General features: G+C 46.4%; 2 protein-coding genes, 1 long non-coding RNA gene and 1 pseudogene across 4 annotated transcripts; 3 read left to right on the top strand and 1 right to left on the bottom strand.

The window, feature by feature from the left end:
* Positions 1-21,846: 21,846 nt before the first annotated feature.
* LOC125544006 (uncharacterized) lies at positions 21,847-22,946 on the bottom strand. 2 transcript variants are annotated; one of them, XR_007299226.2, is made up of 3 exons: positions 22,654-22,946; positions 22,414-22,554; positions 21,847-22,349 (listed from the first exon to the last, which is right to left on the bottom strand). It is a non-coding gene; the product is annotated as an uncharacterized LOC125544006 (long non-coding RNA). The 2 variants fall into 2 exon arrangements; XR_015618939.1 differs by having other exon boundaries at positions 21,847-22,554.
* A 121-nt stretch (positions 22,947-23,067) lies between these two features.
* Positions 23,068-28,640, top strand: LOC125544005 (IAA-amino acid hydrolase ILR1-like 1). Its single transcript, XM_048707529.2, has 5 exons — positions 23,068-23,644; positions 24,638-24,763; positions 25,675-25,989; positions 26,888-27,016; positions 27,843-28,640. The coding sequence occupies exons 1-5, from the start codon at positions 23,309-23,311 to the stop codon at positions 28,248-28,250; spliced, it is 1,314 nt and encodes a 437-aa protein (XP_048563486.1). The 5' UTR covers positions 23,068-23,308; the 3' UTR covers positions 28,251-28,640.
* A 5,868-nt stretch (positions 28,641-34,508) lies between these two features.
* Positions 34,509-35,803, top strand: LOC147979690 (uncharacterized). Its single transcript, XM_087515313.1, has 5 exons — positions 34,509-34,682; positions 34,759-34,905; positions 34,994-35,218; positions 35,307-35,404; positions 35,477-35,803. The coding sequence occupies exons 1-3, from the start codon at positions 34,509-34,511 to the stop codon at positions 35,204-35,206; spliced, it is 534 nt and encodes a 177-aa protein (XP_087371439.1). The 3' UTR covers positions 35,207-35,218; positions 35,307-35,404; positions 35,477-35,803.
* Positions 35,804-46,820: 11,017 nt separating this feature from the next.
* On the top strand, positions 46,821-49,313 carry LOC125546806 (cation/calcium exchanger 1-like; annotated as a pseudogene).
* The last annotated feature ends 22,776 nt before the right edge of the window (positions 49,314-72,089 follow it).

Below are 72,089 nucleotides of genomic sequence, written 5' to 3'. Positions count from 1 at the left end.
CGAAATAATGTAGAATTTCTGGAAAGCATAAACGGTTGTTTGAGGAGTGATTTTCAAAGGAATACCTGGATAAAGCTGCTTACATATTAGGCATCAAGATCTATAGAGATAGATCAAGACGCCTGATGATACTTTCAAAGAACGCACATCTTGACATGTTTTTGAAGGAGTTCAAAATAGATCAGTCAAAGAAGGGGTTCTTACCTGAGTTGTAAGGTGTGAAGTTGAGTAAGACTCAAAGATTGACCACGGCAGAAGAAAGAGGAAGGATGAAGGTCGTCCCCTATGCTTTTGTCATAGGCTCTATACGGTATGCCATGTTGAGTACCGCACCTGATGTGTGCCTTGCCACATGCCTGGCAAGAGGGTACAAAGGTGATCTAGGAGTGGATCACCAGATAGCAGTCAAAATTATCCTTAGAGGAATAAGGAAATGTTTCTCGGTTATGGAGGTGATAAAGAGTTCAACGTAAAGAGTTACGTCGATGCAAGCTTAACACCTATCCGGATAGCTCTGAGTAGAGCTACCGGATACGTATAATGGAGCAACAATTTGGAATAGCTCCAAGTGGAACGTGGTAGCACCATCTACGATATGACATAAAGTTTTGCGAAATACATAGGGATCTGAATATTGCAGACCCGTTGACTACAACCTCTCTCACAAGCATAACATGATCAAACCCAGAACTCATTGAGTGTTAATCACATAGTGATGTGAACTAGATTATTGAGTCTAGTAAACTCTTTGGATGTTGGTCACATGGTGATGTGACCTGTGAGTGTTAATCACATGGCGATGTGAACTAGATTATTGACTCTAGTGCAAGTGGGAGACTGTTGGAAATATGCCCTGGAGGCAATAATAAATTGGTTATTATTATATTTCCTTGTTCATGATAATCGTTTATTATCCATGCTAGAATTGTATTGATAGGAAACTCAGATATATGTGTGGATACATAGACAACACCATGTCCCTAGTAAGCCTCTAGTTGACTAGCTCGTTGATCAATAGATGGTTACGGTTTCCTGACCATGGACATTAGATGTCGTTGATAACGGGATCACATCATTAGGAGAATGATGTGATGGACAAGACCCAATCCTAAGCCTAGCACAAGATCGTGTAGTTCGTATGCTAAAGCTTTTCTAATGTCAAGTATCATTTCCTTAGACCATGAGATTGTGCAACTCCCGGATACCGTAGGAGTGCTTTGGGTGTGCCAAACGTCACAACGTAACTGGGTGGCTATAAAGGTGCACTACGGGTATCTCCGAAAGTGTCTGTTGGGTTGGCGCGAATCGAGATTGGGATTTGTCACTCTGTGTAACGGAGAGGTATCTCTGGGCCCACTCGGTAGGACATCATCATAATGTGCACAATGTGACCAAGGAGTTGATCACGGGATGATGTGTTACAGAACGAGTAAAGAGACTTGCCGGTAACGAGATTGAACAAGGTATCGGGATACCGACGATCGAATCTCGGGCAAGTATCGTATTGATAGACAAAGGGAATTGTATACGGGATTGATTGAATCCTTGACATCATGGTTCATCTGATGAGATCATCATGGAGCGTGTGGGAACCAACATGGGTATCCAGATCCCGCTGTTGGTTATTGACCGGAGAGTTGTCTCGACCATGTCTGCATGACTCCCGAGCCCGTAGGGTCTACACACTTAAGGTTCGATGACGCTAGGGTTATAGGGAATAGATGTACGTGGTCACCGAATGTTGTTCGGAGTCCCGGATGAGATCCCGGACGTCACGAGGAGTTCCGGAATGGTCCGAAGGTAAAGATTTATATATGGGAAGTCATCATATGGTCACCGGAATAATTCGGGGGGTTACCGGTATTGTACCGGGACCACCGAAGGGGTTCCGGGGGTCCACCTGCCCCGGAGGGCCCTATGGGCTGTGTGTGGAGAGGGACCAGCCCCTTAGTGGGCTGGGCACCACCCCCCTTAGGGCCCATGTGCCTAGGGTTTGGGGGAACCCTAAAGGGGGCGCCCCCTTGCCTTGGGGAGCAAGGCAACCCCCCTGGCCGCTGCCCCCTCCTCAGATTGGATCTGAGGGGGCCGGACCCCCTCTCCCTTGCCCCTATATATATGTGGGGGGTGGGAGGGCAGCCGCACCCAAGTTCTGGCGCAGCCCTCCCCCTCTCCCAAGTCCTCCTCCTCTCCCGCGGTGCTTGGCGAAGCCCTGCAGGATTGCCACGCTCCTCCTTCACCACCACGCCGTCGTGCTGTTGCTAGATGGAGTCTTCCCCAACCTCTCCTTCTCCCCTTGCTGGATCAAGGCGTGGGAGACGTCACCGGGCTGCACGTGTGTTGAACGCAGAGGCATCGTTGTTCGGCGCTTAGATCGGAATCAACCGCGATCTGAATCGCTGCGAGTACGACTCCTTCATCCGCGTTCTTGCAACGCTTCCACTTAGCGATCTACAAGGGTATGTAGATGCACTCTCCTTCCCCTCGTTGCTAGATTACTCCATAGATTGATCTTGGTGATGCGTAGAAAATTTTAAATTTCTGCTACGATTCCCAACAGAAACACAATCTGGTAATGAACCTAAAACAAGTGATAATGTTAATGATAATGTTCATGATGATGCTCAGCCTAGCAATGATAATGATATAGAAATTCAACCTGCTGTTGATCTTGATAACCCACAATCAAAGAATCAACGTTATGATAAGAAAGACTTTGTTGCTAGGAAACATGGTAAAGAAAGAGAACCATCGGTTCAGAAACCCATGCCTTTTCCTCCCAAACCATCCAAGAAAAAGGATGATGAGGATTTTGAGCACTTTGCTGAAATGATTAGACATATCTTTTGTGTATGCGATTAACTGATATGTTTAAAATGAATCCTTATGCTAAGTATATGAAAGAAATTGTTACAAATAAGAGAAAGATACCGGAAGCTGAACTTTCCACCATGCTTGATGATTATACTTTTAAGGGTGGAATACCAAAAAAACTTGGAGATCCAGGCGTACCCACTATACCATGCTCCATTAAAAGAAATTATGTTAAAACTACTTTATGTGATCTTGGAGCTGGTGTTAGTGTTATGCCTCTCTCTTTATATCGTAGACTTGATTTGAATAAGTTGACACCTACTGAAATATCTTTGCAAATGGCTAATAAATCAACTGCTATACCTGTCGGTATTTGTGAGGATGTGCCTGTTGTAGTTGCAAACATTACTATTTTAACAGACTTTGTTATTCTTGATATTCCCGAGGACGATAGCATGTCTATTATTCTTGGAAGACCCTTTTTGAATACTGCAGGGGCTGTTATTGATTGCACTAAAGGCAATGTCACTTTTCATGTTAATGGTAATGAGCATATGGTACACTTTCCGAGGAAACAACCTCAAGTTCATAGTATCAACTCTATTGGAAAAATTCCATCGATTATATTTGGAGGTTGTGAATTTCCTCTTCCTACTGTCAAGAAGAAATATGATATTCTTATTATTGGGTATATGCATATCCCCGTTGAGGTAACATAGTGTTATTCGAAATTTCTTCGGTTCCATGTTATTCGGAATGAGTTCGTTAACAAGACTTGATCAACCTTGTTAGTGGATTCCTTTTGATGAGCATGAGATTGATGAAACTAGAAGGCACAACCTTCTGTACCCTCCTTTTACTTTATGTTATTTATATTAAATAAAATAAAAACAAGTATTTTCCGTCTGTTATCTGAATTATCCATGCAATATAAAAATACCTCGAAAATAAAAGTTCTCCAAATGCCCTGAAATTTAAATATGTTTTTTTCTGGAATATTTGAGAATATTTGGCACCAAGAACACAGCACGGGGGGCATCCACCTGGCCACGAGGGTGGAGGGCGCGCCCTACCACCTGGGCGCGCCCCCTGCCTCATGGGCCCACAGTGGCCCTCCTCCACTTATTCCTGCACCCACAGACTTCTTCCTCCCACAAACACGAATATCCAGCTCAAGCACGAGTTCTAGCTCAGTTTGCTGCGATTTTCAATCTCCTTGCTCAAAGCACCTCTCACAAAACTACTTGGGGAGATTGTTCCTTGGTATGTGACTCCTCCATTGGTCCAATTAGTTTTTGTTCTAGTGCTTTATTTAGTGCAAATTTGTGCTGCTTAGGTGACCCTGTTCTTGAGCTTGCATGTCAAATTTATATGGTCAAAAGTAGTTCTAATGCATGATATAGGCTCTAGGCACTTGTAGGAGTTGTTGCTATCAATTTTGTTGAGCTTGGATCACTTTTGTTTGAAGTTACTAAAAATTTCAGAAATTTTTCAGAGGAAGAAATATGCTTAGGAAAATGTACCGAGGTGGCTCTTCAAGGAAGCAAGGACCCAGGCTTGCAATGCGTGATGCTGATGAAGAACCACCAAGAGACGCTCCAGTGCGTCCTTGTGAATGGCCTTCGGAAAACTTTATGGATCGAGCGGGAATTAAGGAAGAATTTAATGCATATTTGCATAACACTGATCTTGTGAGCTACGAGGAAGAAAAGTGCAGCCAGTATCACTATCTCACTAGTTCCTTTGTGAGGAGGCAAAAGGAAGATATGTTATTACCAGAGAGGAGGCAGATGAGTATGAGAGGAGGGCGGAGGCCGCTCGTCGCCACGCTGCAGCTCAGGAGGCGATAGCCGCTGCATCTCAGTACGACCCCAACTATTATTATGGATATCCGCCAGGCCAGCCGTGGCCATAGACCAACTTAGGCCAAAAGCCTAAGCTTGGGGGGACGTATTTCCCACCGACATCACATTCATGTTCACACACTCATTGCTAGATGTCGATGCTCATACTTTTTCGTTGTATCATCCATGCTAGTTTATTTTCCTTTTTATGCTTTCTTCTTGTGTGTTTAATAAACCTTAAGAAAAACAAAAAAATTAGTTGTAGCTTTTAGCTAGTTTAATTTTCCATGCTTGTAGTAGTAATTAAAAACAAAACCCAAAAAGATTTCATGTTCTTCTTTTGCTTGTTGGGAGCTTTCCCGTGTAAATAGTTTTATTTCTTTTCTTTTCGTTGGGGGTCGATAGGAGAAGACCATGATTAAATTGTTGAAGCGGCTCTTATATGCATTATTGTTGATCTGACAAAAGAGCCCATATTGCCTTGTCCTCTCCTGTTTATTGAATGCTTGCAGATTCCAGCTTAGTCCAATGCACGTGCACTATTATTATTATCCACATCGTTCGGTCACGCAAGTGAAAAGCAATTATGACGATATATGATGAACTGACTTAGATGAAAAAAGCTAGTATGAACTCGACCTCTCTTGTTTTTGTAAATATGATTAGTTCATCGTTCCTGATTCAGCCTATTATGAATAAACATGTTTGCAATGACAACTAGAGATCATAGTTTCTTGTGCCATGCTTGATTAGCTAGGAGCTTATAATGGTTTACCTTGCATGCCAACATGCTATTAAAATGGTTGTGATGTGGTATGATAGGGTGGTATCCTCCTCTGAATAATTTAAGTGACTTGACTTGGCGCATGTTCACGCATGTAGTTGAAACAAAATCAACATAGCCTTCACGATATTTATGTTCATGGTGGATTATATCCTACTCATGCTTGCATTCGATGTTGATTAATTTTAATGCATGTTCATAACTGTTGTCGCTCTCTAGCTGGTCGCTTCCCAGTCTTTTGCTAGCCTTCACCTGTACTAAGCGGGAATACTGCTTGTGCATCCAACTCCATAAACCCCAAAGTTATTCCATATGAGTCCACCATACCTACCTATTTACGATATCTACCTGCCGTTCCGAGTAAATTTGTATGTGTCAAACTCTAAACCTTCAAGTAAATATCCTGTTTTGTATGCTCGAATAGCTCATGTATCAACTAGGGTTGTCCGTATCTTCCATGTTAGGCGGGTTATTCTCAAGAGGAGTGGACTCCGCTCCTCACTCACGAGAAAATAGCTGGTCACCGGGATGCCCAGTCCCATGCTTTATGCAAACTAAATCAAAATAATTGCAAACAAAACTCCTCCTGGGACTCTTTTTAGTTGGAGGCACTCGTTGTTTCGAGCAAGCCATGGACTGATGCTTGTTGGTGGAGGGGGAGTATAAACTTTACCATTCTGTTTGGGAACCGCCTATAATGTGTGTAGCATGGAAGATATCGCCATCTCTTGGTTGTTATGTTGATAATGAAAGTATACCGCTCAAAATATTATTCACCTCTATTTCAAAACCGAGCTCTGGCACCTCTACAAATCCCTGCTTCCCTCTGCGAAGGGCCTATATATTTACTTTTATGTTGAGTCATCATCTTCTTATTAAAAAGCACCAGTTGGAGAGCACCGCTGTCATTTGCATTCATTACTGTTAGTTTTACATTGAGTATGACTTGACTGGATCTCTTTTACCATGAATTACAATGTCTAGTCAGTCCTTGATCTTTAAAGGTGCTCTGCATTTATGTTTTGCGGTCTCAGAAAGGTCTAGCGAGATACCATCTTGTGATACCATATTATGATTGTTTTGAGAAAGTGTTGTCATCCGAGATTTATTATTATTGCTCGCTAGTTGATTATGCCATTGATATGAGTAAAACATGAGACCTATGCGTTATCGTGAATATGGTTAGTTCATAATCTTTGCTGAAAACTTGAATGTTGGCTTTACATATTCACAACAACAAGAGCAAACAGAGTTTGTAAAAGTTTTTCTTTATCACTTTCAGTTTGTCAACTGAATTGCTTGGGGACAAGCAAATGTTTAAGCTTGGGGGAGTTGATACGTCTTTGTCGTATCTACTTTTCCAAACACTTTTGCCCTTGTTTTGGACTCTAACTTGCATGATTTGAATGGAACTAACCCAGACTGACGCTGTTTTTAGCAGAATTGCCATGGTGTTATTTATGTGGAGAAACAAAAGTTCTCGGAATGACCTGAAACTTCACGGAACATCTTTTCAGAAATAATAAAAAATCCTTGCAAAAGATGAAGACCAGGGGGCCCACACCCTAGCCACGAGGGTGGGGGGGCACGCCTGCCCCCCTAGGGCGTGCCCCCTACCTCATGGCCCCCCTGGAGCTCCTCCGACCTCAACTCCAACTCTATATATTTGCTTTCAGGGAGAAAAAAATAAAGGAGAAGGATTCATCGCGTTTTACGATACAGAGCCGCCGCCAAGCCCTAAAACCTCTCGGGAGAGCTGATCTAGAGTCCGTTCGGGGCTCCGGAGAGGGGAATCCGTCGCCATCGTCATCATCAACCTTTCTCCATCACCAATTTCATGATGCTCACCGTCGTGCGTGAGTAATGCCATCGTAGGCTTGCTGGACGGTGATGGGTTGGATGAGATTTATCATGTAATCGAGTTAGTTTTGTTAGGGTTTGATCCCTGGTATCCACTATGTTCTGAGATTGATGTTGCTATGACTTTGCTCTGCTTAATGCTTGTCACTAGGGCCCGAGTGCCATGATTTCAGATCTGAACCTATTATGTTTTCATCAATATATGAGAGTTCTTGATCCTATCTTGCAAGTCTATAGTCACCTATTATGTGTTATGATCCATTAACCCCGAAGTGACAATAATCGGGATACTTACCGGTGATGACCGTAGTTTGAGGAGTTCATGTATTCACTATGTATTAATTCTTTGGTCCGGTACTCTATTAAAAGGAGGCCTTAATATCCCTTAGTTTCCATTAGGACCCCGCTGCCACGGGAGGGTAGGACAAAAGATGTCATGCAAGTTCTTTTCCATAAGCACATATGACTATATTCAGAATACATGCCTACATTACATTGATGAATTGGAGCTAGTTATGTGTCACCCTAGGTTATGACTGTTACATGATGAATCGCATCCGGCCTAATTCTCCATCACTGATCCATTGCCTACGAGCTTTCCATATATTGTTCTCCGCTTATTTACTTTTCCATTGCTATTGTTACAATCACTACAAAATACCAAAAACATTACTTTTGCTATCATTACCTTTTGCTACCGTTAGCACTATTATCATATTACTTTGCTACTAAATATTTTGCTGCAGATATTAAGTTTCAAGGTGTGGTTGAATTGACAACTCAGCTGCTAATACTTGAGAATATTCTTTGGCTCCCCTTGTCTCGAATCAATAAATTTGGGTTGAATACTCTACCCTCGAAAACTGTTGCGATCCCCTATACTTGCGGGTTATCACTTCTTCATCAACCACCACCACTTCCGCATTGCCATCTCCGCTTCCACCATTTGACCTTTTCCTTATGAGATTTTGAGTTTGCGGTTTTTTACCGTTTCCTAAGGTGTTTCAGCTACTTAGGGACGTGTCTACATCATCTTGGTATCTACGTCAAGACCACCGCCACTCATCATCGCCACGAGGTCGTCCTCGACATCAACCACTTCACCATTTTGACAACCTAACCGTAAGCAAGAATGGTAACCTCTATATCATCTTGGTATCGTGGTATCCCATCATTGTACATTCTTGCCATTACATTGTTAACCCCTTAGCCCATTTTGTGTCACTTGCCTATCGAGACTAGCCATTTGAGTATTGTCGGCAACGTTACTTGTGCATATTAGTGATCCATACCTTCCATTGCATACATACCATATCATATTGGTATCATCTTGGCATCATATTATCTCTTGTGTCACAAGATTGTTCCCGCATATACAAAATCTCTATCTTGGTTTGTGCATTTCGCATAGTGGCCATAAAAAAGAGAATAAGCTTTTAAGCAAAAGAAAAGAGAGCAAAGAAGCTTGTAATAAAGAGTCATAGCATCGCCACATTGCATACCATACTACTATATTGATCATCTTGGATCATCGTATGCGAAACACAGGAACATCATACACATAGCATACTTGGGATAGAAGGCGCATACATTTTGCATCTTATAGGTTGTGCACAAGTGTCGTATCCGCCAATTGAGCAATCGTGCTAGCGTATCTCTTGAGTTGTGCAACACGAGCGTTTTCCGTGGATTCCACATTTTGTGCTCATTCCTTGGTTGCACAACCCCATTTATCTATCCGTGTGTGTTTCCGTGTGCCACATATTCCTATGGGTCTACTTGTTTCACTTGCGAATTTGTGAATCTTTTCCAACATTATTGACTCTTTCTAACAATTTGCATCAAATTTCTATGCCACTATCCTCACCGAGCTCCACCATAAGCTTCTACTTGTAGGTGTGAGAAACAAACCCGGTTCCAATTCTACTATTGTGGCATTACATTGAGTGACACTTGTTACATCCTCAATCCTCGGAAAAGGTAACTTCGGCATTGTTCTCTCATTTTCCTACTCACTCCACTTGGTTATGATGGATAGGCCAACTTTGTCGGCGAACCCGCTTTTCGAGGAGCAAGAAGGTGATCACGACTACATCACCAAAACGCCCATCTTCGGACCAAAACGAGCAATGCGAGGCATTGAGCGACTCACTATTGATATTCACCAACGCGAAGCATGGACAAGGGACTACATCGACACCAAGTTGGACGCACAATTGGATGACATCCGACATGTGTGGGCCAACTACAAGTCTTCGTCCTTGAGGGAGTCCTGGATTAGGGGGTGTTCGGATAGCCGAACTATACCTTCAGCCGGACTCCTGGACTATGAAGATGCAAGATTGAAGACTCTGTCTCATGTCCGGAAGGGACTTTCCTTGGCGTGGAAGGCAAGCTTGGCGATACGGATATGAAGATCTCCTACCATTGTAACCGACTCTATGTAACCCTAACCCTATCCAGTGTCTATATAAACCGGAGGGTTTTAGTCCGTAGGACAACATACACATCAACAATCATACCATAGGCTAGCTTCTAGGGTTTAGCCTCTCTGATCTCGCGGTAGATCTACTCTTGTACTACCCATATCATCAATATTAATCAAGCGGGACGTAGGGTTTTACCTCCATCGAGAGGGCCCGAACCTGGGTAAAACTTCGTGTCCCTTGCCTCCTGTTACCATCCGGCCTAGACGCACAGTTCGGGACCCCCTACCCGAGATCCGCCGGTTTTGACACCGACATTGGTGCTTTCATTGAGAGTTCCGCTGTGCCGTCGCCGTCAGGCCCGATGGCTCCTACGATCATCAATGGCGATGCAGTCCAGGGTGAGACCTTCCTCCCCGGACAGATCTTCGTCTTTGGCGGCTTCGCACTACGGGCCAATTCACTTGGCCATCTAGAGCAGATCGAAAGCTACGCCCCTGGCCGTCAGGTCAGATTCGGAAATTTAAACTACACGGCTGACATCCATGGGGACTTGATCTTCAAAGGACTCGAACCACCGCTGAGCGCGCCGCACTGTCACGACGAGCATGATCTAGCTCTGCCGCCGAACAGTGCCCTGGAGGCCGCACCCGCATTGGCTCCGACCCTTAGTTCGGAGCCAACCGCGCCGATCAAGGATGGGCGGTTGGACGCCACCTTGGGGGTTGTGATCCCAACAGCGGTCGAGCCGAACACCAGCCCCGTACTCTGCGAAACTCGTGACTCCACGGAGCCGGATTCTTCTCCGGACTCCGAACCCTCCGCGCCCCTGCCGATCGAATCCGATTGGGCGCCGATCAAGGAGTTCACGGCCACGGACGTCTTTCAGCACTCGCCTTTCGGCAATATCCTGAAGTCACTGAAGTCTCTCTCTTTATCAGGAGAGCCCTGGCCGGACTACGGTCAGCAAGGTTGGGGTACGGACGATGAAGAAATTCAAAACCCACCCACCACCCACTTTGTAGCCACTGTCGACGACCTAACCGACATGCTCGACTTCGACTCCGAAGACATCGACGGTATGGAAGCCGATGAAGGAGATGATGAAGAACCAGCGCCTACCAGGCCCTAGAAAGCCACCTCATCATATGACATATACATGGTGGACACCCCAAAAGAGGGAGAGGGCGATGGAACAACGGAGGATGACCCCTCCAAGAAACAGCCCAAGCGCCGGCGTCAGCGGCGCCGCTCAAAATCCCGCCAACACAAAAACGGCGATTCCAGCACGGGAGATAATAATGCTCCAGAGAGTGTCGAAGAAAACCCCCTCCAGCAAGGTTTAGCACAGGAGGATGGAGAAACCAGCCCTCATGAGAGAGTGGCAGACAGAGAGGTCGAGGACGATAATTATATGCCTCCCTCCGAAGACGAGGCAAAGCCTCGACGACGACGAATTCGTCGTGCCAGAGGATCCCGTCGAGCAAAAGCGTTTCCAACGCAGGCTTATGGCCACAGCAAGAAGCCTCAAGAAAAAACAGCAACAGCTCTGAGCTGATCAAGATTTTTTGGTTGACAGATGGACCGAAGTCCTTGCGGCCGAAGAGCATAAACTCGAACGCCCCTCCAAGAGTTACCCAAAGCGCAGGTTGCTACCCCAATTAGAGGAGGAAGCACTTGATGCGGCCGAACGGCCACCTCGTGGCCGCGACAGAGAGGCCTCCCGGTCCTCCACTCAAGCCGCACCCCGTACCAAGGCACGGGAATATGCACCGGACTTACGAGACATGCTGGAGGACAAGGCAAGGCAAACACGATCGATCTACGAATCGCGTGGGCACCCCACGGCTCGAGACGGTAACCGTCACGCCGGCCACAAATTCGGCAGGGCCGAACACAGTAGACAAAACTCATTGGAGCTACGTCATGATATCGCCCAGTACAGAGGCGCCGCACACCCACTGTGCTTTATAGACGAAATAATGGATCATCAAATCCCCGAGGGTTTCAAACCCGTAAACATCGAATCATATGATGGCACAACAGACCCTGCAGTATGGATCGAGGATTATCTCCTTCATATCCACATGGCCCGCGGCAACGATTTTCACGCCATCAAATACCTCCCACTCAAGCTTAAAGGACCAGCTCGGCATTGGCTCAACAGCTTGCCAACAGGATCAATTAGTTGTTGGGAGGACCTGGAAGCCGCATTCCTCGACAATTTCCAGGGCACTTACGTGCGACCCCCAGACGCCGATGACCTAAGTCACGTAATTCAGCAGCCAGAGGAATCGGCCAGGCAATTCTGGACACGGTTCCTAACAAAGAAAAATCAAATAGTCGACTGTCCGGACGCTGAGGCCCTAGCAGCCTTCAAGCACAATATCCGTGACGAGTGGCTGGCCCGGCACCTTGGACAGGAAAAGCCGAAATCCATGGCAGCACTCACGACACTCATGACCCGCTTTTGTGCGGGAGAAGACAGCTGGCTTGCTCGCAGCAACAATATGACCAAGAACCCTGGTAGTTCGGACACCAGGGACATTAGTGGCAGGTCGCGCCGCAACAAGCAGAAGCGCCGCATTAACAGCGACAATGCTGAGGATACGGCAGTTAATGCCGGATTCAGAGGCTCTAAATCCGGTCAGCGGAAAAAGCCATTCAAAAGGAATCCTAGGGTCCCATCCAGCTTGGACCGAATACTCGACCGCTTGTGCCAAATATATGGCACCCCCGAAAAGCCGGCCAATCACACCAACAGGGATTGTTGGGTGTTCAAGCAGGCAGGCAAGTTAAGCACCGACAATGAAGACAAGGGGCTGCATAGCGACGACGACAAGGAGCCCCGGCCGCCGAACAACAATGGACAGAAGGGTTTCCCCCCACAAGTGCGGACGGTGAACATGATATACGCCACCCACGTCCCAAAAAGGGAGCGGAAGCGCGCGTTAAGGGACGTATACGCGGTAGAGCCAGTCGCTCCAAAGTTCAACCCATGGTCCTCCTGCCCGATCACCTTTGATCGAAGAGACCATCCCACTAGCATCCGTCATGGCGGATTTGCCGCATTGGTTCTAGACCCAATTATTGACGGATTTCATCTCACTAGAGTCCTCATGGACGGCAGCAGCAGCCTGAACCTGCTTTACCAGGATACAGTGCGAAAAATGGGCATCGATCCCTCGAGGATTAAGCCCACCAAAACGACCTTTAAAGGCGTAATACCAGGTGTAGAGGCCAACTGTACAGGCTCAGTCACACTTGAAGTGGTCTTCGGATCCCCGGATAATTTCTGAAGCGAGGAATTGGTCTTCGACATAGTCCCATTCCGTAGTGGCTATCATGCACTGCTCGGACGAACCGCATTCGCCAAATTCAATGTGGTACCGCACTACGCATACCTTAAGCTCAAGATGCCAGGCCCTCGTGGAGTAATCACGGTCAACAGAAACACCAAACGCTCCCTCCAAACGGAGGAGCACACGGCGGCCCTTGCAGCGGAAGTACAAAGCAGCCTCTCCAGGCAGTTCTCCAGTCTGGCCATTAAACGCCCGAACACCGTCAAGCGTGCCCGGAGTAACCTACAACAAGACCGCCTGGCACGTTCCGAGCAGGCGTAGCAATGCGTCCCCAACCCCAACCCTAGCAAAAAGGCGACGCCAGTACTTTGCGTACATAATTACGCTCTAGAAATACCATGGGCACAGGGGAAGGGGCACCATCACGGCATGCCCAATACATGGCTTAAACCGTACCAGGAGCTGCCGATTTTTTACTTTTCTCTTACCTCCAGGACTGTACTCTTAGGAAGGCCTGTTCGGCAGTTCAATTGCCGCACAAATGATGCAAGAACCAGGGAAGCAGACAAGCCATGCCGCATCACGGAAATCCCAGGTGGTCTCTATCACGAGCAGTATACCTGTTTCGCATACTATTCCACAGCTTGCCCCTGGAGCAGACATGTTAAATAGTCCAACTTTTCGTTTATCGCATTACTTGTATCGTTCTGCTTTGATCACAGCTATTTCTAATAAACAATGCATAGCTTTTGTCTATTTTTGCACTATCTTTTTATAAATAAATGTTCCTTAACGACATGTTGCACCCGTACAACTTGGTACGGCCAAAATATGCCAGGGGCTTTTAGCACCCCTCAATATGGTGTGAGAAGTCCGAACACTTTCACAAGTGTGGCACCCCGAACTTATAGCATTATATGCATCGGCTCTGAATCATGTCTTGGGTCAATAGTTGGGTTTGCCCGGCTCCTATGTTTTGGTGCCTTACATTCCGCTATATCGGCTAAGGTAGCACTAGGAGAACCACTGCGATTGTGCCCCAGTTGAGCTGGGCCGAGCACCTCAGTGGAGAAAGCTAAAACTGACTGTCATGATGAAGCGAGAGCTGGTCGCTGTTCGAGAGGTTTTTTCGAGTCCCTAAAGACTTATGCCGCTTAGGGCGACGAGTCGGCTCTGTCCGGCCAAGGCGTGGATAGCGCCCCGAACTCGGTCTTCCGAATACTAGGGGCTTTGCCGAAATTTAAAATTATAGAATTCTATGGCTAAGTGAGAGTGTTCACGCATTATAGTCCGATTACCTCGTTCGTCGGGCTGAGCGCCTCCCTCGACGGACCCAAACATGGGAAAAAGAGCGCCCAGATTTATCCCCGAACACCCCAGCACTAGTGGCAAGTGGGCAGAAGCCGACGACTCGCCATCTCTCAGTATTGATAAACAGTCGCACAAAAGTTAATATTTTAAATTCAAGCAGCATTGCTCAGCGCATATGAACAAGTTTTCAGCGCACAGGACACAAACGAGCGAGTTTTAATAAAAAATTACATCCCTAGTACATTCATCCGCCACAAGGCGGGCACCCTTCAGAACATCCTTATAGTAATTTTCGGGCTTGCGATGCTCCTTCCCCGCTGGCGGCCCGTCCTTCACAAGCTTCTCCGCATCCAGCCTGCCCCAGTGCACCTTAGCACGGGCAAAGGCCCTACGGGCACCTTCAATACAGACGGAGCGCTTGATGACTTTGAGCCTTGGACAGGCCTCCACCAACCGCCGCACCAGCCCGAAATAGCTCCCAGGCAGAGCCTCTCCAGGCCACAGCCGAACTAGGAGGCCCTTCATGGCCTGTTCGGCCGCCTTGTGGAGCTCGACCAGTTGCTTCAGCTGGTCGCTCAGGGGCACGGGGCGTCCGGCCTCAGCATACTGAGACCAGAACACCTTCTCCGTCGAGCTGCCCTCCTCGGCTCGATAGAATGCGGCGGCATCGGATACACTCCGGGGAAGATCTGCAAATGCCCCTGGAGAGCTTCGGATTCGGGTAAGTATCAAGTAACTCACGTTTATATGTTTACTTTGCATAAAGAATGCCTTACCCGCCGCTATTTTCTTCACCTCATCCAACTCCTGGAGGGTCTTCTGGGATTCGGCCTTGGCAGACTTGGCATTTTCAATAGCCGTCGCGAGCTCGGACGCTCGCGTCTTTGAGTCAAGCTCCAAACTCTCATGTTTCTTCATGAGAACCTGGAGCTCTTGCCGCACCTTGCCAACCTCGGCCTCATACCTCTCCCGCTCGGTGCGCTCCGCGGCCGCACTCTTCTCGGCCTCGAGCAGCGCTTGCTTAAGGGTCGCCACCTCAGATGTGGCCCCTACAATAGCCATGTTAATCCTGTCATTTCCTGCAATTACACCTTTTTTATATACATATTCAACCAAGGTATTTCTTACCTTCCTTCTCCTCGAGCTGCTTCTTGGCACGCCCGGGCTCTTGCTCGGACTTCTCGAGGCTCTGCTTCGCGTGTCCACTTCCGCAGTGAGTACGGCGGACGCCAGCAGAGAAGCCTGCACACGCATATTGACTCCTTTTGTTAGACTCCTGCGAATTTTTTGATCCTCTATTCGGCTTTTCTTCCCGAACGCCCAACAGAGCATCAGGGGCTACTGTATATGCGGTAATATTATTTACACATTATTTACTTACCTCAAAGCCTGTCAAAAGGCTAGTACAAGCTTCAGTCAGTCCGCTCTTGGTGGACTGAACCTTCTGGACCACCGCACTCATAATAGCGCGGTGCTCCTCGTCGATGGAAGCGCCTTGGAGCGACTCCAACATATTGTCCGGCGCCTCCAGATGGACGGGGGTCGCCGGCACGGTGGACTTGCTCCTCTTGGAAGGAGGTCCCCCACCGGACTCCGGAACCCTTGAAGCCCTGGGGGGTTTCATCCCCTTTACTCCTGGAGTCCGGGAGGTCGCCTTGCGGCGCCTCCGGGACCACCTCCTCCCTGCTTGGAACCTGTTGGGACAACACCTCGGTGTCGTCCATAGGGCGGGGAGAGGAAGCCGTCGAAAGCGAGTTCACCTCCGACGAGTCCAGTGAACCGCTCGACGACGCGTCGAGCCGGTCTTTGGGTGGGCTACATAAGCATATTCGACATAAGGGAAAGCTGTGCAATAAACGAATACTATGAATTACTCTGGTATCCGGATACTTACGATTTTGCCAGGGGCTTGGCCATGGGCTGCCACTCCTCTTCGCCGTCGTCGGCGTCGTTGGAGTAGTCCGGAGGAAGGGTTTTCCCCTTCTTGGACCCTCCGGCCTCCTCAGAGAGGGCGGCCTTCCTTTTCTTCTCTCCTCCCGCTGGAGGGGGAGAGGTCTCTTCTTCTTCCTCCTCGTCTTCACGAGAGGAAGGCGCTTCAGGACTGTCGGATGACGAATCCGATACCTCCTGGCGCCGGGCACTCTTTCGAGTCCCCGTGGCCCTTTTCGTGGCCTTCTTCTCCGGCACCACATAGGGCGCCGGAACCAGCAGCTTCGCCAAGCGAGCGTCCGCTGGGCCTTTGGGCAAAGGAGCCGGACAGTTGATCTGTCCGGACATCACCTCCCAATCCTATCAAAGATAAGGGAACTCAGATCCCGCATAGAGTCAAACTATGAAAAACTGATACCCTGTAAAAGGATAAAGACAGCTTACCGCATGAGCGTGATGCTGAGTACTGAATCCGCGATCCTCGGCAGCGGATGCGGGAGCCTCGGTGCCCTTGAAAAGCATCCTCCAAGCATCTTCGTACGTCGTGTCGAAGAGCCTGTTTAGAGTTCGATGCTGCGTCGAGTCGAACTCCCACAGGTTGAAGGCCCGTTGTTGACACGGGAGGATCAGGCGGATGAGCATAACCTGGACTACGTTGACAAGCTTGAGCTTCTTGTCCACCAGGGTTTGGATGCATGTTTGGAGTCCGGTCAGCTCTCCTTTTTTACCCCAAGACAGGCATGTCTCCTTCCAGGAGGTGAGCCGCGTAGGGGGGACCGGATCGAAACTCAGGGGGTGTGGCCCATTCGGCGTCGCGCGGCTCAGTGACGTAAAACCACCCTGATTGCCACCCCTTCAGATTCTCCACAAAGGAGCCCTCGAGCCACAGGACGTTGGCCATCTTGCCAACCATGGCACCGCCGCACTCCGCCTGGCTGCCGCGCACCACCTTTGGCTTGATGTTGAAAGTCTTAAGCCATAGGCCGAAATGGGGGCGGATGCGGAGAAACGCCTCACACACGACAATAAACGCCGAGATGTTGAGGACGAAGTTTGGGGCCAGATCGTGGAAATCCAGGCTGTAGTAGAATATGAGCCCCCGGACAAATGGATGCAGAGGGAAGCCCAGTCCGCGGAGGAAATGGGGGAGGAATACCACCCTCTCATGGGGCCTATGAGTGGGGATGAGCTGCCCCTTTTGGGGAAGCCGGTGCGCGATGTCGCTAGCCAGATATCCGACCTTCCTCAGCTTTTTGATGTCTCCCTCCGTGATGGAGGAGACCATCCACTTGCCTCCCGCTCTGGACATGACTGGAGAAGGTTGAGGTGGTAGTGCGGACTTGGGCGCTGGAGCTCGAGTGCGCAAGAATGGATAGGCAAAGGAGGAAGAAGGCGTGGGTGAAAAGGTGGATCCTTATCCCCTTATATGGGAGGACACAACTACATGTCCCCACTAGCCTGGTAAAACTCGCTTATCTCCAAGCGTCGTAATCAAAGGCGCGGTTGGGTTACCCACGCCCATATTGATGAGAATCCCGGAATAAGGGGACACGATCTCTGCTTTGACAAGATGTGCCAAGGAAACCGCCTCGCATAACGCGCTGAGGTGGGATACTGAAACGACTCGGATAAAGGCTTGGCCGTGGTGTGTCACGCTACGGAATACGTCGGCAGATTAGATTTGTGTAAATATTATTCTCTCTATGGCAATATGTGGAAACTTATTTTGCAGAGCCGGACACTATCTTTGTGTTCAAAATCTTCTATGAAGTACTTGGAGGAGGAACCCGCCTTGCAATGCCGAAGACAAACTACGCGACGGACTCGTCGTCATTGAAGCCTGGTTCAGGGGCTACTGAGGGAGTCCTGGATTAGGGGGTGTTCGGATAGCCGAACTATACCTTCGGCCAGACTCCTGGACTATGAAGATGCAAGATTGAAGACTCCGTCCCATGTCCGGAAGGGACTTTCCTTGGCGTGGAAGGCAAGCTTGGCGATACGGATATGAAGATCTCCTACCATTGTAACCGACTCTATGTAACCCTAACCCTATCTGGTGTCTATATAAACCGGAGGGTTTTAGTCCGTAGGACAACATACACATCAACAATCATACCATAGGCTAGCTTCTAGGGTTTAGCCTCTCTGATCTCGCGGTAGATCTACTCTTGTACTACCCATATCATCAATATTAATCAAGCAGGACGTAGGGTTTTACCTCCATCGAGAGGGCCCGAACCTGGGTAAAACTTCGTGTCCCTTGCCTCCTGTTACCATCCGGCCTAGACGCACAGTTCGGGACCCCCTACCCGAGATCCGCCGGTTTTGACACCGACAGTCCTCTTCGTCATCTTCACGACGGAGACGCTCAAGTAGCAAGTCTTCGTTATGGCCACACGATGCAAGTACCACGCGGCACCGTCATCATCTTCTAGGCGACCGCCAAGACCACGGACAAGACCATGGAGAGCGACCTTCGGCACGAGAGATGGATTATCTGCCACCCCCGTGCACACGGGCCTTGGACCCCCATGCACACGGGACCCCGTGCACACGGCCTCCAATGACCTCGTGCGCATGGGCCTTACAGAACCACAACATCGGCAACAAAGCTATAGCCTCTTCAACAACTGTGGCATCTTCGCCAAGTGTTATCAAGGCATCTTCGCCTTTCGACGTACGACATCTTCGCCTACCTCCGACAAGTATGCCTACTTTGACATCATCAAGTCCAAGGCGATCACCTACAAGCGAGGGTGACACTTCCATCTTCGGAAGCCCCTCAAGGGCGATGATTGAGCATGGGATTTTCCCTTCGACCACGGCGACATATGATGACTTGAGTGACTTGTGCCACCATATTGAGAGTGAGAGTGACTTCACCACTAGCCCCATATATGACGAGTTGCCACAATTCCCATGTGAGGAGAGCCACAACCCCCACTACTTGAGTGAGATGAGTGACTCCATCATATGTGAGTTTGAGTGCACCTACCTTGAGGGAGTGAGTGAACCACCACATAGAGAGAGTGAGATAGTTGATAGGTCATGTGAGGCCACTTTCAACTCTAATGACTTGACCTCTACCTCTATTGTGTCTTCTAATTTGGTGCTAGGTCCCATTTATGATGATGCACCGATCCTCGATGACTTCGTCCTTCCTATGGACAAGATGATGGCCATGGTGGAATACGATGATGCACCCCCACATGATTCCATCATGATGAAGATGACCACGACTCGGTCTTCGACACTTCACCTACACCACATGAGTGGAGCTTCAAAGGTAACATAGGTGATGGTGCTTCACTTGTCCCACTAGTGGACTCTCCTCACAATGATTGCCTGCATGATGTTGACACACCTATTACCATACTTCATGCTAGTGCGACTTCATCATGTCATGACTTACCTATTTATGATGAATATGATGATGAGCATGTTGAGTTGCCTAGTTGTGATGGTATGCTCCATAGGATATCATGTGAAAATTATTTTGGTCACATCATGTTTGACAATCCGTTGAACTTGTCATATGCTATGCGTGAGATATGCCATATTGCATCATTTCAATCTCAACATAGTAACTATGCTTGCCCCATTAAAATAAATCCCATTTGCACTTATGGCATAGATGACGAGATGATGGTCATTGGCTTTTGTTTTTCATGTGATGATATTGCCATGCTTCCTTTACATGATTTGCACAATTCATATACTATACCATGCCATGATCACATTGTTCCAAATATGCTTTGTTTTGGATGTTGTCAATATTCTCCAAGAGATGTTTCCATTAATGCTCATGAGGAGACCCCCATAGTTTCCTCATACATATTAGGAGATTTTGATGCATTCCATACTTTGAATGATTCTCATAATTGCTTGCACCATATGCATTCCACGCATAACAATGCTCTAGATATTTCCCATGATTCATTACACAACTTGAGTCTCCATTATACTATACATAACAACAAACCCATCATGATAGATGACATGTTTCTCTATCATGCATCTCATTTATTTGAGCATTGGATATTTTGTGCTAACCAACACAAGCACGTGCGCATCATGATGGATGATGTGTACATCTACCATGCACACACAATTTTCCCTTTGTTTTTGTTGTGTGTAGGTACTCATGTATACTTGTCAACCTCTCAATCCCAAGAGTTGACGAAACCAGCTCTTGAGAGCAACGATGATTTGGGATCCCGTGGATTGTCCTTCCTCCCATTCTCTTTGCGCAACGACTACGCGCATCTCTTCTACTTGGCTCTCACACGGCTTTGGGTTATATATCACTTGTTATGTTATGCCCATTTTCTCGTGTTCACTTTGCATGCCATGCCTTTTTCCATGCCTTTGCCATGCAATTGTGACCCTTGCTTGCACTTACATGTGATTCACCATTATACTACTTCCATGTGTGTTTGCATGCTTGGGGAGATCCTTGTTGCTATTGCCATGTTTATCATGTGCCTCATGCTATTCATGCTTGTTGTGTTGGGAGAGTCATGATGTCCCTTTGCTATTTACATATGGCATCTCACCAATACAATGATGATACCTTCATCATATCTTGCTTTCATGCTTGTGCTATGTCATGCACATTTTATATGCCCACTATTCGCACCCATGACATGATTGCCATGATTACCTCTAGTATGTTGTATCTTTGCACTACTAGCTTGCATAACTTGATGCATATGACTACTCGCTTGGTTGCATCACCCATGTTCCATTCCTGCTCACTTTCTCGGGTTGATGGCATATATGTTCATGCCTCTCATGTGATTTGTCTTAATCATTGTCTCTTGTCTCCGTTAGTTGCACCATTGATATCAACTTGTAGTGAGTGCACCCATGCGATGCTTATCGATCTTGGAGACTTGGGCATATTACTTGTGATGCTTGCTTGTTTGGTTGAGCTTAATCTTTTTGGTTGTAGTTGCATCATATGCTTTCATACCACACCACACCTTGTCCCTTCTTATGATGAGCATGATGCATACACTTGTTGGGCATTTTCCCTTCCCAAATGATAGGCTTTGCGTTCACGCTAACCTCATGGGTTGTTCCAAGTGTTTGTCATGTTCTTTCGTTTTGAAGGTCTTGCAAGGTGGTACCATCATGAGCTATCATCTTCATGGGAAGGCATACACATTGCACGACACCAACATCTTAGAGCACCTCACCGAGCGACAAGGCATTAATTCCTACCGTGTACATGGCGATACGGTTTACGATCCGAGGTCGGATCTCTCCCAAGGGGGAGGGGATGATGCAGAGCATCCCGCGGTCATCTCCATGTACACTGTCATAGCAGCTCGAGTTCCAAGTAAGAAATGACAAAGTGCTGACATTTTAGATTCGATCTTTCATTTATCATCTATACCAGTTTTGGTCTACAAGTCAAAAGGTTCTTGAGCATACCACTTCACCATAAATAAATCAAGTGACCCCGCTTACAAATACCAAGCTCATATTCTTAGCAGGCATCGAAAAATAACCCTATGTGTCTGCGGCATGAATTGTAATCAAGAAGCAAAACACAATTGCTCAACTTAATCAAATAAATTGATTGGTACTACCTTCATGAGACATTACTTGAGAAATCAAATAGAAGAGGGCATCATCACTTCCTCGGTGATCAATGTTTCGGCTAAAGCATGTGGGAGACATCAACATCAAACAAATGGGGAATGTAATTCACTAGGGTAATTTAATTTGCAAGAAATGAACTAGTGATTTGTTGCTGGTGCCTCAATACTATTTTTTTCACATAAACTCGCCCAATAATCATAGGCATGGATAAGCCAACAAACCAATTGACTTGCTAGAAAATTCAACAAGCAATAGATCTGAATCAATTGTAATCTGAAGAGATGGAACCGATTAACTGGAGAGAAGCCAGCAGAACTGCTAGGGAAAGGCTGGAAGAGTAGCAGATCCGGATTAGGCCCAGCGCCTTCTCCAGGGGCTGCTCCTGCTAGTGCATCAGCAGTCCGGCACTCCTCGTATCACCATCTCCACCGTAATTTCACATTGCCAACAGGGTCAACATTTTTTCAGTAAACTGCAGCCGATGGCTTAAGTCAGAACAAAAGAGGTTGAATGTAAAACCTCAAATGGAAACTCACCGGCCACCAACGGATCCAAACCTGGCTGCAGCCCCCTAATTGCTGCGCGCAGCCGGCGCTTCCACACTCCGCGGCAGCAGCATCAGAGGGACCGGATCTGACTGCTCCAAGCTGTTCGCGAACTCCTCCCATCGTGGGAACCTTGAAAACCACAGCAGAGTAAGCGGCGGCGGCGGGGAATCAGTATATCCATCAAAGCACGAAAATCCATGGGCGAGCACTGTGGAACAGAAAACTCACCGGTCACCCCATCGGCATCCATCGCCGCTCCGCCGCAAGAAGTCGCGTCCCCTACGCACGCCGTTACCATCGCACAAGTTCTGAGCCACGGCTCAGACGCCCGCACTCACGGATCAACGCCACCAGCTACACAACTAGCCCACCATTGCGCACTGTGGCATACAGTATATAGCATGTATCCTTGTTTTCCCACAGTCCACCTTTGCCGTATCCGACACACTTTTTGCCATCCCAAAGCACCAGCCACTAGCTCAGATTTCGGGTGCAGGTGAGTCCGAGCACCAAATCGACCTGTCCCAAATGATTTCCCCAAACTATAACATGGCTTTTCCACAGGCACGTTTTTGTGGTAACCAGCTAGATGCCCACCCACCTCTGCAACCAACCCACTCCACTGCTGCCAAATCAACGTGCCAAACCGAGCCAAAGCGTCTCGAAACAAAAGACTACTCAAAGAGGGCAGAGAAACAAGGAGGAAGTAAAAAGCGGAATCCTCCCAAACCGAAGCTCAAGGTCACAGAGAAGAGAGGCTTGTTCACTTGAGCCTAGCCCACTCCCCTCGTGCGCGTTTCGCCTGATTGATACTGTAGTATAGTACAAGTGTCCAACCCGAAAGCGAGAACGTCACGACGGAATTCATTTACTATTGTTGGCCATGGCCGCCTATGCTGGGCTGTTCCGCGTCGCCCTCGTCCTCATCGCCGCCGCCGCGACCTGGGCGGCGGCCCTAGACGACCCGGCGGGGCTTCTGCGACGGGCCAAGGAGGCGGAGTTCATGGACTGGATGGTGGGGGTGCGCCGGCGGATCCACGAGAACCCTGAGCTCGGCTACGAGGAGTTTGCCACCAGTGAGCTCGTGCGGCGCGAGCTCGATGCCATGGGGATCCCCTACAGGCACCCCTTCGCTGTCACCGGCGTCGTCGCCACCGTCGGCACAGGCGGCCCGCCCTTCGTCGCGCTTCGGGCTGACATGGACGCGCTCCCTATGCAGGTTCTTCTTTGCCCTCCCTGCCCTCGCTTCCATCTGCTTTACTGTTCGGATTGTACTCTAACTCTTTTATGTTTGTATATATATTGGGCCGTCGCGTTTTAGCTTTGCTGCCTCCGGTAAATGAAAATTTCTTGGTTCGGCTGCCGATCCATTCCTATATTGCGACCATAGAATTTCAGGATTTGTTCAGCACCACTTGTTACCTTTGAAGAGGAATTGTTCTTGTTGACGCTCGGTAACTCTTTCTATATATATATATATATATATATATATATATATATATATATATATATATATATATATATATAAAACTAAGATTGCAAAAATAAAGTAAAATCAGAATCTCTTAAACGAGCCCTGATGGGCCGATGGCTTCAGTTGACCTCTCAGCACTGCCGTGTGAGAGGTCATATTTCAAAGTCGGAGGATAGAGAATTGTATCCCAAATCTTCAAGTCAGGAGGCTCGATATCTTTGAAATTGACCGTGGCTTGAGGCAAACACTTGGTACAGTTAAACTTCTGAGTCTGGACAGATGGCTTGAGGCAAACACTCCTTTTCTTATTAAAAAAAGAGGGACATACACTAGCCTAGTCATAGCAGTTCCCTAGACATTTGACCAGGATCATACAAGAGTATGTTTATGGTTATTGTGGGAATGAAACATGTGATTAGCCTATATGCACGTATATAACAGTAAAGCTAAACTTCAAGCTTGCCTTGTGTGGCGATGAGACAATTATGCCATATTGTTATACAAGTAGATAATCATTTTGGGGCAATTATTATATGCATTTTCTAGAAGAGGATAGCATAATTGCTATTCCCAGTTACTGGATATTTGTTGTGTTTATTTGAATTATTTGTTGGTGCTAATTTAAGCATTGTAAGCGTCCTCTGCCCACACTGAAATATGATTAGGCTGTATTTGGCTATCACTTTTATCTATTTCAAGGGTCATGTTACTTATGATACCCTTATGTGCTGTCTTCAGGAAAGCGTGGAATGGGAACATAAGAGCAAAGTGCCTGGGAAGATGCATGGATGTGGCCATGATGCACATGTTGCTATGCTATTGGGTTCTGCTAGGATTCTTCAGGAGCACCGTGACGAGTTGAAGGTTAGTAAAGAAGCTCTTTTCTGGATTGTAAAAAGCGTTGTAATTTTCTCATTTTACAATGAAAAGCCGCAAGACGATTATAATTTTCTCTTTAACGCCGAAAGGGTGCTTGAAGGTTGACAGTTAAATATAGATTCATCATTTTGTTGTTGCTTTGAGTTTAAAAGGTAGTAACCTTGCAAACAAATAAATGAAAATGTAATCATAAGATCAGTATATATCAACACTCCACGTGCTTTATTTTCATACTTCTCCTTCTTTTATTTCTTGTAGAAATCATCTGTTTACCGGATTAAAACTTTGACAGAACTAAATTATAACAATTCGATGTTCATGTCAGAGTGGTGATGTATCACTTTTGGTGGTATATATCAACTTTTATGGTTCAGAAACTACCTGATTCTTAATGCTGGCCATGGTAAATAAGGTTTTTGTTTGATTAAAATATAGGCGATAAAATTTTGGTATTTCCTCGATGTCCACTCCAGCACTGATGCTTCCTGAACTTCTTGGAGATTTTGCCAAAGGGCAAGTGCAATGATTTTTGTTTCTTTTTCCTCGACACTTCTTCTCAAGAGATGCACAATGTTGGTGATTCACTGTTTCATATTTCAAAACAACCATCACATTAGCAGTAATACAAATGCATATGTAATGTGCATGTGCATTCAGTTCTCCAATAATTGATCATGCAGCTTTGTTCAGACATCATACAGCTAGTCAAAGGATAGTTTGGTCCCCACTTCCCCTCAGATCAGTTATGTACAAACTGAACCATGTGGCTGCCTATATATCAATTATGTCAAGATCTCACAATCCTTGGCCAATTTTTTTTCCTATCTTGCAGGCATCAAATTTTATTTACCTGCAAAATTTGATGTTACAAACGTCTTGTTGTTTGTTTACCGTAGGGTACTGTAGCCCTTCTTTTCCAACCAGCTGAGGAAGGTGGTGGTGGAGCCAAGAAAATGGTAGAAGCCGGAGCTGTGGAAAACATAGAGGTCATGTTTGGACTTCATGTAGCTGACAGTGTGCCAATTGGTGTGCTGGCATCCAGACCTGGTCCTATAATGGCAGGGAGTGGATTCTTTGAGGCAGTAATAAGTGGAAAGGGAGGGCATGCTGCACTTCCTCATCACACTATTGATCCGATACTGGCTGCATCCAATGTTATTGTAAGCCTTCAGCAACTTGTTTCCCGAGAAGCTGACCCCTTGGACTCACAGGTGCTATTCAATCCTTGAGCTACTTGATTTATTCAATGACTGCTACTTTTTCTATATGACTTACATAGTTTTCTTTATCATGGCTATGTGATTTAGATAGCTCATTTGGTGGAGTTTGCGTAGATCATTTTGACCCATTTTTTAATACTCAAAACGTGTTAGGATCCTGAGGATTAACATGCCCATACCTATTAAAACAGTTATTTGTTCTGATTTACTGCAGGCTAACTAATCACATCCTAACATGGAAGCCTGTCTACTCCTAATATACCCAGAATTATGATCGTAACTACCAAAATTTCTTCGTTATCTTGTTATGGCGCTGCTAGAAGGAGGGCGCAAGAAGGCCGGCCAGGGGCCTTTTGCCCACGGCCGGGCAAGATGGAAGGATTTCCTTCTTAATTCTTGCTTTCATTAGATTGATACATCTCCTCTCTTTATATAGAGAGGTTTACTTGACTCCCAAGCAAGGCTTACTTGACCCCTAAGCAAGCGACCCTTATCTCTAATTAACCCTAAGACTAACGGGCTATACCGCCAGCCCAGGCCATTAGGCCCATTACGTACTCTAACATATCTAGTATCTGAATTCACAAGTTTTTTGACTTACACTCCTGAACTGTTTGTCTAGCATTATGGTTTCATAGATGAAATGATTTTCTGCATATTACAGTCCTATCATATGGATTGTCTTTATAAAATGTTCCCCTTGTCATGTTTCATACGTTCTCCCAGTCGGCTGCCTTTAGGCTATAGATATTTGTTATATGGTAAGTGGTGATAGCCCTAGTCATTCCTTTAGCATTGCCATATCGTTTTGGGGGTCCCATTCGCCCGTAGTCATTCCTGTGTACCCCAACATCTCATTACCCTCCTTTTTGTTGGCTTTATTCTGCAGGTAGTAACGGTTGGAAAGTTTCAAGGTGGTGGAGCCTTCAATGTTATCCCTGATTCCGTGACAATAGGCGGTACCTTCCGAGCCTTTTTGAAGGAGAGTTTTAATCAATTGAAGCAGCGAATTGAAGAGGTAACAACATTATAACTTGGGAATTGTGTGTTGTTTATGTGTCATTAAGTTCCGTGTGATTTGCTCTTGAAAAGATGAAGAAATAAAATTGACTTAAAGGAGTACGGTTGGTGCTTGAATTCCTCGTAAAAAAATTATAGTTATGCTTGCTATCAAAATGGCACGTCGAGAACCTACACTATCTGAATCGAAGATAACTAAGGCATAAGCCCCATGTGTTGGTAGGAGACCTCAATAAATTTTGTTGAAAGATTACTTGAAACATGTTACAATACATCAACGCCTCCAAATAATAGGAAGTCCTGATAATTGAAGGGAAGTGTTAACATTAACTTTTGCAAATTGACTTACTACAGTGCTGAAAATTGACATCTCTAGAAGAGTCGAGATAAAGAAAACAGAGTGTAGAATCAAGGAATATTGTTTAATGCATATCTGATGGTTGGTGTAGTTCGAGGTGAACAGACTGCCCCTGTCTATTGTACTATTTATAGATGTAAAATGATTTAACAGTACTATTTATACAAAGTGTTACAGCAGCTCGGCCTGTAGCCACCTATGTCAATTTCGCACTACAAACAAGGATAATCATAACCAAATGAGCCTGGTGGTCATTCTGTTGCCTGATTATTATTCTGTAGTACCACTTTAAATTATGAAAGTTGCAGTGTTGCATCATTTGGGTTTTGTAGAAAGGTAGTGCTTCTTGCTGCTTATTTTATCATGAACGGTCAAAGCTGGTATCGCTAAAAAAGGATATACAGACTCAAGGATCTGTAGTTTAAATTTCGTTTGTTTAACTTCAAAGGGTTATTTTTTGTCTCAGGTCATAGTCACACAGGCATCTGTCCAGCGCTGCAGCGCAGTTGTGGACTTCCTTGACAAAGATAAGCCTTTCTTCCCTCCAACAATCAACAATCCCGAGCTTCACGATTTCTTTGCGAAGGTGGGCAGTGAGATGGTTGGCCCCAACAACGTGAGAGAGAAGCAGCCACTGATGGGTGCCGAGGACTTCTCCTTCTACACGGAGGCCGTTCCCAAGACATACTACTACTTCGTGGGGATGCTCAACGAGACTCGTGGACCGCAGGCGCCTCATCACTCCCCCTACTTCACCATCAACGAGGATACACTGCCCTATGGTGTGGCCATGCAAGCATCGTTGGCTGCTCGCTATCTGCTTGAGCACCAGCCTGTTACCGCTGCTAAGGTGGAACCTCGCGACGAGCTGTAGATGGTGTCCGTGTTGAATGAAACGGAGAAGGACAAGGACGTGCACAGCAATTGTTGGTGTGTGTGTGTGTGGGGGGGGGGGGGGGGGGGGGGGGGGGGCGGTAAGGCTCTGGGCCAACTGAAGCAGACTTGTTCGAGGAGGACCTCTGTATCACCAGGTGATTATGCAACTGCTTGTACATAATTTCCTGATTCGTTTTCGCATCTGCACTTAGCCGGGTCTATGTGCAACCTTTGAGTGCAGTGCTGAGACAAAATAAAACACCTCGGGGATGATGAATGTATCGTTCCAGCAACTACTGCCTCCGTTCCTAAATATTACTATAAGTCTTTTTTATAAGATTTCAATACTAAGAAGACTAGGCCCGTAAGGGTTCAATTTTTCTGGTTTTTTCAGATTTTTTTTACCCTGTTTCTATGATTGACGCGTGTGCGTGATGGCCTTCTAGGGTGTCATCGAGTTTATTTTTCTTGCGGTCATGTTTTGTTTACTGTTAATATTGACATGTTGTGTGCTCTTGTTTATTGACGCGTGTGCTGTGTGGTCTTCTGGAAGGTCCCTATTTTCTTTTAAAAAGACTAGCAAAAGGTCCGTGCATTGTAACGGGGGAGAAATTGGCGGGTTCATCAAAACAGTCACCGGCATGGTATGATAGCATCAGATTGTGCCATGGCAGGGAGGCTTACGCCGAGGTGTAGACAAAATGTATATCAACTGCTTCTTAATCACAAAATGATCCTTACTAACTCCGATGGTAAGGAAACTTCTTCAAAATATTGAAGCCTGCACTTAATTAGCTTTATAGACATGTAGCATTTGCAGCAACACTAATTGACCTCACAAGGACATGCGGTCGATTTTGGGTCAATGTCGGTCATCCTTGCAGCATTCATGTGGTCGGCTTTGCAACATCATCCTTCTGACTTGAAATACTACCGACCGTCCTTGTAGCGAATGCATAGTCGGCTTTGCAACACAGCAGTCCGGCTTTTCCAGTAAAAGAAGATCATGGCAACTGACGTTGATTGGCATGCTTCCGCTAGATGCATAGGACATTCGGTCTTGGAGTGTTGCATCCCGCTTGCAGCAACATTTGCAGGGTCTTGAATTCGGGTTACAACAACGACGCTTGATCAATCAGGCTGTTTTTTGAAAAAAGATGTAATTTGGTCGCACAAAAAGCATTCATGTATCTTCGTTCTTGGAGTGTCGTGTATTCCGTTTTGCACCATTGAACGTTCGATCAATCAGGTTATTTAAAAAAATGTAATTTGTTTGCACATAAACATTCATGTATTTTCAATTTTTTATAATGCGCCAAATGCTATTTTCATTTTTCTAACACTGCTATACGATTTTCTCCTTATTACCGTCGTCCAAAGCGAGCTTGATGCTTGTGTGTGTGCCTCATCAAATCCTTGTATTTAAATTTCCACTTAATTACCCGAAAAAAGTTTCCACTTAATCACCCAAGGACATGGACCAGGCTTGCCTTCACCCGTCCTTTTGATCCCATGCATCCATGCTCCGCACCGCATGTTAAGCATCCAACGGTTTCAATTCATTGCTCTTTTTTTGCAGACAAAAAGAAATTAAAAATCCTCGTATTTTCTCGTCCACTTCTTCTTCGGTACAACCCTTCTGGACACATCAACGGTCCAGATTAAAAGATACCCTTTCGTGAGAATAAGTGAGTAGGGATAGAATGGGAAATTCAGGTGAGGGAGGCGTACCGCGGCGTAGCGAGGCACGTGTCCGTACGGCCCGTTGTACGCCCGTACGTGGGCGGTGTACGCTGCGTGAGGAGGAGGGCGGGCCCACACGTACTAAACCCCAATCCATTAATTCGGCGCGGATTAGGCGAATCCATTAACGCCGGTGTCGGTCCGCGGGCGGCGCGGATTCACACGCCACCGCCTGCCGCGCGCCTGCGCACGCTACCGCTTGACCGCCCGCGCACGCCGCCCCCTCGCGTACCAGGCATTAATCGCCAGCGCCGATTCACACGCCGCCGCTTGCCATTTTGTGCCCTTGACCGCCCGCTCAGCTGTCCCCCGGCATTGATCGCCGGCACCCCACCCACCCACCACTACGCCCTATAAAGAGCGCCTCGCGCCCTCCGTCGGCTCGCACACCACCCTCGCCTCGCCTCGCCTTCTTCCCCTATCGCCGGCGTCGCCCTCTTGCGCCCTTCCCCCCTCGCGCGCCGTACCTTTGTTGGAAATATGCCCTAAAGGCAATAATAAATTAGTTATTATTATTATATTTCATTGTTCATGATAATCGTTTATTATTCATGCTAGAATTGTATTGATAGAAAACTCAGATACATGTGTGGATACATAGACAACACCATGTCCCTACTAAACCTCTAGTTGATTAGCTCGTTGATCAATAGATGGTTACGGTTTCCTGACCATGGACATTGGATGTCGTTGATAACGGGATCACATCATTAGAAGAATGATGTGATGGACAAGACCCAATCCTAAGCCTAGCACAAGATCGTGTAGTTCGTTTGCTAAAGCTTTTCTAATGTCAAGTATCATTTTCTTAGACCATGAGATTGTGCAACTCCCGGATACCGTAGGAGTGCTTTGGGTGTGCCAAACGTCACAACGTAACTGGGTGGCTATAAAGATACACTACAGGTATCTCCGAAAGTGTCTGTTGGGTTGGCACGAATTGAGACTGGGATTTGTCACTCCGTGTAAACGGAGAGGTATCTCTGGGCCCACTCGGTAGGACATCATCATAATGTGCACAATGTGACCAAGGAGTTGATCACGGGATGATGTGTTACGGAACGAGTAAAGAGACTTGCCAGTAACGAGATTGAACAAGGTATTGGGATACCGACGATCGAATCTCGGGCAAGTATCGTACCACTAGACAAAGGGAATTGTATACGGGATTGATTAAGTCCTTGACATCGTGGTTCATCCGATGAGATCATCGTGGAACATGTGGGAGCCAACATGGGTATCCAGATCCCGCTGTTGGTTATTGACCGGAGAGTTGTCTCGGTCATGTCTGCATGACTCCCGAACCTGTAGGGTCTGCACACTTAAGGTTCGATGATGCTAGGGTTATAGGGAAAGTATGTATGCGGTTACCGAATGTTGTTCGGAGTCCCGGATGAGATCCCAGACGTCACGAGGAGTTCCGGAATGGTCCGAAGGTAAAGATTGATATATAGGAAGTATGGTTTTGGCCACCGGAATTGTTCCGGGCATCACCAGTAGTGTACCGGGACCACCGGAGGGGTCCGGGGGTCCACCAGGTGGGGCCACCAGCCCCGGAGGCCTACGTGGGCCAATAGTGGGAAGGGACCAGCCCCTAGGTGGGCTGGGGCGCCTCCCACCAAGGCCCAAGACGCCTCCAAGAGGGGAAGGGGGCAAACCCTAGGGCAGATGGGCCCTAAGGCCCACCCTAGGTGCGCCTCCCCCTCTCCCCCTTGTGGCCGCCACCCTAGATGGGATCTAGGGCTGCCGCACCCCTTGGGGTGGGAACCCTAGGTGGGGGCGCAGCCCTCCCTCTCCCCCTATATATAGTGGAGGCAAAGGGACAGCCCAACAGGCGATTCAATCTCCCTGTTGGCGCAGCCCTACCCCTCTCCCTCCTCGTCTCTCGTAGTGCTTGGCGAAGCCCTGCTGGAGTCCCGCGCTCCACCACCACCACCATGCCGTCGTGCTGCTGCTGGATGGAGTCTTCCCCAACCTCTCCTTCTCCCCTTGCTGGATCAAGGCGTAGGAGACGTCACCGGGCTGTACGTGTGTTGAACGCGGAGGTGCCATCCGTTCGGCACTAGGATCATCGGTGATTTGGATCATGACGAGTACAACTCCATCAACCCCGTTCATTTGAACGCTTCCGCTTAGCAATCTACAAGTGTATGTAGATTCACTCTCCTTCCCTCGTTGCTAGATTACTCCATAGATTGATCTTGGTGATGCGTAGAAAATTTTGAATTTCTGCTACGATCACCAACAACCTATTCCTCTCGCCGGCGATGGCACGCCCCAACTTGATGCTTGAGGAGGCGGAGGAGCTCGCCCACTTCGTCATCCCCGCCGCGCCCGACGTGCGCCTGCCGGCGAGGTGGCGCCTGAGCGTCGACGGCGTTCCTGTGGCGTCGGTGCCCGAGGTCGGCACCCACCTCTTCGCCCGCGCCGTCGGCCTGTACAGGGCTCGCCTATCGCCGGAGGAGCTCGTCGACCCCCAGTACGTCCCCAACAACGCCGGCTGGGCGGAACGCCTCGCCGACGATCACCTGCGCCGCCTCCACGCCTACGCCGGCCCGCGCTCGCCCACGAAGCACAACCGCGCGCGGCGGCATCAGCTCTGGGATGGGCGCACCTTCGGGGAAGTGGTCGCGCCGTACCGCGCGCAGGCGGTTGCCGGCGCCGTGCCAGCTCCGCCGGGGTACGGCTTTGAGCTGTACCGCCGCGGCGAGGCGCGCTCGACCCGCGCCCACGTCGACTTCGGCTGCATGCACTCGCCTTTTCTCCTACCCGAACGGTCTACGAAGAAGGAGGTCAATTTTTTGACATCTTCAGAATGGCTTGAAATTTTGCATGTGAGTTAGTATGCCCACTCCCACACAGAATCCAAAAATTTAAGGTATTTCGATACGAAGAGCACGTTGCATCACGTCCGGTCAGCGTTATAAGTGTTTGGACCGAAAAAATTATAGAAAATTCATAAAATTGTAAAAAGCCACGAAACTTGTCATGCATCCTATTCATGATGGTACAAGACTATGAAAAAAAATTGGGTTCATTTAGAGGATGTCGAAAAATACCTCGTTTTCGGACAGGGCCTTTTCTCCTACCCGAACGGTCTACGGAGAAGGAGGTCAATTTTTTGACATCTTCAAAATGGCCTGAAATTTTGCATGTGAGTTAGTATGCCCACTGCCACACAGAATAGCACACTCACACAGAATAACCATACGCAATTTGAAGGATGTAAAGGATGTAACAAAATTCTCCGTCGGGATGTACAAAAAAAAATCTTTAAGCGCGGATAGTCATACCTTACAACACTTATACAGGTCATGCTATATCAGTCCATAATAATTGTGAAGTGACATAGCAAAACGTACATAAGCATAATGAGGTAAGGCTACCACGATTAAAGATTTGATGTTGTAGACGAATGAAGCTATTTAAACACGTTATTAGCCGTGAAAACTAGCAATGTGGGACTAAAAACACAACACCGTGGGCGGTTGGCGCCACTAGAGGCGCACACACGGCCGGCCGCCACCTCTTCGCCCATGCGCGCGTGGGTTGCCTGCCTAGCCCGGTAGTTTGCGCCGCGCGCGCCGGCTGTTAAAAAAAATCATTGCATATTTTGTATTTTTCATGCACTAATTTATATTTTGTATTCAACATGGACGAAACGCACCCAACTTTTGCATGCGCGTGTGAGTGTGAGTGACCCCCACGGTCTCGCACGTCAGATTAGGATGGAATCGGAGTACGAACGGAAGTTGCGTCACGTCGGAAGATGTTTTCTGGGTATTTTCACGAAGAAAATCGTAGTAAATGCATCGAGTGTCGGAACGCACCCAAATTTTGCAGGCGTACTTGTGTGCCATACTGTAGCGTGTGGAAAAAAAATCCCGATGTTTCATGGCTTTGCGAAAGGGAACACCTATTGAATGCATGTCACACCCCAAACCACACCTCAGGTTTGTACTGTGAGTATGTGCCAACATGGACGAAACGCACCCAACTTTTGCGTGCGCGTGTGACCCCCACGGTCTTCCACGCCAGATTACGATGGAATCGATGGTGTGATTCCATGTTCCATAGAGAAGTGGATAAGTCTCGTTGAAAAATTTACCACCGCTCAATGATTTAGGTTCTACGAAACAGGCTTGGAAGAGATGTTGATCATTCCGTCAGTACAAATGAGAGATTTTTTGCTACATTTTATGATGTTAGGTTATAACCCAAATAGCAAAAAATTCATGATACAAGAACATAGTGGCAGTAAAGGCCTTATTTCACTTAGACCGGACGATGTGTTTTCAATATTTGGGTTTAAGAATAAAGGTGAGGATGTTTTTGGCATTCTTGCGACGAAAGGAAAAGAGTTAATAAAGAAAATTCCTATTCGGTATGTTCACAAAAAAATGGTCACATAATGATAGATGACTTGATTCAAAAAATTGTGAGGAATAAATCCGCCAACGATGAATTTCTTCGGATGGCTGTTCTTGTTTTGCTGGGGACCATTATTGCACCCATGTCGGTTGTCTCCATATCAAAGGAGTACTGCACGTTGGTGCATGACGTGAAGCGGATAAGCACGTTAAATTTTAACGTGTTCACTTTGTTAACTTGTTTGACGGAGATTGATAAACTCAAGCAGGACGGCCGTGTGAGGCAATGGCCATGTGGCAACCTAGCCCTACTCCAGGTATGCTATTAATTAATGCTATTTTATATTCCTTTAATTTATGCGTTCGTAACTTATTTTGTCATTTGTTTTGTAGTACTTATATTGGGAGAAGGTGCAGCCAACCACCGGCCATAAAAATGACCCGTTGTCGTTGCAAGTTCCCCTAATGAAAAATTGGACTGAATCTAAAGCGGAGAAACGAGACAAGTACGACCTGAAAAATGGTCGTGGCCATGGATTGGTAATATTATAATTCTTATTTACTAGTACATTGATTATGCATTGAGAATGTTATGTACTCATGTTTTCATTGCATACTCACTTTGCAGATTGATGATTGCATTACGAAGGAGTATAGAATGAAAAAACTTGCAGATGAACAAGCTAAAAGCAGTAAGAAACATAGTAGCCAAAAGTCATTTGTTACAAGAAAGAAAAAAGTGGACAATGTGTCCGAGATCCGTGCTAATCTAAAGCCTTTTATGGACCGGGTTATGAATGATATGAAGGAAATCCGTAAGGAATTATTTCGTATGCCGTAGTTATGCGCACAGGTAAAAATGTAACAACTCTAGTATGCACTTTATTAAACTCGATAAATTAATAAAAAGATATAACATGTGATTGAGCTTAATTTTGCAGAGATTGTTAGAGAAAATGAATAAAACAGGTGTACGGTACAAACCGGGCACAATGGCAGAGGAGGAAGAAAATTTGTATGGACAGAATAGTGAGTCCAGGTATGAAAACAAGTATCCTAAAAAATAATTTCAGTATGATGACAAACACACACCTAATGGCCGAAATGGCAGTGGGCATTATGATTTGGATTCTGAAGAAGGGGATTCGTTCAAATTCAGTACTGGTCACTTGAGTAGCTTTAAAGATGAGAAGGAAGATCCTATAGATGTCCCGGAGCAATCAGAAAAAAAGAAGCATCATCTCTAAAAACCGATGAAATAGAAGCTACAAGATGACAAGTCCCTCAAAATGAGCAAGAAGTGTCACAGGCCTTGTCAGATGGTAATAGCGAGGTAGAAGAGAAGAAGGAGGTGATTCCAGAGAAGCGAAAGCGGTGTGCATCAAAGTACACGAAATCTCCTCATGTTAAAAAGACTCCGAGAAAACGTGCGAAACGTTCCGCGAAAACGAGTAAGTTAAACATGCTATGAATATATTTTTGGAAATTATGTAGTACAAATTTGTACTTTAACTTTATTGACTTGTGTTGTAGAACTGTTTAATGAAACAACCCCTCAATTTGATCATTCTGTGGATGATATGATGCGTGCCGCTGTGCAGTACGTGAAAGCGTATGAGCACCCACCAAAACATAAGAACCATGAAATATTCAACAACGGTAAAGATGATGGACTTTCTGCGTCAAGAGTTTGCCAGATACTTAAACATGCATGAATATCCGGTGATGTATGTATTTTTATTGTCATGCTTATGTCATGCGTTAAGTATGTTGCAACCATGTTAAATTTAGTCATTTATTTCAGGTAATTGACACTTATGTGACGTACATATCGGATTCAAGTATCGTCAAAGGTAGGTATCTTGTACCCACACATAGATCTTACTGGTTATTGAACACTCGGTCAAACTCAGTAAGACGAGGGAAGTCGGTAGACGATCCAGAAGGTTTAGCACATGCAAATGAACCTCTCAACAGATGCATGACAGAATATTTTGCAAAACCGAAGGTACCGTTTGTATTGCAGAATTGTATTTTCATTACTATCTTATGTGAAAGCCAAGCTTACTAACAATATTTAAGTTATGAAATAGGCTTATTTTGCTTTAAATAAGGATAAAAACCATTGGATTACATGTGTTTTGCACACTAGAAAGAAAGAGTTCCAAATTCTTGATTCTTTGAGGGGGGAAGAAAATATCTCTGAAGCTACCAGGAAATTCGTTAAAAATTTTGTAAGTTTCGTATTCATGTGTGTACAATTAACCATATAATTTGTTTACCATATGTAGTCAACGTGTTCATATTTCTTTGTCAGAGAGAGCAACTTGCAGGAGATATCAAGATGCAAATGACAGTGCTATTATGTCATTTCCGGATGTGTCCGCATGGCCTATAGTCCCCTACGACATGCCTCAACAAGAAGATGGGTGAGTTACATGTAGCATGTGCTTCTGAAATACACTAATTGATCAAGTGCTATCTTACTTAACGTGCTTTCAAAATTGCACTTATGTTTTTTTAACACAGGAACTCATGTGGACTGTTCGTCCTTCGCTGTTTTCAATACTGGGACGAAGAAAAATTTATTACTGCTATTTCTCAGATGGGTACTTTTTAAGTATGAAAAAATAGTGCATTATATCATATATAAGTGATGAAAATAATATTATTTTTATTACTTTTCAGGAATCTATTGATAGTTCGAGAGAAAGAATGATAGCTGGAATTATTATGTCCCTGAAAATAAGCTTACAGAAGTGAAGAACAAAGTAATTCGACTTGCGAAGAGGAAACAAAAATAAAAATATCATACGACAATTCTACGTGATTGCCGAAATATTATTTGTTCATGACTGAGGATTGTGTGTGGATGCTTTATTTTTTTATGTGAGTTTCAAATATTTTTAGCATGTCAAGTTTATGTACCCTGGCAAATTTATTAAAAATACATTTTAATCATTTCTTATTTTATTATTTAATTTATAATTTATGTTCAATGAGTGTTCTCGCGAATATACGATTTGGGGTTTTAAAATACTCCGATGATATATGATGACGATCTCAGAGGCGAGCGCCGGCCGCGCCGCACGTTTGCCGCTACATGGCGCATGTGGGCCGCGCCAGCGGGCCCGCGCCGCGCATCGCCCTAGGGTTGGCCGTTGCCGGCCCCGAGGTTGATTCTACATCGGCCCGCGTGCGCCCCTCAGCGCCTGAGGGCGGCGTCAGCCTCAGGATCGCCCTCCGCGGCGCCTACTGGATCCTCCTCGTACGTGCGCCCCTCTGCAGCCGAGGGCGGCGTCAGCCTCGGGATTTCCCTCTATGTCGGCTCCTGAATCCTCCTCGTACATACCGCCTCTTTGCGCCCGCTGGCGCAACTCGCGGGCCAGCTGCGCCTGTTAACGTTATTTTTTTAAATTAAAGCAACCGGCGGCTGTGCAGCGTCTTTGATCGTCCAACATGCATTATTTATACACAAAATCATATATTTGTACGAAAAAATGTATTATATTACATATCATATTAAATTTGTATAACGCATATCATATTATAACGTAAAATTTGTATGTCACATATCATATTAAGAACAACGAGTATAGTGCCACAAAATATGACATAAGTAAACACCGATTACAAGTCTCCTGTATCGTTGTAACGAAACAAATATGTAAGTATTATTCTTTAAGACAACCAAATAAATCGTCAACTGTAATCAGAAGTTGTTCTTTTTATTCAAACATTTCTTTGCTATGATCATCATGCCATGTTCCTGCATAGAAAAATTGTAATATACGTCAAAATTTTGTAAAGTATTAACTAAACAAGAAAAGAACGTTAATGAAATGGTGTGCACATACTTTGGATTCTGAGGACAATTGTTTTTGAAATGACATTTTCCTCTACATAAACCACATAGACGTACATGAGGTTTCTCATCAAAACCTTTGGGTCTACCGTTTGTAGTCACGTCAGGTTCCTTACCACGGCCTTTGTTATTTTGCCCTTTCGGTGCTCCTTTCGTATTGATTTTTTCTGGATCACCAACAAAAACATGATTTTGATTTGGCACAAAAGCATCATCATGTGCAACTCTATGCTGTCTCACATAATCTTCCTCCTGAACATCCTTATTTGCTATCACATCCTCCAGAGCAGCCTTCAGTTTATCAAATAGAAATGGTTTATGACATGCCGCATGATTTGCTTTTACAGACAAAATAATCAACTCACCGTACTTAGTTCTCTCCTCAGTACCTGCCCATCCCCATGCGAAGAGATCGCTCGTGCGTTTCACGGGCAGTCCACCTCTAGCATTCTTGCTGAATCTTCGCAGCACTAAGCACCTAGATAAGTCCTGCACGTTCAACCTGGCTAAAACATAAAGAACATGCTTGCATGGAAGACCTTTACGTTTCATACTATCACAACTGCACTTCACTGTTTCTTCTGAATTACTAGGTGTATAGTCCACTTTGAATCTCAGTTGCCTGTTATTTTTCCATGACATTGTGAATCTCCTACTGACGGCTCCACTCAGTCTATCTATGATCTTAAGATCCGCTTCCTTCTTCATTTCTTTCTGCAAGAGGTAAAAGTTCACCGTAGTGAAGTCACGGGCAGCGGCTTTTTCAATGCATTTGAACTCGTCGAGTACTGGTACAGGGAGTGTCTCTGTGGACATGCAGTCGTCGTGTGACTCGTTCTCACGGAGCCGAACAATGCAGTTCTCATAATGCACAACCATATCAACAATTGTCATGCCAGAGTCAAGATGCATATGAAGGCAAGAGTTCAGACTCTCGCTCCTCTGGTTACTCCGCATACCAAGGAAGAACCCACCGGTGAGATATGACGCAGCCCAAAGCCTTTTCTTCGGGTACATCCTACGCAATCATGTTTCAGTTTTCTCCGACTCCCATTTAGCTCTAAAAACTGCCCATCTCGCCTCAAACTCATCATGTGTAGTGGCATAATAAATAAGAGACCTGAACTCCTTAAGGGACTTGTGGTGGAGGTGTTTCTGCATGTTTTTCTCAATATGCCACAAACAAAGTCGATGCCACACGTCATTAAGGACCTTCCTGACGGCCCTTATCATGGCTGCGTCTCCGTCAGTAATTACAGACCTCGGCTTCTTCTGACAATGAGCTCTTAAGAAGGTATGCAACACCCAAACGAATGTATCCTCCATCTCATCTGACACAACTGCACAACCGAACACAGTGGTGCAACGATGATTGTTTAGACCAACAAAAGGTATGAATGACATTCCGTACATATTAATCTTGTAAGTGCTGTCGAAGATGATTACATCACCAAAGTCAAATTAATCCCGACGTGACTGAGAATCACACCAGAACATGTTCTTCAGCTTTCCTTCTGTGTCAACAGCGTGCTCAAAGAAAAAGTCTGGATCCCTTGTCTTTCTCGTCATCATGATACCAATCACAGTGTCCGCATCACCCTTTACTAGCAACTTCATTTTCTCCCTATAACACATGTTATAAATCTTCCTCCTCCCGAAACCAGCCAGTGCATATGATCCATACCTACTAACGAAGTTGTCATAAATCCAATGTTTTTTGAGCCCAGCACCTGCCATTGCTAAGATCTCGAGCTTCTGGTATTCCTTTATCTGATTATGAGATCGAAGATATATAACTTCATCTGGTCTACCAAGAGTGTGACTATGATCATCGCTGAAACTGCTGACATACCAAATGGAGCGCTCTCTGTCAACCTTCACAGTTAGATGGGCCTTGCAATAGCACCGAGTCTCCGCTCTCAGCCTGCGCTTCTTCCCTTCCATGGTACAAAACTTGGCCTATCGTTTCCCAGACCTTGAACAGAGAAACCTCCTCAACCGCCTACGTGCGTCAATACCCTTACTATATTTCAAGTTGTCCTTCCTAATGCTGAAGCCACGCTTTTTCGCATAGTCGTTATAGAAATCATATGCCTCCTCGTCTGTCCTGAACGTCGTGGACATCACCGTCCAATGCATGTCCAGTGATTCTTGCTGGTATTCATCGTACCCAGTATCAAAATTGCACTCATCACCATCGGCATCATCATCGTTTTCGCACGTGTCACCATCCTCTTCCTGAAAAAAATACAAACAACCGTATATGTCAGTAAATAGTTGTATAAGGACTATCATATGTATTCACTTTCCACTACTTAGTTTGCTCGAGCTGTCATTATAAGATGCACCGATATCGTTTTCGTCATTGGCATCATCGAAAAAATTCCACTGATAGTACCCTTCCACTTCCATCTGCGCAAATTGTAAATATGATATGTAAGACTTGATGCGTATTTAATTTCACTTTAAAATAACCTACATAAATCTAAACCTACATGGCTTCCGCTTTCAGCATATGAATCATCTACATCCATATCCTCATTGTCATCATCCCCTCCTATCTGTGCACAGTCAAACATGTTATTGTCATCGCGGATGCTTGTATTTAATATGGTCGAGAACATGCAGACCACTTACATTGCCATTGTAAGACTCATCCAAACTCATATAATTTTCGCCGTCATGTTCATCTTCATCCAATGACAATGATCCTCGTCGCTACCGCCATCATCACCATCATATCCTATTTCAGCCTCAATCTATACACGTTCATATATAATCAAATATACATTCAAACATCACATAACATCTTCTCAATTAAAATCCGTTCTTAAATTACCATGCCAGCGCCTCGCGTACCTCGTTGCCTACGTCAGACATGAGGCGGTTGTAGCCGGATACGAGCTGCCGGCGGCGGAGGCATCTGCCCAACCGAGGCGGTTGTCGGTGTAGCGCACAACGCGTACATTTTTTTTTCGTCGGCCAGGTACTGCCGGAGATGGCGGCGGCGGCGCGAGAGGAGGCGGGTGAGGCGTGTTGAAGATAGGGTTTGCCGATCATTTTTTTAATCACTCGGGCGTACGCAGCGGGCGCGGGCGGGCGTGCATGCGGACGTGGGCGCCCTACGGGCGGCCGTGCGCGACAGCACCGTACGGCGACGCAGGCGCGCCTACGGCAGGCGGGTAATATTATACGGCGTGTGAAAATGACCGCCCTACCCTTTATACGTCTTGGGGGGGGGGGGGGGGGGTTGTACCGAAGACCACCTCTTTCTCGTCAATCTTCCCTCAGGATCCCCCGCTTTCTTCTCTCATCTCTCATTAAATCAAATCCCGCTTTAATTATAAGCACAGTGTGCCAGCATGAGCCTCCCCCACTTTCTTCTCTCATTTAATCTCTAATAATTACCCACAACCATGGAAAGTACGAGCCCGCATTCTTCTCTCATCAAATCTCTCTCTCTTTATTTCCCACAATCCGGCTTAATTATGGGTGCATGTTTTCTCCTTCTATCGAGTCGTCATCTTCTTTCCGTCTGTTTATTGATTCTCAATATGGCTTGCTGATATTTTAGACAACTTACAAGCGTATTTAAATTGGTGAAACTTGATATAAAGAACTGAGGTGGGACTATCTATAGCAAAAAAGGCAAGGTAGCTCGTTTGGCTGGGGACACCTCTGTGTCACGGGAGGTTTACATATTTTTTAGTACCACCTTGAATATAAAAAAGAATTGAATCTCAAAAAATCAAAAAAAATAATATGGGTGAACGGATGAAAATTTTAAAGAAACGCACCTTGCTTTATTAGTAGGGGTATAGATAGATTCAGTGTGGGCTGGGATGGTTGAATTCACGTGGTCATTATAGAGGTATGTGGATTGGTGTTGTTCCACGCGCCTTTGCATGGCTCATGCATGTGGCCACGTTACTATGTGACTTTGACTGGTTGTTTCTTTCGTCGCCACGTTTCAGTTTTTAAATCGGTTTGTGTTAGTAGCTGGCCTTTGCGATCTCTCTTGAAGTCTCCTTTTGCGCCGCTCACCGTGTATAAAAGCGCTCGCTCCGGCCACCTCACCTCTGCATCGTCCCGCTATCAAACTAGAGCAGCTCCCACGCCTCACCTTACCGCCGGCTGTATGCCACCACCAGGCCCCCATATCTCCCTCCCAACTCCCATGTAGGAACCCCATCTCCTCTTCGCGTGGCTGACGTGATGTCGCACGCAGGAGTATGGAAAGTAGTGCGTCTAGGCCGTGACGGCGTGTCGTTCCCGTCGTCGTCGTCGTGGGCCCTTGCGAGAGGGTTAGGCGGCGCTGTGGTGGAGGGTACTACGCCGGAATGGGAAGGCCACGGTCCGGTGCTCTGGGCTACCGCGAGAGCAGCTTTGGCTGGGAGGGATGCTGCTCAGGCGTTTGGTGCGGCGGCAGGGTGCGCAGCTCGCACATCCAGTTTGGCGGCAGGGCGTTGGCACAGCGCCACCGGCGCCGAGGCATGCGAAGAACAAGACGGCAGCACCGCGGGCCGCCTCGGCGCACATCGTGGTCGTCCACCTCGACATCTCAGCGTACACTCATGAACCGTCACGGAAGCCGTCGCGGATGTTGAGGACAGGGGGCCACCGATGGCGCAGCCGCGGAGGGGACGCTCCACCGTGCTACCACCTGACGTTGATCCTCCTCCTCTGTTGGCCGTCTCACTTAGCACGCGGCCATACTCTAGCCGGCTGCTTCGGTCCGGCAACTGGCTGATACGACCACGTGTTCTGTCACTACCGAGGTTACTGTTATTTCATCTGAAGATGTAGAACACTTTGTCTCGATTATTACAAATGAAACTACTAATTTGCATTGCACTGACAAGAGGAGGAAGGTGCATGTCAAGAAACGAGCTAGACACATGTTACCAAGTCATCCATGCATGCAAGCAATGACGTGTAGAATTAGGATTGAGCAAACAAAAGAATCTGCATGCAAATTTGATCAGTTTTTGTTTGGTCCAGAGATAAACAAGGCCACGTGCATCCGTAAGATATTAGTCCTGTACGGAGTCCTGACCAAGTACGTTTTCCATCAGGTGCGGCCACCCGATCAAGGAGTATACTCGTGGACGACTATGAAGATTGAAGAATTGCTTTCTTTAAAAGGAACAGGATGGGGTCCACCTACACATAGCACAAGAAGCCGCACCATCAAACAAGTCGTCGTTGCTTTTGTTTCCTTAGATCGGATTAGATAAACCAAGTCGGTTAGTATGTTTTGGTAGGTCAAGTTTGTGTTTTCCTTGAATTAGGGGTGTGGCTAGCGTGTTAGACCAAACCATGGTTTGGTCAGCTATACTACTATAAATAGCCATAGGTCGGCCATTGTAAAGAGGAGGTTATGATTTATGAATAGACACGATGTGTTTTTAGAGTAAATACCCGTATTGAGTTTTGGAGGAAGCTCTAAAAATCCCTAAGTTTCGGAGAAAGCTTTAGAAAACCTCTGTGTTGCGATTTCTCTTCGTGGAAACTGTTTTGCGTATGAGTACCGTCGTCGAGATTGGTTTTCTCGTGCTGGACCGTAAGGTTCAATCCCTCTACGCCGCGTACATCACGTGCGCGGGCGAGAGGCTACTACTGCCGAAGGTGGAGTGTCGTGAAAGGTCGGGCCGCAACAACAGATCGGATCTCGCCACGAGGTCCGGTCTACATCACTGGCTGTCTCACCGGGCGAGTTCTACCTCGCGCACCACTGCCGGGCAGCCTCCCCTTCCTTGCCTGAAGAAAAGCAGTTGCAGCTCACAGAAGACGGCATGCTGACCACGTCGACAGAGAAGGTTGGACGTTGCGGAGCAGGCGATGTCGAGGCCCGTGTGGCTGATGTGTATGGTCTCTCTCCCGCCCCTCCGATTCTCTAGCTAGAAGTTGACATTTCGGAAATTATTCTCTGTCCCTAATTCTCTTCTTTTTATTGTGCTTCTTTTGTTTGTATTCACGCCTCGGGCTGATGTTCTGAAGTGTGGTTGTACAAAATATTGTCACATCTCTTTCCATACACATTAGTTTGTTTTAATGCCTTGGAGTAGAAATCAAATCGACAGGGATACAAACTTGAGAATGAAGTTATATGTTTGCTGAATTTTGTTTAATGTATCACATATAGTGCTTTCTTGTGAATAGTTTGAAATTTCGATGCACTGTCGGTTTTTTTTGCCTTCCACTTGGCGACTCTGCATCTCATAGTGCTTTCTTATGAATAGTTTGAGAGGCAGGTTGTTATTGTACACATGCCTAGGTTGTTACAGATGAGGCATCTGTGAAGCAGCTTTCTGAATGAGCATAAACATCATGGAGGACTTCAAGAACCCAAATGTTCCCAAGGCCTCAAATTTAGAGAGTTCATCAGATAAGGGCGATGTTAATGTTGGCGTGAAGTCAGCAGAAAACCTGATGGAACAAGTTGCATTTTGAGACAGTAGCTGAACTTCACTGGTTGAGTTGCAGTGGTGTCTCTCCGTTTATCCAGATTACCTAATTGATTCTTCTTTGTCAATTGGATCCTTTTTCTGGAGGAGTTGCTCTTTTAATTTCAGTGTGGATAACTGAAGTAAATGATCGGCAGGACGGAAAGAGAATTGTGTAAACTAATTGTTAGCATTTTCATGTTCAATACCGAATGTATGGCACCATTCACTAGGCAATTCTCTGGGTAATAATGTGAGGCTAGCCATAGCGGGGTAACTTAGGTAGTAACTTAACACATCCCAAGACAATTTTATTTATGTGGCAAGTATTTAATAAGGAGAGAGGTGTTTGGAGTAACATAATATGTTACTGTAACATAGCGCTTCCCGAGGTAAAATGAGTCTATAAGACAATAAATAAAACAATCTATGGCACTACTACTAAGATACTTTGTACTATGGAGATAGTAACTTAGACTAGTGTCATATGCATGACATTAGTATAAGTTACTCCTCACTATGACCAGTCTAAGCTATCTTTCTATCAGTTTTGCATTTTTCACGAGAGCACTGATATGTTTTCTCTACAGGTTTAGGGGCTTAACTAACCTAGAACCATTCTTCGCCATGGAAACCATACCTCCATCTTGGCACTAAATTTCGGTGTCTGTCAAGAGAAAGTTCAAGCTTGCCAAGCGTAGCTTTCTTTGGTCTGATCTAATCATGGAGGAAATGTAGGAAAATTAAATGGATTATGGATGGAGTAGCTACTACTCCCTCCGTCTGGAATTACTTGTCGTAAAAACACATAGAAATAAATGTATCTAGAACTAAAATACATCTAGATACATTCATTCTTGTGACAAGTAATTTTGGACGAAGAGAGTACATTTCTGAAGTATTGCCGAATAGTAAACTGCGCGCAATCGTATATTATGAGCAAGTGTCTTTAAGAAAAACAGTGGAGGGCTTCCGGTTCTGTGTCATTCTTTCCTTAACCATCTGTATCTCTTTTGTAGGGAGATGTCATAGAAGACAGTAAAACCTATTCTACTTCCTAATTTGCTCAACGCGTGTGTAAGTGTAACCTGCTGCACTTTTTGTCTCTGGGATTATAAAGGGGATTCAGACGGTTTCTTTTCCTTAGTTTCTGAATTGGGGCCATTTCTTGGACCATCTCTTTATGAATTTGGTAGTGTTGGGCAGAGCCCATTGTAGCGCATTCTGCAGAAGGTAGGGGCTCAGTCTTGGGAAGAGGATTTGTAACAGCGTATCCGCGGCAGAAATAAAATTAAAAATTCTATGCATAGAAAAAAGGTTTTTGGATGGATTTTAGTTCAGACTATATTTTCTTCACCACGGATACATTTCTTGCTATTTTCTACAAAATTTCATATTGAAGACAACAATCAGTATAGAGCGGCGTGCCTTCACAACATAATCATCGATGACCACAACTACAATGCTTTGAAGACAATGTACTGGCGCTACTCGGCCGCGTAAGAATAGAGCAGGACCAAGGATGAAGAGTTAGAAATATAGAAACAACAAAAAGCAAGTTTTTAGCAAGACAAATCAACACGAAAAAGGATCCTCGAGAAAGTTTGTCTCCAGTTTGATATCTTGCCGATCCGTCTAAAGCCAAGACATGCATCCAACTACTGAACATTTTTTTACACTCCAAACGAACCACCACAAACAAGAGCAAAACAACTAGCTTCGTCTCTCTACCACTACATTACATAGACAAATCCAGCCTGAGGATCAACATCTCTATGCGCCCAATACCCACTATATTACTACGTACTATAAATCTTCTATGAATGTGCCAACTAGATGATCCGTTTCCTGTATAAACTACTTCGCCACAATTCTCCTACCTATGTACCAACTTGATGTACCATCCACTTATATGAAGTAATTTACCACAATCAAATTTGGGACGACTTACAAAAAATTACAAAATAACTAAATAGCTGATTAGTCCATGTAGCGCGGCGTGCCGCCGCGCGCTACCCGCTAGTATAGACTACATGCCGAGCGAAATGGGTGAATCTCACTCTAAAATCCGTCTATATGCATCTGTAACTAATCCACATTGAAATCTCTAGAAAGACTTGTATTTATAAACGGAGGGAGTATTTGGGTTGTGTAGAGTGGGGACAGACATGAATTTTATGGCATGATTCCATCTTTTAGTAGCAAGAAATGGTTGAAAATATTCCAGCAAAAAGAAAAAAAGAAACGGTTGAAACAAAAGGTAATAGCACTGCAGGTCCTTGAACTTGTCCTCTATGTGATGATTTGGTCCTTAAACTTGCAAAAGTGGATTATTTGGTCCTTGAACTTGTTCTCAATGTGCACATTTGGTCCTGGGCCAATCAACAACAACCAAGTGGAGCCAGCTAGGCCGAGCCGATCAGTGTCACAATTTTTGCGTTTAGCCCCTTTCTATTTATCGAGATTAACCCACGGGATACCTCTGCTGGAGTGGATAGCTAGCTCTCTGTAGCCTCGCCTCGACGCACCCATGCCAGCTGCTTGACAGCGGGGACGCGCGGAGGAACACGTCGGCCGAGGTGCCTAGGCTCGGCCGGGGGCGGGACGGTGGCACCGTCGTGTGGCGGCGAGGAGACGGCCAGGAGGTACTCATCCGTGTGACACGCGAAGGTGGAGCGGCTGAAATGCCTCATCAGCCTCTGCCTACCCTGCAAAGACCAACGGCTCACGGTGCCAGAGAACAAACGCATGAATGCAAGCATGCATCGACGACATGGAGGAGTTTTGTGCGTGCGTGCACATTCGTTACCTGTATGTACGCGGCGCCGATGTTGATGATCTTGCCGCTGCCGAGCGACCGGTTCCAGCGACGTCCGTGCAGGGCGTAGTGCAGCCCGCGCGCCGCGTCGGCCGTCGTGAGGTTGACGAAGGCGTACCCCTTGTTGCTGCAACGCTGCCTGCTTTAATTTGCACGTTACAAAACAGAAGAAGATAGTGACCGTGGAGTTTTTGAACTGTTGGAAGATTCATTCAGGCTAGAAGACCAAACTAATTAAAGTTATGCATGCTTTCATTGGTTGTTTGTTCCCTGGCTTTCTTTGGTTGTTTGTCGCTCGAAGAGCTCTTCGCCGCGCTGCGCCTGCCCCACGCCCTCGCTGGTGTCACGCTCCTCTCGCTCGACAACGGCGCGCTGGTCGGCGCGCTCTTCGTGACCACCGTCGTCGCGCTCGCTGCCGTCGTGGAGATGCGCGGGTTCGTGCGCGACCTCTGCTTCCTCTTCTTCGCGCTCTGCAACTTGTGCGCATGCTCGTGAGCGGCACGGTCAACGTCTGGGTGACCGCGTCCTTCGTGTCCATCTACGTGGCCTACGTCATCCTCGTCTGGACCTCCTAGTGCTGCGCCGAACCGGGGAAACCGCCGCACCCCGACCTCGCGGCATCGCTCCTCCTAGAGGAGGAGGACGACGACGTACCTCCCCTACCGTCCTACTCCTCCAAGATCACGCAGGCTCCACGACAGCAGCCTGCCTGCATTACCTCGTGTGCGAGCTCCGTATGCCGTTGTACCTCCTGCGCCGCCTCACCATCTCGGACATCGCCGCGTACGCTGGTCTCGGCCCTGCGCCGTGGCCTTCGCCGCGTTGGCGCTCGTGCTCCTCGCCACGACATGGACCTCGCACAACCCGGCGAAATCATCCTCGCGCCACGCCGCCACCACAACAGCGACGACCACGCGATCCTCCTCGCCGGCGGCGTCCTTGGCCTCCTCCTCGCGGCCCTCGTCGCGGCCACAACGGACGCCGCGTCCCCTCCCCACGGGCGCCCGCGTGGCGTGGCTGGCGGTGGGGTTCCTGATGAGCATACTCTGGGGCTCTGGGCATACACCCTGGCGTGAACTGGTGGCGCGAACTGGTGGCCATCGGGTACCGTACATGGTGGGCGCGAACGCGAGCATGCTGGGCGTGACGGTGCTGGCATGCGGAGGCTCGTTGGGCGACCTAGTCTCCAACATGGCGATGGCGACGCACAGGGGCCCCGACCACGCGCAGATGGCCGTGTCATCCTGCTGCGCCGGGCCGCTGTTCAACACGGTGGTGGGGCTGAGGCTTTCGTTGACGCTGGCGGCGGGCGCGCGGTACCTGGCGCCGTTCACGCTCCTGGCAGACGCAGCGGTGTACGAGACGGTGGGGTTCCTGTGCACCGGGCTGGCGTTGGTGCTGGTGGTGGTGCCGGCGAGGGGCATGCGGCTCGACCGGGTGGACGGGGTGGGCCTCATCGTCATCTACCTCGCCTTCTTCGGCGTCCGCGTCCTCGATAGCCTCGGCCTCTGGTTCGAGTAGCGACGACAGCAAACAGAGGAAGCTGCTCTGCTCCCGTCAATGGCGACCACTGATGTACGTAGATGGAAGATGATAGTTGATAGATCAGATGCTTGTACAGTCGTAGTAGCACTAGCTGGTACTATAGTATTAGCCTGTAGGTGATTACCGATGGATTAGTTAGTGGTGTAATTGTTGCTTGTTTTGGTTGGCATCAAGATGATTTCCCCACGAGTTGAAATCGATAAATGACAGGGAGCTAAATGCAAAAGTGCGGCGCTGACTGGCTTGGTCCAGTTGGCTCCACTTGGCTGCTCATGATTGGCTCAGGACCAAATGTGCACCTTGAGGACCAGTTTCAGGATCAAATAATCCACTTTTGCAAGTTTAAGGATCAAATCATCACATGAAGGACAAGTTCAAGGACCTACGGTGCTATTACCTCTTGAAACAAGGGTTTGAGCATCATAAGTCTGATTATTACTGGTGTTCTGGCTTGAGAATTGGACACCTGTCGATGTGGCTTGAAAGCATCGGCCCGCTGTGGTCGTTGGAGAAGGATTAGAGGCTCTGCGTGAGTCCCAGAGACCCGATCGGCAGGCAGGTCGCTTAACAAGCGTCGTGAATCCAGTATTTCATTTCTGTTTCCTGTTCAACCCTGCGTGCATAGTGTGGATTTGTAGCTGCTGCTGCATATTGACTAGAGGATTGTTTAGGGTAAGAACCACAAGACAGTACGTAAACGTGGTTGCATGCCAAGCTTTTTCTGTTTCACGACGAACCCCCAACTGCTGCCCATGTGAAAGAAACAGGACCGCCACCACTCAAAGTCACACGTACAGCATGCGACTGTTCGTAAAGTTGGTCCTGTCTTTTTTTTGATGCCTTGGCAGAAAAAAGCCGGCATGGAGATCCTCACGCTTTTCCTTTCGTGTCGGGGTGGGACACCAAACATGCCACAAACAAGAAACCGCGAGTGATCTGGAACCATGGAAACTCGACAGCACAATGGGCTAGAGATTATCGTTCTCAACAAGCCTGCTTCTTTTTATATCTGTCTGATTGATTGATTGATTGATGTCGTCGCAGTTATAACGGATCAGCAAACATGTACTATATAACACACCAGAATAATCTTTAACACACAGATGATAGCTGAGCGAACATAATCGTGACAACAGTAACAATATCATAAATCCGTAATAATCAGGCTAACAAGTAAAGTACATACATGGCCAATATAAAATTATATGGTAGAAACCTCTCAAATCCTCAGCTAACACGAAACCAAATCCTCGCACAAAGGCGAAACACGCCTCCCAACCATCAAGCTAGTTCCACTTCAACTAGTGTACCGGTAGATCTAACGACGGTACGTGCGTCTCAGTGGCGGAGGAAGGCGAGGAGGAGCACGGCGGCACAACATGCTGAGAGCGGTGCCAAGACTGCGGTCACCAACGCGCCGGAGACCGGGGCTCGGGCGGTGGCGGGCACCTCAGCGGCGGAGGCAACGCCGGCAAACACGGCCAAGGCCACGAAGATCACCAAGGCGACCACGACGGAGGGAACCCTAGCCATCGATCTAGGTTGATTCCCGGAGGTAAAGTGGGATGATGGTCTAGCTAGGGTTTTTGATGCGACGAGCAATGGAGATGGAGGGAGATGCAACAAAGAGAGGAGGCCGTTATATACGGAATGACGGAAGGGAAGAGGAAGGGCCAGGCAGTTATATTCCAACCACAACTTGCTTGATAAAGTCGAATCGCATTTTGAATTCCTTTTTTGGGCAGAATTATCGGCTTCCGTAAGCGGAATTTTAAGGGTCTCAACCGCGACTCAATGTTTTAACTTTTTTAATACAAAAACAAAATCTGTTTTTTAGGGGTACAAGAACAAAAATCTGATGCCTCCTAATTTGATTTGATTTGATGGGGTTCTGTACAATGGGCATAGGCTAAAATCATTATTCTAACCTTATCAGAAATCTTCAGCATAAAATGACCTTTTTCAGAAACTATTTCATAATCTAACCCTTTCTGAATCGCCAAACCTCATGAGCTCATGGTGTTACTGTCCAAAGTAGGCCGTACTATTCAGCATTGCTAGCCGGCCACGTGGCAAGTCGAAACGCCGAAGTTGCCCGCGTTGGTAGAAACGCCACACCTGTTGGCGTTGGTGTTGGGCGTGAAAACGCCGAAGTACTAGGCGTTGCACTCCTGATCCATTGCTACAACTAGCATCCAACATACTTTTGAGTTTTGATTTTGATGCATATATAAACATGTGCTAGAGAACAAATGATGTCGCTCTCTCCTGATTAAACGACGCCCACCTGCATGCAACATGCATGTGATCGATCCACCCTTCCATCCTCTTAATTAAGAGCAACTCTAACGCGCTGATTCATTTTGTTTACGCGTGTCGCCGTAGACAAAAAATGCACCAACCCAAATGAAGGCGGTTCGTTTTTCGTCCGCCTGTCGATCCATTCCTGGCCTAATTTTGGGCCTTGTTTGCGTTGGCGCGGACACGAAGCAAAAACGCAGCGCGCGCCTACTCCTTCCCCTGGTCCGCCAGTCGGTGGCAAAACGAACAGCCTCTCCCTCCAATTCCCCAAAACCTCACGCCCGCCCGCGCTCTCGGCCGCGAGCCATGGACGACGACCTCGATGCCACCGCCGGCCTCGCCTACCTCGCCTCGTCCGGCCTCACCCCGCCCCTTTCGGCAAAGGCAAGCCCCGCACCCCTCACAAGACTGTGGTGCCGCCCAAGAAGAAGAAGAAGAAGCTGACGCCCGCGGAGCGGGTTTTGGAGTCGCTGGCATGATGCTAGCATGAACTTTGGGCGATGCCATGATCTATTGCCACGGGCCTTTTAAATTTCTGCACAGGCATGAAATGGGCTGCGACCTTGCGGGCGTTGGGCGCACTAAAAAAACAGGGCGAACGCCGGGCGGGCGGCCGACCCAAATAGATAAAAAACGGATAAAATCGTCGTTTGTTTTGGTCGATGTGTTGGAGTTTCTCTAACTAATGTATCGATCACAATCACAGGCCTGGTCAGTCAATCAGAGCTTAATTCCGTGGAATAAATAATCAACTGTTGCATTTTCTCTTGGGATCTTGCCCCTTGGAGGCCACGACGATGCACCTCACTCATATGCTTGTTGCATTTTCATGTGTAGGAGAATACAATCTTGCCATGCAGCCATTGGATCAATGTCATCGCAAGATCAGTCAAATTGTCTCATGAATTGTCGGTGGTACGTATAACATGCATGCATCAATCGGAAGAAGGGTCAAACTGTTTCATGCATTGCCGGCGAGGTAACATGCATGCATGCTGGATGCTAGTTGTAGCAATGGACCAGTAGGGCAACGCCTAGGACTTTGGCCTTTCCACGTCCAACAGGAACGCCAACAGGTATGGCGTTTCTACCAACGCGGGCAACCTCGGGGTTTCGACTTGCCACGTGGCCAGCTAGCAACGTTGAATAGTACGGCGATTCTATTTTGAACAGTAACACCACAAGGTTTGGCGTTTCAGAAAGGGTCAGATCGTGAAATAGTTTCTCGGAGAGGTCATTTTGTGTTGAAGATTTCTGACAAGGTCAGAATAGTGATTTTGGCCATGAGCGTATGGGATTCGACAACTGGAGAAGTGGAGAGGCGGCAGGTGGTTGGTGCTGGACAGCGATGGGTCAATTGTCTCAATTGGCATGCTTCGCTGCTTCTCTCTACACTTTGCAACATCTCATTGGTTGTCGTGTCCTCGAGATATAAATTCTCGCCAAGTTAAGTTACAGGGACTCTAGACGGACGCGGATTTTTGGGACATGCGGCCACACGATGCCGCTATCCTGGGCGTCCGCATGCGCATCATTGTAAGGGTATCTTTTGCCTTAGGGTTTTGGTGATGATGACAACACACATGGACTAATCGTGCGCCATAGTTTTCTCAGGTACACTTTGTGTGGCGCAAGACGGTTAGGCTTTCCCTCTATGCGGAAAAGATCGAAGACGGAGTTTCCGACGTTTTATTTCCTTTGGTCGTAGGATATCCGTACTATTAAGAGGGAATCCACATCGGAAGGTATTGAGTGAATCCTTCACGTACACATTCTCTGCACCCACCATATACTCTCCGTTCGAGGAGAGAGAGGTTCCCCATCCTCTGTTCTGTGCAGTCCTGCTCTTGGCGGTTGTACCGCTTCATTAAGCGGTTGTACCGTTGGCCGGTAGTTCCGGTCTGACCACCGCCCCTAGTACCGCTCAGGGGTGACTCCCTTCTGTACCAGGTGCGGTGGTAGACCGGTGGTGAAACGGTAGTTCCGGTTTTTCTTGATAAACCGGTACTACCGGTGATCAGGGCGGTAGTTCTGCCTCAGACCCCACCGCCCAGGAACTGATGGCCCAGCGGTAGTTCCGGTCCAACCCCCGCCCCAACTACCGGCCTGAGGGGTTTACTTTCTGTATGTGGCCCAGTAGTGGAGCGGTGGTTGTGCGGTAGTTCCGTTTTGTTCCGATAAACCGGTACTACCGGGTGCGCCACCGGAAGTTCCGCTCCTATGCGTTTCTGCACATAACGGTTGGATCTTGGGGGGCCTATTTAAGGAGGTGCTTCTCCTACCTCCCACCTACCTCTTGCCTCTCCCTCTCTCTCTCTCTCTCTCTCCTTCATTACTGCCATTAAAAGCTCTCTTGTCCGATCTCTCTCTCTAGCCACTCAAACTCATGATTTGCTAGGGATTGAAGGAGGAGACCTAGATCTACACTTCCACCATAGGATATTTGATTCCCCCATACTTTCTTGTGTGGACTCTTGGGTGCTTGGGCGCCCTAGATGGAAGAGGTCACTTCGGAGCCACATTCCATTGTGGTGAAGCTCTAGGGTTTCGTTGGGAGCCTTCAATTAAGTTGTGGAGAGAGCATCAACCTTGTTTGTAAAGGTCCGGTTGCCGCCTTCAAGGGCACCAATAGTGGAATCATGGCATCTCGCATTGTGTGAGGGTGTGAGGAGAATATTGTGGCCCTAGTGGCTTCTTGAAGAGCATTGTGCCTCCACACCGCTCCAACGGAGACGTACTTCCCCTCAAAAGGAAGGAACTTCGGTAACACATCCTCGTCTTCACCGGCTCCGCTCTTGGTTATCTCATGCCTTTACATGTGCAAGCTTATTTGTGTTATATCCCTTGCTTTCTTGTGTGCTTATTGTTGTTGCATCATATAGGTAGCTCACCTAGTTGCATATCTAGACAACCTACTTTGATGCAAAGTTTAATTTGGTAAAGAAAAGCTAAAAATTGTTAGTTGCCTATTCACCCCCCCCCTCTAGTCAACTATATCGATCTTTTCAATTGGTATCGGAGACTCGTCTCTTTATTAAGGACTTTGCCGTCCGAAGAGTATGGTTGACACCGTAGACGGTGTGAAAGGGCACTCCGGTGTGAATCCAGTCTCGTCTACGGCCGATGGGGGAACCGCGGTCTCTCGTGAGGAATTCAATGTGGCTTTGGACACATTGAAAACCTCCATGACGACCGAGGTTGAAAGCATGTTTAATAAATTTATAGAAGGGCTTACATTATCCACCGCACCGTTGAAAGTGGGTGATCCCACTAACAAGGTGACGGATGCTAACCGCGACAAGGGGGAAGCTACTAGTGAAAAGGCTCCTTCTTCTAGCGGTAAAAATGGCACCGGCATCTTTGCCCATGTGGAACCTCCACTTGTTTGTGGTGGACCAATTCCTTCCACTCATTTGAATCATGCCGGTCCTCCCCCTAAGATTGTGAAAAATGAGGACTTTGATTCTTGGGTTTATCGTTTTAAGCATCATTTAAATCATGTGAATACTAATCTTTGGAGAATCATTGAAGAAGGTTTCTATCCGCATGACCGAAGCAACTTCACCCCTAGAGAAGCCACGGACAATCAATTCAATGAGAATGCTCTCTTCATCATTCAAGATGCAATTCCACCCGAAAATCTCCCTCATCTTCGGCCCTTCGCCATGGTCAAAGATGCATGGCATTGTGTTGTTTCCCTATACCGGGGAAGCGCAAGCATTCAAAGCTCCAACGATGAAGTGGTACAAGATGAAGCCGATGAGTTTGCAATGAAAGAGGATGAAGAACCTCGTGAGCTTTATCAGAGAGTAACCAAACTCGCGGTCTCACTGCGAGATCATGGGAGCAAGGACACAGATGACAATTGGATCAAGCGCAAATTCCTCAATGCAATGATGCCTTACCACAAGGCCATGTCCTCCATCATTCGTCAAAGGCCGGACTTCCACACATTGTCCTCAAGTGAAGTGTTGGATGAGTTTGTGGCTATGAGCATCTTGTACAAGACCACCGACAATGAGGTGCGACGTTCTCAAAGAGCCAAGAAGCCTAACCTTGCATTGAAGGCCAAGGTTAGTGTGGAAGAAGAAGAAGAAGAGGAAGAAGAGGAAAGCAACCCCGAAGATACAAAGTATGCCTATCATGAACACATGGCTCTTGCTTCAAGGCAATTTTGGAGCAAGAAGAACACAAAGCCCAACTTCAACAAGAATAACTCAAGTGGCGCGAAGGTCAAGCAACGAGTGAGGACTTGCTATAATTGTGGCAATGTGAGCCACTTTGTTGCGGAATGTCCCTATGAGAAGAGGGAAGACAATGGTGGCAAGCTCATCCGAAAGGACAAGGCCAAGTCTTTCCCCAACAAGAGCAACTTCACCAAGAAGATTCCTCCCAAGGCGTTGGTGGTCCAAGAAGAGTACAATGAGGATGATGATGATGATGATGAAGATGGTGAGTCAGTTGCCATGGCCTCCATTGCCATTGCGACAACTCCACGGGTGTCTCTCTTTGACCCCCCCCCCCCCCCAATGAGAGCATCACCGCCAAGTGCCTCATGGCTAAAGCCACCAACAAGGTAACCCCCAACATCAAAACTACCATCATTAATAATCCCCCTTTGACGGATTGCATTGATGAACATGAGGGTTCTAGTGTGGAGGAGAATGAGTTTGAGTCTTTTATGAGTAAACTCAAGGGTAAATCCAAGAAGCACTTCGTTGCTCTCTTGGAACAACTTGGTGAAGCCAATAACACGATCGAGGCTCACGAGGATACCATCTCTAAGATGGAGGGGCATAGTCATGACTATGCCGATGAGATATCGGATCTTTCCAATGCCCTTGAGGAAGAGCATGGTCTTCATTTGGATTTTGAGGAGTCACACAACGATGATCATGCTAAGTTAAAGAAAGATCTTGATCATGCTCTTGTTGTCTCTCGTGTGCTAACCTCCGAGAAGGCCATGCTTGGGGTTGATCTTGCTAGACTCAAAGAGGAGTTTGACTTACTTGACAAGGTTCACAAGGTCTTGAAGGGTGCTCATGCTAGCCTCAAAGAGTCTCATGATCAACTCCAAGTAAAGCTAACCAAGGAGAAAGCCACATTTCCTCATATGTTCTTGATTGATAATGCAAATGCCACTAACCCATGTTGTGAGCATGTGCATCTTGTTGAGGAGAATGCTAAGTTGAAGGAGCAACTTGAGAAAGGCCTTGTGTCTTGCATACAAGGCGAGAAGAACCTCAACGATCTTTTGATCAATCAAAAGGAAGTTGTGGCCAAGGAAGGGATTGGGTACACGCCCAAGTCTAAGAACAAGAAGAAGAATCACAAGGCCAAATGACCTCCTCTCAAGCAAACCTTTGTGAAGGAGGGAGAGGGTGCTATTAAGGAGAAGAAGAAGAACACCATGAAGGGTGGTGATGCCAAGAAGGGCAACACTTACCTTCCCAACAAAGCCGACGACTTTAACCCTTCTTATGTGTTATGCCGTGCTAGTGATGGACATGTTTATGCCAAATTTGTTGGTTCTTCTTATGAATACATTAAATGGTATATTTGGGTTCCTAAGACCCTTGTTACTAACATCAAAGGACCCATTACAAAATGGGTACCTAAAACCAAGCATTGATTTCTTGTAGGTGTTTGCTTCCGGTGGGGGATCATGGTTGCTCGATAGTGGAGCAACTAATCATATGACCGGAAGCAAGGACTTGGTGATGGATGTTCACAAGATTCCATCTATGCCCAGCAATGTCGAGTGGGGTGATGTCTCATCCTCTAAGGTATTGGGACTTGGCAAGGTTGTCATTTCTCATGATCTCACAACCGAGAAGGTCATGCTTGTTGAGTCCCTTGCATACAATTTACTTTCCGTTCAAAAACTTGCACTCATGGTCTTTGCCACTTTCTTTGAAGTTGATACCGTGGCCCTCTTGTGCAGCAAGACTCTTAAAGTAGTCTTTGTTGGGCATGTCAAGAACGGTCTCTATGTGATTAAATTTTTGGAGCGACCCACTAAGATCGTGATAACCCACAAGTATAGGGGATCGCGATAGTTTTGGATAAGTAAGAGTGTCGAACCCAACGAGGAGCTAAAGGCAGAACAAATATTCCCTCAAGTTCTATCGACCATCGATACAACTCTACGGACGCTTGATGTTCGCTTTACCTAGAACAAGTATGAAACTAGAAGTACTTTGTAGGTGTTGTTGGATAGGTTTACATGATAAAAAAGAGCACGTAAATAAAAGCTAGGGGCTGTTTAGATAAAGACACAAGTAAGTTAGGTTTAGTAGAGAGCTTGTTGTTACGAGAAAGTTATTTGTCCCTAGGCAATCGGTAACTAGACCGGTAATCATTATTGCAATTTTATATGAGGGAGAGGAATAAGCTAACATACTTTCTCTACTTGGATCATACGCACTTATGATTCTCTAGCAAGCATCCGCAACTACTAAAGATCATTAAGGTAAAAACCAACCATAGCATTAAAGCTTCAAGTCCTCTTTATCCCATACGCAACAACCCCCTTACTCGGGTTTGTGTTTCAGTCACTCACGCAACCCACTATAAGCGAATTATGAGTGTATTGCAACACCCTACAGCGGGGATCCCTCACGCTTGCGCGACACAGAGAGCACCATAGGACAGCATCAATAATAAAGCATGCAACTCAAACCAATCACGGTCATGAAATAACCCATAGGACAAAACGGATCTACTCAAACATCATAGGATAGCCATACATCATTGAGAAATAATATATAGCGTTGAGCACCATGTTTAAGTAGAAATTACAGCGGGTAAGAGAGAGTTTACACCGCTGCATAGAGGGGGGAAGAGTTGGTGATGATGGTGGTGAAGTTGTTGGTGAAGATTGTGGTGATGATGATGGCCCCCCGGTGGTACTCCAGCGCCACCGGAAGCGACGGGGAGAGAGCCCCCCTCCTTCTTCTTCCTTGACCTCCTCCCTAGATGGGAGAAGGGTTTCCCCTCTGGTCCTTGGTCTCCATGGCGCGGGAGGGGCCAGAGCCCCTCCGAGATTGGATATGTCTCTCTGTCTCTCTCTGTTTCTGTGTTCCCAGATTCCGCCCTTTCACCGTTTCTTATATTCTCGGAGATCCGTAACTCCGATTGGGCTGAAATTTTAACACGATCTCTATCCGGATATTAGCTTTCTTGCGGCGAAAGAAGGGCATCAACCGCCTTACGGGGTGGCCACTAGGGTCAGGGGCACGCCCCCCTGCCTCGTGCCTCCCTCGGGCACCGTCTCGCATGGATTTTTCTTCCCAAAAATCATATATATTCCAAAAAAATCTCCATCAGTTTTATCCCGTTTGGACTCCGTTTGATATGGATATTCTGCGAAACAAAAAACATGCAACAAACAGGAACGGGCACTGGGCACTGGATCAATATGTTAGTCCCAAAAATAGTATAAAAATTTGCCAAAAGTATATGAAAGTTGTAGAATATTGGCATGGAACAATCAAAAATTATAGATACGACGGAGACATATCAACATCCCCAAGCTTAATTCCCGCTCGTCCTCGAGTAGGTAAATGATAAAAAAGATAATTTTTGATGTGGAATGCTACCTAGCGTAATCTTGATCACATATCTAATCATGGCATGAATATTAAGATACGAGTGATTCAAAGCAATAGTCTATCATTTGACACAAAAAAAATAATACTTCAAGCCTACTAATAAAGCAAGCATGTCTTTTCAAAATAACATGGCCAAAGAAAGCTATCCCTACAAAATCATATAGTCTGGCTATGCTCCATCTTCACCACACAAAATATTCAAATCATGCACAACCACGATGACAAGCCAAGCAATTGTTTCATACTTTTGATGTTCTCAAACCTTTTCAACTTTCACGCAATACATAAGCGTGAGCCATGGACATAGCACTATAGGTGGAATAGAATGGTGGTTGTGGAGAAGACAAAAAGGAGAAGATAGTCTCACATCAACTAGGCGTATCAACGGGCTATGGAGATGCCCATCAATAGATATCAATGTGAGTGAGTGGGGATTTCCATGCAACGGATGCACTGAGAGCTATAAGTGTATGAAAGCTCAGACTGAAAACTAAGTGGTTGTGCATCCAACTTGCTTGCTCATGAAGACCTCGGGCATTTGAGGAAACCCATCATCGGAATATACAAGCCAAGTTCTATAATGAGAATTCCCACTAGTATATGAAAGTGATAACTCAAGAGACTCTCTATATGAAGAACATGGTGCTACTCTGAAGCACAAGTGTGGTAAAAGGATAGTAACATTGCCCCTTCTCTCTTTTTCTCTCATATTTTTTGGGCCTTCTCCTTTTTTGGACTTTTTTTATTTTTTTTCGTCCGGAGTCTCATCCCGACTTGTGGGGGAATAATAGTCTCCATCATCCTTTCCTCACTGGGGAAATGCTCTAATAATGATGATCATCACACTTTTATTTACTTACAACTCAATATTACAAGTCGATACTAGAACAAAGATATGACTCTATATGAATGCCTCCGGCGGTGTACTGGGATGTGCAATGATCTAGCGTAGCAATGACATCAAAAAAGGACAAGCCATGAAAACATCATGCTAACTGTCTTATGATCATGCAAAGCAATATGACAATGAATTCTCAACTCATGTATATGATGATGATGGAAGTTGAATGGAAATATATCTCGGAATGGCTATGGAAATGCCATGATAGGTTGGTATGGTGGCTGTTTTGAGGAAGGTATATGGTGGGTTTATGGTACCGGCAAAAGTTGCGCGATACTAGAGAGGCTAGCAATGATGGAAGGGTGAGAGTGCGTATAATCCATGGACTCAACATTAGTCATAAAGAACTCACATATTTATTGCAAAAGTCTATTAGCTATCGAAACAAAGTACTATGCGCATGCTCCTAGGGGGATAGATTGGTAGGAAAAGACCATCGCTCGTCCCCGACCGCCACTCATAAGGAAGACAATCAATAAATAAATCATACTCCGACTTCGTTACATAACGGTTCACCATACGTGCATGCTACGGGAATCACAAACCTCAACACAAGTATTTATACTAATCCACAACTACCCACTAGCATGAATCTAATATCACCATCTTATATTGCAAAACTAGTGCAAGGAATCAAACATATCATATTAAGTGATCTACAAGTTTTATGTAGGATTTTATGACTAACCATGTGAATGACCAATTCCTGTCATCTCTCTAAATAGATATAAGTGAAGCAAGAGAGTTTAGTTCTTTCTACAAAAGATATGCCCATGCTCTAACAAATATAAGTGAAGCAAAAGAGCATTCTACAAAGGGTTAATTAGATAAATGCCACTCCAATTATGGCGAGTCATAAAAATGCCATTGCAATTTCCAAACTTTGAAAAATGCCACTGCAAATTTTGCAATCTTTGAAGAACACCAATGCAGACTTCGAAAAATGCCACTGGAAGTGGCATGAAATGGCATTTTTCAAAGTTTGGAAATTGCGGTGGCATTTCTCAGAATCGCCATAATTGGAGTGGCATTTATCAAATTAACCCTTCTACAAATGGCGGTTTTCTATGTAAAGAGAAACAGGCAATCCAAGCTTCAAATGATATAAGTGAAGCACATGAAGCATTCTATAAAGCCATACTCAAAAGATATAAGTGAAGTGCATAGAGCATTCTATAAATCAACCAAGGACTATCTCATACCAGCATGGTGCATAAAAGAAAAATGAAAACTAAATGCAAAAGACGCTCCAAGATTTGCACATATCGCATGAACGAAACGAATCCGGAAACATGCCGATATTTGTTGAAGAAAGAGGGGATGCCTTCCGGGGCATCCCCAAGCTTAGACGCTTGAGTCTCCTTGAATATTTACTTGGGGTGCCTCTGGCATCCCCAAGCTTGAGCTCTTGCCTCTCTTCCTTCTTCTCACATCGAGACCTTCTCGATCATCGAACACTTCATCCACACAAAACTTCAACAGAAACTCGGTAAGATCCGTTAGTATAATAAAGCAAATCACTACTCTAAGTACTATTGCAAACCAATTAATATTTTTGTTTTGGCATTGTAGCTACTGTAATATAACTTTTTCATGGCTTAATCCACTGATATAAATTGATAGTTTCATCAAAACGAGCAAACTATGCATCAAAAATAGAATCTGTCTAAAACAGAACAGTCTGTAATAATCTAAACAATCACCATACTTGTGATACTTGAACAATTCTGCAAAAATTAGGAAAAGTAAAAAATTTGTATATAAAGACAGTGAAAAAAGAATCAGAACCATTTGACGTTCCAGCAAAAAATGTAAAATCACGCACTACAGCCAAAGTTTCTGTCCTGCACCGCACAAACCATCAAGCAAATGTAAACATCCTAAAGGCAAACCTTGGCACATTATTTTTATAATACAATGGAATTGTACAAGGGGATAATTATTTTTGTTGAAAAGTTTCTGTAATCAAGATTCACAAAGTTTCCGTGAGCATGAACAAAGTTCAAGGCTAGCTCCCACTTCAACAATGCTCGTCTTTCTAAGTTTCACTTTCCTTTTTGAAAAAGTTTTGGGTTCCCCTCTTTTTTTGTTGTTTTTTAAACTATATAAAAGCACTCAACAGAAGTAAATGACTCTCTAAAACTTCCGGGTTGTCTCCCTGGCAGCGCTTTCTTTAAAGCCATTAAGCTAGGCATATAGTGCTCAAGTAATGAATCCACCCGGATCCCAAGGTATATCAAAGCCAATTTTAATTAAGAATGATTTGTAATTTAGTAGTGAGCACAAAGTAACATATATCATGCAACAAAAAAGTCTAACTCTCTTCCTATGCATCGGCATGTCATAAAAGAACAATTCATGCACACAAAGTAAAGGCCAATTCATAGTATAAACAGTTTCTTGCAATTTTATCGTGTGGGAAACATAGAGAGGTGGAGATATAGTTCCTCTCTCATAATAATTAAAAGTAGGATCAGCAAGCACATGCATATTATATCTATCAAAATCATAATGTGTAGTAGTAAAAGGCAACCCATAAATATAATCCTTAATAAGCACAAACTTCTCCGATATAACGTAGTTTGCAGAATTCAAAAAGATAATAGGACTATCATGTGTGGGTGCAATAGCAACAATTCATGTTTAACATAAGGAACTATAGCAAGTTCATCTCCATAAGCATAATTCATATTGGCATCTTGGCCACAAGAATAGCAAGCATCATCAAAAAGGGATATTTCAAAAGAATCAATGGGATCATAGCAATTATCATAGCATTCATCCTTCGGTAAGCACGAAGGGAAATTAAACAATGTATGAGTTGAAGAGTTACTCTCATTAGAAGGTGGGCACGGGTGATCGATCCGCTCTTCCTCCTTTTGTTCTTCGCTCTCCTCCTCATCTTTCTCATCCAATGAGCTCACAGTTTCATCAATTTCTTCTTCCATAGATTCCTGTAAAATATTAGTCTCTTCTGGGACAGCGGAGACTTTCTCAATAAACGCATCAATATCGGAATTGTATTCATAATTCTCATAACAATATTTAAGGATAGCTAAATTTTCAGGTCTGTAGACAGCATCATAAATATTTTCATATTCTTTGAACATATATTCAATTTCATAAGCACGCATAAAAGCAACAAATTTTTTTATTTGTTCCACATCATAGTAGTCATATATACCTCTAGCATAAGAAGCCAAAGTTTCATTATCATTAAATTCACATGAAAAGGGAAGGTGTTGAGCCTTCATCCTAGAGCAACAAGTATAATCATATCTCAAGCATAGTTGCCTAACATACCAATACAACATATAAATTTGATCCCATAATAGTTTCCCTTTTTGAGTCAAGCTATAATCCCTAAAGTATTCACGTTGATCCAACGTGTCTCCCATTACCAAATTGAATGGGGTTTTCTCTGGATTATCAAAGTAGTACATAATATCTGTCACATAACGAGCATCGAGGGTTTTAGGAGGTTCCTCATCTCCATAAGCAGCAAGTACACCTAATTTTTTTGGTATTCCATGTTCCATATCCATAACTAAAGATAAATAACAACTAAGAACGGCAAATAAAAATTACTTAATGATAAAGCAAACAAGCACACACGAGAATATTCACCCCACGCTATTGCTCCCCGACAATGCCGCCAGAAAAAGGTCTTGATAACCCACTCGCAATAGTTTTTGATAAGTAAGAGTGTCGAACCCAACGAGGAGCTAAAGGCAGAAAAATATTCCCTCAAGTTCTATCGACCACCGATACAACTCTACGCACGCTTGATGTTCGCTTTACCTAGAACAAGTATGAAACTAGAAGTACTTTGTAGGTGTTGTTGGATAGGTTTGCAAGATAATAAAGAGCACGTAAATAAAAACTAGGGGCTGTTTAGATAAATACACAACTAAGTTAGGTTTAGTAGAGAGCTTGTTGTTACGAGAAAGTTATTTGTCCCTAGGCAATCGATAACTAGACCGGTAATCATTATTGCAATTTTATATGAGGGAGAGGCATAAGCTAACATAATTTCTCTACTTGGATCATATGCACTTATGATTGGAACTCTAGCAAGCATCCGCAACTACTAAAGATCATTAAGGTAAAACCCAACCATAGCATTAAAGCATCAAGTCCTCTTTATCCCATAAACAACAACCCCCTTACTCGGGTTTGTGTTTCAGTCACTCAAGCAACCCACTATAAGCGAATCAAGAACGTATTGCAACACCCTACAGCGGGGATCCCTCATGCTTGCGCGACATGGAGAGCACCATAGGACAACACCAATAATAAAACATGCAACTCAAACCAATCACGGTCATCAAATAACACATAGGACAAAACGGATCTACTCAAACATCATAGGATAGCCATACATCATTGGGAAATAATATATAGCGTTGAGCACCATGTTTAAGTAGAGATTATAGCGGGTAAGAGAGATTTTACACCGCTGCATAGAGGGGGGGAGTTGGTGATGATGGCGGTGAAGTTGTTGGTGAAGATTGCCGTGATGATGATGGCCCCCGGTGGCACTCCGGCGCCACCGAAAGTGAGGGGGAGAGAGCCCCCCTCCTTCTTCTTCTTCCTTGACCTCCTCCCTAGATGGGAGAAGGGTTTCCCCTCTGGTCCTTGGTCTCCATGTCGCGGGAGGGGCCAGAGCCCCTCCGAGATTGGATCTGTCTCTCTGTCTCTCTTTGTTTCTGCGTTCCCAGATTCTGCCCTTTCACCGTTTCTTATATTCCCGGAGATCTGTAACTCCGATTGGGCTGAAATTTTAACACTATCTCTATCCGGATATTAGCTTTCTTGCAGCGAAAGAAGGGCATCAACCGCCTTACGGGATGGCCACGAGTGTCAGGGGCACGCCCCCCTGCCTCGTGCCTCCCTTGGGTACCGTCTCGCGTGGATTTTTCTTCCAAAAAATCATATATATATATATATTCCAAAAAAAAATCTCCGTCAGTTTTTATCCTGTTTGGACTCTGTTTGATATGGATATTCTGTGAAACAAAAAACCTGCAACAAACAAGAACTGGCACTGGGCACTGGATCAATATGTTAGTCCCAAAAATAGTATAAAAAGTTGCCAAAAGTATATGAAAGTTGTAGAATATTGGCATTGAACAATCAAAAATTATAGATACGACAGAGACGTATCAGACCGCGACATGCCTAATGGCTAAAGTTGACGTGTGATGGCTTTGGCATCGCCGTTTAGCCCATGTCAATATGAGATCTTTGCAAAGTCTTCTCAAGGGGGACCATGTCCGTGGACTAACAAATGTTAGTTTTGCTAAAGATCGTGCTTGCAGTGCTTGTATCGAAGGAAAGCTACATGAAAAGACTCACCCTCCCACAACTATCATTTACTCGAAGAGGCCTTTGGAGCTCCTTCAGTTGGATCTTTTTGGGCCTCCATCCTTTGATAGTCTTGGGGGTAGAAAGTATTGCTTGGTGATTGTGGATGACTGAGGGAGTCCTGGATTAGGGGGTCTCCGGACAGCCGGACTATATCCTTTGGCCGGACTATTGGACTATGAAGATAGAAGATTGAAGACTTTGTCCCGTGTCCGGATGGGACTCTCCTTGGCGTGGAAGGCAAGCTAGGCAATACGGATATGTAGATCTCCTCCCTTGTAACCGACTCTGTGTAACCCTAGCCCCCTCCGGTGTCTATATAAACCGGAGGGTTTAGTTCGTAGGACAACATACAATCATACCATAGGCTAGCTTCTAGGGTTTAGCCTCTAGGATCTCGTGGTAGATCAACTCTTGTAATACTCATATCATCAAGAACAATCAAGCAGGACGTAGGGTATTACCTCCTTCAAGAGGGCCCGAACCTGGGTAAACATCGTGTCCCTTGTCTCCTGTTACCATCCGCCTTAGACGCACAGTTCGGGACCCCCTACCCGGGATTCGCTGGTTTTGACACCGACATTGGTGCTTTCATTGAGAGTTCCACTATGCCGTCACCATAAGGGGGATGGCTTGTCTCGTTGTCAAGGACAACATCACTTCTGGGGGAGCCCTGGCTGTAGGCTAAACTCTACGACTAGGCGGCTTCGTCATAACCGCCCGCTCGGCCGTTGCGCCGACGATGACTTCTCGGGTCATCGAAAATAGCCTCCACATCGGCTCAAGATTCGCCGAGCAGATGGACCCAATGGAGCTCTCCTCTTTGAACAAGCTCTTGGATCGCATCGCCACTCTGGGAGTCACTACGGACTATGATCGGATCGGGCTTAAACCCGACCAAAGGGAGATTAACTCTCCGCCGGTCACCCATCAAATAGCGGTGGTGGAGGAGCAACACGACGGTTCTCCCTCTATCCTGAGGACGAACTATATCCGGATTCCTGAGCTCTCCGAGCCGGATACCCGCTCACGGGAGGACATCGCCCTAACCTGGACCTAGAATCAGGTCGCATACCGAACCCGCGGAGCAACATCACGGAGCCCAAACTTCCAAGATCGGAAACTCCCCTACCCCGGGATCTCAGATTGGGTCAAGGTCTGGACTTAAATCCACCCACCCACCCAGATACAAACGATCTTTCCCACATTAGGCAAGCGCCCCAAGAGACAGTACATCACTATTGGGCCAGATTCCTCCTTGTAATGAACAAGGTCAAGGACTGTCGCGAGGAAGACACAATTTCGTTCTTTTGCAACAATTGCACGGACACGGGAATCCTCAACGCCATAAGTCGCCGTGACATAGCACACTTCGCTGACTTGGCGGCCATAGTATGTAAATATTGTGCGATGGAAAGCGCTTGGAAAACCCAAACACAATTTTGGGACAATCCGGCTCTGACAAAACCCCCAGTCCGAACTAAAAGGGTGCACTCTCATAAGTCGCCCGACTAAATTACAAAGAAGCAAAAGCCCACTACAGGGCGTGGAACCGTATTGGAGGGATGGCTTAACGGGCCCTGCAAAATTCATAGTACAGCGGATACCATACCAACACATAGCCTTAGAGCATGTTGGGTACTCCGGCAGGTGGCCAAGAGCGGTGGGGATCTCCTCATCCAAAACACCCCAGAACACCCTCCCACGGATAGCAATACAGTATTAACAGTCTTTGAGACCTTTGCCTCAAATAATAGGCGTAAGCGAGCACTCCGCAGCCTTGCCGAAGTCTGCCACGTAGCAGCAATAAATCCATGGAGCGACACGGCCATTACTTTCAATGCGAGTAACGAACCTAAATTCCAAACAGCCCGAGCACCGGCCGCTTTGGTCCTCAGTCCAATTGTGGACGGATTTCGGCTAACTAAAGTGCTCATGGACAGCGGCAGCGAATTAAACCTCATTTATGAGGAGACTCTTCAAAAAATGGAAATAGACAGCAACCGTATTGAGCAAAGCATCATGACCTTCCGAGGAATCATCCCTAGTCGGGAGGCACGTTGCTCATGGACAGCGGCAGCGAATTAAACCTCATTTATGAGGAGACTCTTCAAAAAATGGAAATAGACAGCAACCGTATTGAGCAAAGCATCATGACCTTCCGAGGAATCATCCCTAGTCGGGAGGCACGTTGCGCTGGGAAAATCACACTAGATGTGGTATTCGGCACTCCGGAGAATTACAGGTCCGAAGAAATCACATTCCAAGTGGCCCCGTTCAGTAGCGGATACCACACCCTTCTAGGACGGGAGGCATTCACGATTTTTCAAGCCATACCCCATTACGGGTACATGAAGCTCAAAATGCCCGGACCCAATGGAATCATCACTCTAGCTAGTGATCCAAACATAGCACTCCGTGCCAAGAACAAAACAGCCGCACTGGCCCTCGAGGCATTATCCGAAGCCCTTGTGGCGGAGGAGTTAACCGCGCTGCGCTCCACAGTGGACAGGGACGACGTGATACTAGACAAAAGATCCAAGTACACCTCCTTTAAACCAGCGGATGAAATAGTCAAATTCCAAGTCCATCCAATGGACCCCACAAAAACAGCGTCCATTGGGGCACAGTTAAACCCCACCGTAGACGCCGCACTACGGGAGTTCCTACGAGAGAATTGGGACATATTCGCCTGGCATCCTTTAGACATGCCAGGAATCCCACGCAGGCTGGCCGAGCATAGCCTTAACATTCTAAAAGGATTCAGGCCAGTTAAGCAGACTCTTCGGTGTTTCTCCGAACCTAAGCGACAAGCCATGGAAGAGGAGCTAGCCAAATTACTAGAGGCCGGATTCATTAGAGAAATAAAGCATCCGGACTGGCTAGCAAACCTGGTGATGGTGCCAAAGAAGGACAAATCCTGACGCCTATGCGTCGACTTCAAGGACCTTAATAAGGCTTGCCCAAAGTTTCCCTTCCCCCTCCCTCGCATCGATCAAATTATTGACGCTACCGCAGGACACGACTCATTGTGCTTCCTCGACGCATACTCCGGTTACCACCAAATTAAGATGGCGGAGTCCAACCAAGCCGCAATGACATTTATCACTCCATACGGCCCCTTCTATTTTAACACAATGCACTTCGGGCTCAAAAACGCCGGCGCCACGTATCAGCACATGATTCAGACGTGTCTGGAAAAGCAGATCGGCAAAATAGTGGAGGCATACGTCGACGATGTGGTCATTAAAACCAGACACGTCGACTCCTTAATAGACGACTTGAGCCTCACGTTCAACAATCTCCGAACATACGACATTAAGCTCAATCCAGAAAAATGCGTTTTCGGCGTACCTGCCGGAAAGCTCCTGGGCTTTATCTTCTCCAGCAGAGGAATTGAAGCAAATCCGGCCAAAATCCGGGCTCTGTCACAGTTGGCTATCCCAACTGACCTCAAGCAAATCCAGAAGTTAAATGGATGTGTGGCGGCTTTAAGCCGCTTTATCTCCCTACTAGGAGAAAAGGCACTCCCCCTTTATCGCCTTCTTCGGTGCACCGAACGCTTCGAGTGGACGGACGCAACCACGGTCGGACTGGAAGAAATAAAAGCCATCCTGGCCACCAACCCAATCTTGGCCACCCCAAATGTTGGCGAACCAATGCTATTATATATAGCGGCAACTCACTAAGTTGTAAGCGCAGTGCTCGTCGTCGAACGAGAGATGGACGAACATAAATTCCCACTTCAAAAGCCGGTATATTATGTATCCACCGTCCTCATTCCATGCAAATCACGGTACCCACATTATCAAAAGATAGCATACACGGTACTCATGGCATCCCGGAAATTACGACACTACTTTCAAGAGTGTTCAATTACGGTGGCCTCAGAAGTACCACTCAACGACATAATAAACAACCGCGATGCCACGGGCCAGATTGCCAAATGGGCTATTGAGCTCCTCCCATTCGACATAACATATAAACCACGGCGAGCCATTAAGTCGCAAGTACTGGCCGATTTCGTAGCCGAATGGACAGAAGCCGAACTCCCTAAAGAGTACGGCGCATACTCCAATTGGATCATGCACTTCGACGGCTCTAAAATGCTGGCTGGTTTGGGGACTGGCATCGTCCTAATGTCCCCCGCCGGAGATACAGTGCAATACGTACTCCAAATACCGTATACAGACTCCAATAACGCAGCCAAATACGAGGCCCTATTACACGGTCTCCGGATGACAATTTCCATGGGCATTCAACGCCTGGAGGTGCGTGGGGACTCGAACCTCGCAATATCCCAAATAAATGGAGACTTCGATGCCAAGGATCCGAAAATGGCGGCATATCGCAACGCCATCCTCAAAATGTCAGCTCGGTTCGAGGGGCTTGAATTCCACCATGTGGCTCGGAAAAACAACCAGGCGGCTGACATCCTCGCCCGTATCGGCGCTAAATGCGACCCTGTCCCACCTAACATCTTCCTAGAAAAACTGTTTAAGCCATCTGTGGTATGGGAAGGGGACACCGGCAACAATAGTCCGGACTCGGCCACAACACCAGATACCGAACACTCTAACACGATCGGAGGCTCTGCCATCGAAATAACACCTTCAGCCCATGTAATAATGGTCGTCATCGCCCTGTGGACAGAACCATTCCTAGCCTACCTAACCAGGCAGGAACTACCCGAGGACCAAAATGAGGCACGCTGCATAGTGCGGCGATCTAAAGCCTACAAGGTTCACGAGGGAGAGCTTTATAAGAAAAGCACTACTGGAGTCCTTCAAAGGTGCATCTCCGAAGAGGAAGGGCGGAAGCTTTTGGCAGAAATCCATGCCGGACTCGACGGCCATCGCGCCGCAGCCCGGGCCCTTGTAAGGCCTTCCGTACAGGTTTCTATTGGCCGACGGCCCGGGCAGATGCGCAGCATCTGGTCTAACATTGTGTCGGTTGCCAGCTTTTTGCAAACCAAAGCCATATGCCGCCTACCGCTCTCCAAACAATCCCCATTACTTGGCCCTTCGCGGTCTGGGGGCTTGATATGGTCGGACCCTTTAAAGGGGGAACCCATAAGAAAAAATACTTACTGGTCATGGTGGATAAATTCACCAAATGGATAGAAGCCAAACCTGTCAAAACGGCTGAATTCGGACCGGTGATAGACTTCATATCTGGGGTCGTACACCGTTATGGCGTCCCCCACAGCATCATCACTGATAACGGCACGAACTTTACAGCCGACGAGGTGAAACTTCGGTGCAGCAACATGGGCATCAAGCTCGATTATGCTTCTGTCTATCACCCGCAAACTAACGGTCAAGTCGAGCGAGCGAATGGTCTTATCATGAGCGGCATTAAACCCAGATTAGTGCGGTCCTTAAAGAAGTCAAACACGCACTGGGTAGAGGCGCTCGACTCCGTACTATGGGGGTTGCGGACCACGCCAAATCGCACTACCGGTTACACACCGTTCTTTATGGTGTACGGCGCAGAGGCGGTTCTGCCTTGCGACATAATTCATGACTCACCTCGAGTGCGCATGTACGAAGAAAAAGAGGCCGAGCTCAATCGGCAGGACAGTTTGGACACACTGTAGGAGGAGCGCGACGTGGCAAAGGCCCGTTCCGCATTCTATCAGCAACAGGCTCGAAGGTATCAAAGCAGAGAAGTACGGGCCAAAACCTATAACGTTGGCGAACTAGTTCTACGCCTGCCGGAGAAGAAAAAGAACAAGCTCAAGCCCAAATGGGAGGGTCCCTTCATTATTGACCAGGTTCTGACCGGTGGAGCGTACCGTCTATGGGATGCATCGGATAATCGACTCGAGCCAAACCCATGGAATGCAGCCAGACTCGGAAGATTCTGTGCCTAGCGCCGGACTCTATGTTCGTCTCCTTACCTTCGTCAATTTTTTGCATATCTGTCTTTTCTCTCTTTCTCCTTCTTTACTCTCTTCAAGGCCCTTAAAGGCTATACTTGTGTCTTGGTTACACAATCTTGACGCGCTAGCTGCGCTCATTATACCTGGAGGCTTCTTATACAGAAGCTTGATCTAATTATTTTTTCGGGCTTTATGCCCCGCACATGTGTTATTCTTCCGCATGTACCTTTTTTCGCCATTATATGCATCGATATGACTTAAGTTTTGGCCAAGCTGGGTTGCCTGGCTCTTGTATTTATGCCCTACATTCCCGTTAGTTCGGCTAGGGCATAAGGGGAGCACCTCTGTGATTATTACTGCCGAGTCAGCCGGATGTGTACCTCAGACTGGGTGAAGCCGAAAGCTAGCGTTCTTAAGGGAATATTCGGTCGGTGAATAAAAGATGACTTTTATCTAATTTGAAACATGCCCCCAGATGTTTATATCCCGCGCCTCTTTTCGCAGTTCAGACATGCACATTAGGGCATGCGTACTCAGGGAAAGGAACCCTTAAAGGAACTATTCTCCCTGGAAGATGTTTCTTACTACCCATGTAATATAACATAACTAGTTGGTTACCTGTCTGTTCAAGCACTTATGACCCCTACGCCTGGTCTCCATGCATACCCCGGTTTTTACATAACCAAGCGGGTATTCGGATACACTCCGGACTGTCAGGTCCAGAGGTCGAAGCGAAAAGGTCCGCCATGACAAATGATTTACAATCCGGCTAGGGACATTACATATGTTACTTGAATTACACAGTCGCTAAGATTGATTAAATTCTTCTTCTATACCATCCAACAGGCTGTCTAGCCTACAATCCTGTTGGGAATACTTTGCAGCTAATTCTACTTGATCATACACTAAACTGACGGGGATCTCTTTCCCATCAGGCCCCACAGGTCCGACCTCGGCCATGTGGTTTGGGTCCGCTTTGGTATA

This window comes from Triticum urartu, chromosome 3A (genome assembly GCF_056163025.1).
Source record: "Triticum urartu cultivar PI428250 chromosome 3A, HENAU_Tu73, whole genome shotgun sequence".
NCBI lineage: Eukaryota > Viridiplantae > Streptophyta > Magnoliopsida > Poales > Poaceae > Triticum > Triticum urartu.
This window is presented reverse-complemented; position numbering and strand designations above follow the sequence as displayed.

Coding starts and splice junctions, on each gene's coding strand:
- LOC125544005 (XM_048707529.2), top strand. CDS start 23,309: ATGGCCGCCTATGCTGGGCTGTTCCGCGTCGCCCTCGTCCTCATCGCC. Junction 24,764..25,674: donor AGCACCGTGACGAGTTGAAG/GTTAGTAAAGAA, acceptor TGTTTACCGTAG/GGTACTGTAGCCCTTCTTTT. Junction 25,990..26,887: donor CTGACCCCTTGGACTCACAG/GTGCTATTCAAT, acceptor TTTATTCTGCAG/GTAGTAACGGTTGGAAAGTT.
- LOC147979690 (XM_087515313.1), top strand. CDS start 34,509: ATGTCGGTTGTCTCCATATCAAAGGAGTACTGCACGTTGGTGCATGAC. Junction 34,683..34,758: donor GCAACCTAGCCCTACTCCAG/GTATGCTATTAA, acceptor TTTGTTTTGTAG/TACTTATATTGGGAGAAGGT. Junction 34,906..34,993: donor ATGGTCGTGGCCATGGATTG/GTAATATTATAA, acceptor CTCACTTTGCAG/ATTGATGATTGCATTACGAA.